Source organism: Gavialis gangeticus, unplaced genomic scaffold, assembly GCF_001723915.1.
Source record: "Gavialis gangeticus isolate Ggan-Ray unplaced genomic scaffold, GavGan_comp1, whole genome shotgun sequence".
Classification (NCBI taxonomy): domain Eukaryota; kingdom Metazoa; phylum Chordata; order Crocodylia; family Gavialidae; genus Gavialis; species Gavialis gangeticus.
This window is the reverse complement of record NW_017728973.1, coordinates 6,275,504-6,335,494: the sequence shown is the minus strand read 5'-3', so window position 1 is coordinate 6,335,494 and position 59,991 is coordinate 6,275,504. Positions and strand designations below refer to the sequence as shown.

Genomic DNA, 59,991 nt, shown 5'->3' with positions numbered 1-59,991 from the left:
CTTACTGGGACACTGACTCAGAGGCCTCATCTTTCCTCCTCTCCTGAAGGACCTGAGTCTGGGAAGGAGGCCAGGGCTTGGGTGCAAGCAGTTTTGCTGGTTCTGACCCCGCTCAGCATCACTGGCAGGCTGCAGCTGAGGGAGGGGCAAGGGTGAGAAATGCCAGGATGCCAAAGGAGTGGAGAAGCTATGGGTGTGGTGGTGCAGAGCTGGCAGGAAAAGGGCTACAGAGAATTGGGACTGGGATACACTGGCGGAGCAGGGCACAAAATGGGCCAAGGCTGCCACAGGCAATGGGGGAGGGTGCTGCAGGTCAGGACTGAGGAGCATCAGCAGGGTAGGCAGGGTCAGAGCAGCAGAGTAGCTGCTAGGCAGGGTTGAAGTGAAGCTGTGTGGGAGACTAGACTGGAATAGGAAGGGGCTGCAGGGTAGAGGGGCACAGGCAGAGCAGTGCATGGGGTGCCCGGGGATGGAATAGCAGGAGGCAGAGCTGAGGGGCAGTATTGGCCCAGCTAGTGAGAGGTTTCCAGGTCTTTTAGCCAACCCCTAAGGAAGGATGTGGTGGCAGAAACAACACTGAATGGATTTCTGATAGCTGTAGGGAGGCTCAGCCTGGTGAGCAATGCCCATCAGGTGAAGTTATCTAATTTTAGCAAAAGCAGGGACCTCATTGCCACTTGGGTCACTGCCCAGCCCTGGGGCCATCACTCCTGCCCCACCTGCTAGCTTTATTTTGGGGTGTAATTACCCTATGGGATCTGGTACCACCCAGTCACACACTGCCAGCGCAGCCACCAGCTTCCTTCCCAGGCCTGAAATAACATGCTGAGGCCAAACCTCAATGGGGAAACCACACCGCCTTGGCAAGGGGCTGGTGCAGCTGGCTGGTGAATGAGGCGGATGGTCTGGCCTGTGCATGTGGGCTCAGGAAGGTCACAGGACACTGATGTGTCACGTATGTGGCATTAACCAGGCAGGCTTGTGTGTGTGTCCCATGAACATGGGTGGGTTATGGGTGGGTCACAAGACACCTATACATCCCTCAGTTGCTACGTGATTGGATCATTTGTGCAGGTCAAGTGTGGAAGACTTGGTTCTTATCCTTTCAGAGGATGGATCGCAGGTCTGTTGTGACATGTCTTGACCTCTGCACAAAGCCATGTGTATGGCATGAGTGCCATTCATGGGGCCTTCTTCATAACCTTGGAGTCAACAGATCTCAGGCATGGAGCTAATGTGGAGCTCACCATGACCTCCCATATAGCCCTCCTCATAGCATCCCCAAGAGGAGAGGATCTTCATACAATGCAACCCTCTGCTGTAGCCAGTATCCAGGCAGTGCCCCCCACCCCCTCTCCCACTTACCACAATCTGCGTCTCGTTGTCTGGCAGGGTGTCAATGGCCAGGCTGCCCCCTACCAGGTCTTGGCTGATTCGGGTCCTGTTGGTCTCCAGCAAACTTTCCCGTGTCTTCCGCCTCCAGCCCGGAGGCTTTCCTCCCTTCAAGGAGCCCCCAGGTGCGTATCCTGTGGGAAGGGCAAAGAGTGAGCACCTGTTAGAGGGGAAGTCCCCAAGGAAGGTAGGTTCAAGTCCTGTGGCCACTGCATGGTGGGTGAGAAAAGATGAGTTTGATGGGTCGCAGCTCAGATCTTAGTGGCTGTCACACAAGGACAAGCCTGGAATGAGCTAATCCCCAACAGAGGGTTTAGCACAGAGGGAGGTGGATGTATGGACCTGAATATCCCAGCCTTGAGATGGGCGATGTTGGCAGGGCCCAGTGGGGTTGAGGGGCGAGCTCCCTGTAATCCTCTAGCCTCTACAGAGATGGCACAGAGACCAGGGCACCAGTATGCTGGGTGTTGCGCAGACACACTGAGAAATAGCCCCTGTCCTGCCCAAGCAAAACACACACAGGGTAGGGAGGGGACACTGAGGCACTGAATGGGGACAAGACTTGTCTGGGCCATCAGGAAAGCTGGAAAACATCCTGATTCCCATGCCAGTGCTCTGTGGTGATAGACAAAGAGGCTGTGCAATCTCAGCAAGGCACCAGCTAGGAGTAGGATGGGAGGGAGTAGGCAGGGGAGGGAGATGGGACCCCTTTATGAAGTTCAACGAGCAGTACAAACCTCAGGGTGGGGCAGAGGCCATGGGTTTAGGGACAGAGGAATCCCCAGCTGGGCAGTGGATGGGGGTTGTGCAGTCATGTCAGGTACCTGCTGCACCAGCCACAAGCCCTGCCTGGGTCAGAGGAGTCCCCTACAGGCCAGCACAGTTGAGGGGGCCAGGCAGGGAGGTTCTGTCCAAGGGTCTCCTGGAACGGTGTAAGGATGGGAGTTGCCCCAGCACGTGCCGTCCCTGCACCTCTTCTCCTTGCGTTGTGCAGATGTTTGTGCTGGAACAGCTGCCTGGGCTTCTGCCTGAGTAATCACCTCCTGTCAGCCAGGGCATATGGACTGCGTGTACAGAGCTAGAGGCCGGTGGGGACAGGGGAGGATGTAAAGGGCACTCCAGGACACAGAGAGCCTCTGCTATGGGCCCCAGCCCAGCCCAGACTTTAATCACACACCCAGGCCTTGCACGCTCCCAGACACATAACCTCACATTCATCTAATGTGCACGCTGCATCCAGATGCAGGCATCCCATGCTTACTCTATACACACACCACCAACACATAAGGACCTCTCATGCTTGCCTCTAGTGCACACTGCCCCTCAGACATGGGCCTTGAACACTCACAAAACCCTGTGCTCAGGGCAGAAGTGCACCAGCAACCCTTCCTCAATCCAATTGGTTTAACAATGCAGACTGCTCAAAAAGGAGGAAGTACACTACCAAACACAAGTACAGACAGAGCTGATACACCCAAACTGACACATGGATGCACATGACAAGCAAGCATGTGTGGGCAGACGTATACACACACACACACACCTCCCTAACCTGTACACACATATACCAGCTGATACTCACTCCTATGCTCACCTACACCCTGTCACACGTAGCCTGACTACCCTAGGACACTGCTTTGGTTGCAGGAAATACCTTAGTGCCAGTTGCAGGCTGCTTGAGCAGGGCACAGCACATACCCCTAGGACTGGGAGCTAAGGGGACTGTAAGGAAGAGTATAGAGAAGATCTCTTGTTTGTGGGACAACTACAAAACTTAACAAATTGGGTAGGAATGTGCACACACACATGCAATGACACAGGTGCATGCATGATATGTGAGCTACAAAGACAGACTGCCCAGCCTAAGGCCATAACAACATCACTACAGGCACTGGTAAGACCCCCCACCTCATAGCTCATCAATTCTCTTTGTCCAGGGTACTCTCTGGGAGACAGTTCACCACCCTGCCCAGGCTGCTTCCCATTGCTGGGCAACCTCTATTGGTTGATGTCCCAATGCTGGAGCAGACTTAGGCTGCAGACAGAGTCCAAGTTTATATCTCAAAAATAAATGTGTTTCTCATTCCCTCCCACACATGCCTCTCCCCTTCCAGCCCCTACTCCCAGTTTGCTGCAGTATGGGGAGGAAGAGGGTTCACAAAAGCTGCAAGAGAAAAGTCTAGGTCAGTGGTCTCCAAAGTGGGGTGCACGCGCCCCAGGGGGTGCGCAAGACAATCCATTGGGGTGCGGGAAGAAAATATTAGAACTTTGATTTAGATGTATCTTTATATAAATATACATATATTGGAGCTGTGTGCTCAAAATTTTTTTACTGATAGGGGTGCGCTATCAAAAAAGTTTGGAGACCACTGGTCTAGGTCACAAATGAGCTGCCTGGGCCAGGTTTGACTAGGTGTTTTCTCTTCAAGCTTTGCAGCTTGACAGCTCTTCGGTTAAAGAGAGACCCCAGTGTGGGACACAAGAGAGAGGGCTGTCAGCTGAAAGTGAGGGGCACTGGCAGACCACAACTGGGAGACCAGGTGTGTGATAGCAGAGGCTGTGGTCCAGGACTGAGGGTATTGGCAGGGCTGTGTGTATGGGGACTAGTCCCCATACACTTCCTCCAGGGCTGAGATAGCAGTGTGTCTTTGGGTGTGTGTGTGCCTGGCTTCTGCTTTGGGATGGAAGGGTGGGGGCTGTAGATAAGCCTGAGGGGAATTTCATTGCCACTCGGCCATGTCCGTGCCTGCCCAGTCTCATCTGTGCCACCGGCACATGCAGGTGCCCTGTTTCCTGGCACCTGTGAACAGCAGCACAACATCAGAGAGAGTGAAAAAGCCATTTGTGACCAGAGCAGGAATGATTTATTAGCTTTCTGGCACCTCATTAATGGTGGACATGGCTGTGGGGCAGCAGCAAAGCAGGAGCTGTTCAGCCCATGGGGGTGGTGGCTGCAAGGAGGCCAGGACTGGTAGAGAAAGGCAGATCTACCTAATCTAGCACCCAGTCTCCGGCAGGACCCAGCACCAGAGGGGCAGAGGGGGCAAGATACATCCCCAGTGGAGGACTGTTGAATAATACCCACAGGGGACATTTCCCCTCTGGAAGCCACAGTATCTTGGAGGCTCAACCTCCCCATTTCTGTCCATCTGTTGCCATCAGGCAGGGAGGGACACACTGGTCCAGGAAGAGCCAACGAGCTTGCAGCCCCTTCCCTGAGCTGTGGTTGGGCTGGGTTATGCTCTGCTGGGTTTGCCCATTTTAGCCACAGCCTGCTAATCTGGGACAGGCTCTTCCAGAGGTCTGGCCTGGCTTGGCCTTCACCACAAAGACTGCATGGAGCTGGCATGGAGTGCATTGGGATACAGATGGGGCCTGGTGCCCCACCTGGCAAGAGCCTCTGTGGGCAATAAGAGCTCAGGAGGGCAGAGAGGGAGTCTCCCAGTGGGGTACAGCCTGCCCCTTTGGGTCTACAGGCAGTTGGGACTGCTCTGCACAACTCCACTGCCAAATGGAGGATCCAAGCAAGATGGGAGGGCCTCCCAGCAAGAAGTTCCCTGAACTATAGTGCACTCTGCTCCCCATCCAGCCCAGGTTGCTCCAGAAGACAGAAGGAGGCTTTGCACCCCCAATGCATCTTTCCTTGCAGCCCCACAGCCTGGAAAGCATCTTCCCCTGGCACATGGTGCTTTGCCTCCCTGATACTGCCCTGTCCTCTGCCTTCTCCCATCCCAGGCTGCTCCTGTCAGTGCTGTCTGGATTTAAGATGCACGAGGGCAAGAGTTACAGCAAGTTCTTTCCACACCGCTCTGTTAGCGGAGAGGTAGCTTCCTGCTGATGCCCCTCAATCCCAACTGACAGCCCTCTGACCTATCCTTGAAACTGGCCTTTCCAGAAACAGCAGGCCCAGCTGTGTGACAGACACTCTGCATGTGATTACCCATTAGTAACTCAGTAGAGTCCAACAGACTTATAATCACTGGTGACATACGCAAGGTCAGGGGCAAGGCCTCAGGGCTAGGAAGGCTCCCACCAGTACCAATGGGACCAGTCCCTAGCAGGAGTGGGGACTGATCTGCATTTAGCATCTTTTTCCATATCACAGGGACAAGTGATGGACATGAGGGTTTCATCAGACATTGCCAGCCAGGTCTGGGCTCTGGCTGAAGTGGGATGTGTCTTATATGAGAACTGACCCCACAGCCCAAGGCTGCATGCCTGGGGTACGTGTACTGATAGCATTTGGACAAAGGGCAGTTTGGAGATAGCAGCCTTGGGGGAGGGAGGGGTGGCATGGACAGAGCACAGGGTAGGGGGGGCAGGAGACAGCTCTGACATTGGTATATTGTTTGGCCTTGGGCAAGTTAGTGCCCCGCTCTATGCCTCGGTTTCCCTCCCCATGCATCCTCAGCTAAGTTCTAGCAGAGCCCGGGCATCAGATGAGGCCCTTTGGCCCTTCTGAAAGCAGATGGAGGGAGGGTATGAGGTGGGCAGGTCTCTGAAAGTGGTTATATCTAGACCATGAGGGTGTAGGACTGCCTAGGGCAGCCCGTGATGCCAAGTCTGGGCGCTGAATGGGGCAGGGGACTCTGTAGTGAGGTGGCTGGGAGTGCAGCCCCCATCTCCCCATGTTAAATTCTCATAGTCTGGCTCCACTACTAAACTGCTCCCAGGGGGGTGAATGGAGACTCTGTCTCTGATCTCACCCAGCCCAGGGAGTGGAGTCTCCTAGGAGGGAAACAGGCGCTGAGCAGTGGGAGTGGGAGGAGCAGATAAGTTCTGAAATGCCATGTGGGGCTGGGGCTTGAGTCTCTCATCTGAGGAGACACCAGAGTTCAAATCCACCTGGCCATGGAGGATCAAGGTTCAAGTCTCCCTCCATGCTGGCGGGAGGCTGGACATGTTTACAACGAGCAGAGCCATTCCCCAAGCTTTGGTTTCAATTAGGAGCAGCTCTAACAAGCCTTTGTTACAGGCAGCCCACAGAGGCTCCTATTTCCTCCACCAAACCCCCTTCCAACTGCGGCATTAACTGCTCCATAAAGATTCCCCCCCCACCGCCCCCGATCTGTAAATGTCAGCCCCAGTCACAGACGCAGCTAGTAAAACATGATTCATTTGGCTTCCTTCCAGCTGCAAAATGGGCCACAGAGACCACGGCCAAGAGGAGCCTCTTTGATACCCAGGCAACGGGCCCCAGGACACCCATTGGAAAGTGCCCGCCAGTGCCTGTTACTCTCAGCCCTGGCAGAGTCTCCGCACCCAGGCACGAGGAGAGAACTGCTTTCACCTCAACCTCAACCCCAGCCCCTGCCAGCTGGTTCATGGCTGAAATGCAGCCAGCTCTGGGGAAGCAAGCAGAAGCTGGGGAGTGGCACACAGCACTGTGGAAAGGGAGGGTGAGAAACAAAGTGCAGGACCCACCTCAGAGGGATGGGGAGGTCTGGGAAGGCACCGGGGAACCCTGCCAGGATCCTCCCTTGCCATGTGCCGCAATACCCAGCTGTGGGGTGCCTGTCTGCTGCCAAGCCCAACACCCAGCACCCCCAATCCCACAACACATAGCAGATGGCACCCCCATGCCCACACCAGAGCTACTTCGGAGGCTGGGGGGAGGACTTTGCAAACCAGCTCTCAGGCACCATCCGTGCTGTGTGGTTAAGCCAGGAATCAGCTTGAGCAAGAGCCCCAGTAATTCATGGGCTGCCCTTCCCCCTCACAGGACCTCTCCCCTCTGCAGGGAGCTGCAGCCCCTGTGCTGCGTCTGCCCTGCAGCGTCCAGTAATGGCTTCCTCTGAACAGCTTCCCCATCTGTCAGCCTGACACCTCCATGCTCAGGCAGGCCGCGGCTTGCCCGTCTCTGCCAGCAGCAGGGGAAGGCAGTGCAGGACTGGGGAGGTGGGGAGCACAGATTGGCAATTGTGTCCAGACCCCTCTCTGCTCACCAGGGCCAGGGTCCCTCCTCAGCACTGCTCTGCTGGTGCCCCTCAGCCCCACCCTGTAGTCCCAACTAGCCCAGCAATGCCAGCTCCCCTGAGGACCCTGCCCAGGTACCCCATGACCCACAAATGGATGCTGTGTGCACTTTATTACAATGGTCTGGCTGGGCCCTGAGCTGTGTCCAGTAAGCAGCAGATCCTGATGCCCGAAATGACAGTCACCTCTGGTCAGCCAGGGCCTGAGCTGTGATCACTCTGCTAGGGGCTGCTGACAGGGCGCAGTAAGGACTCCCAGGGAATAGCCCTATATCTAGCCAGGTCCCTGTTCAGCTTTGCCAGGTTGTGGCACCTCCCCAGCAGCTTTTTCCCAGGGGTGCAGATTTGGAGAGGGGACTGGGGGGTGATACCAGGATGGATCTGTGCTTTGTTTCCCCCATGTCCCTGTAAAGCCCACTTGTGGCACAGACAGCCCTAGTCCAGGGAGCTCCCATTGCCTCCAAACAGGTGACCCCTCCTCAGAGCCGGGATGGATCTAGCCCTGCTTGAAACACACCCTCTCACTTGTGCAGGGCCCCCTCTGCAGCCCTCTCCTCACGGCAAGGAAGAGAAGCTGAGCCGGTGGGAAGGAGCTGGCGGGGTGGAGAGCAGCCCCCAAGCCTGCCAGCTGGCGATACAAGGCATGTTTGAACCCAGCCCAGGCCTCAGCCTGCCACCTTGTGAGCAAGGCCCTCACTTTCAGGCCTGTGTTTGGAAACCTCCCTCTCTGCAGCTTTACTTGGAGGGCTTGGGATGGCATCCTGGGCTGGAGGAGGAGAGGGGCAGGCAGTGTGTGTGTGTGTGGGAGGGGGTCCTCCAGCCATCCCCCCCAGCCAGGAGCCAACCCTTCTGGAAGGCTGCATCTCTGGAGAGCAGCCCTAGGTGCTCCCAGTTCCCTCTGCTGCCTCATGCAGTTATGTATCCCAGTCTTGAGCAGGCATAAATCACTGTTCACTTGCAAGGGTTATGTCAGGGCACTGGTGCACACAACTACGGGCACATCTACAGGTTGTCCTATGGCAGTGTAGCAACACACTACATTGCTGCACGGCAGCGATCACGAGTAGACATATGGCAACTTAGCAAGTTGTTCCCCAGGTATGGAGTGCGGCTACAGCAACGTAGCAGGGAAATTCAATTGTGTGCCATGCACATGGCACAGTAACCACGCATACTGTGCCACGTTTTACTACTTCCAAAAGGAAGTACTAAAGCACAGCAACAAGCAGATGCGCCCTATGTGACCACTCGGCCACCCTGACAGCATCCTGGTCTCCCAAACCTGCTGAAGGAGGTGTCCTGGCCAGTTCACTCTCTGCCTCCCCACAGCTTGAAAGCCCTCAGCTTGCCTCCTACAAACTCCTGAAGGGAAACAGCTATCACCTTTGTGTCCGTCCTTCCCAGGGAGTCTTGCTGGACTTCCAACCGATCTCCCTTCAGAGTGACAGGCCGTACAGAGGAGTATGGGCTGTCAAGCCAGAAGGGGCTGTTTGGCTCAGATGGTTCTGTGGCTTGGCCCTGTTTCCCTCCATTTCCTGGCATGAAGCTCTTAGGAGAGGCAGTGTTAGCAGAGCCCTCTCAGCAGTGCCGGCTTTTCCTGTTTACAGAGAGGGCTCTAAATCTCAGGCTGGGAGAGAGTTGGGATGGGTGAGGGACCGGCAGTCTGGAGGCTAACAAGCTTTGTGGTTTTCACAGCAACAGAAAGAGAGAAGCCAGAGAGCAGGGCAGGTATCCCAGACACCAGGCCAAGCCCTGGAGCAGGTGGCAGCGCCGGCGCTCAGGCCAGATGGGCCTTTGGACAGGCGGGTCCCAGAGCAAATGCCTCAGAAATGGTTGGGGCAGGCACAGCTACTGCAACCTCCCACTTAGGGAGCACCAGTAAAGCACCTGCCCTCAGCCCCGCAAATGAGTAATCAGGCATTCTCCATCTGGCTAGGGACCATCAGTAATACATATGGTCTTGCAGGCTGGGAGGGGAGTGGGGAACGGGGACTGCCTGTAAATAGCTCTTTTTTTCTCTACGTGTCCTAGATCCAGAGTCACAGAGACTCCAGGGGGGGGTAATAACAGAAGGGGACTGTCCTGCCTTTGCTAGATCACGAGGGTAAAGAGATCAGTGTGAAGGGAATGCAAATGCCATATCTGCCAATGCTGTGCAGGGCAGGGGGGGATGCAGTAACAGGGCAAGCTATGAAGGGTGCCACTAAGGCCTGGCTTTGCATTTGGCATGCAGGCTGGAGGGTGAACCTCACACATACATGCACATATGCATGTATGCACACATGCACATGTGCACACATATGCACACATGCATACATGCACACATATGCACACATGTACACACATATGCTCCAGACTGCTGCCCGGGCAGGAGGTAAGGAGATCAGAACCCCAGATCCAACATGCTGATTGCAGCCAGCCACATTCCTCCCTCCCCTAATGCTCAGCAGGGCCCTGCTCTACCTGGCACCTGTACTTGGGTTAATTCCTCTGCTAATGTAAACTGGCATCTGAAGTCAAGGGGGTGGCACTGACTGATGCCACTGGGGGATCATCTCCCCACCTCACACCCTGCAGAAGAATCTCTGGGGGTGGTAAGTACAGGGTAGACCTTCCGTCTCTGTCCTTGGAGCAGGCTCCATCACTCCAGCCTCTGGCCCAGAAAGAGGGAGACCTGGCACTGGATTCCAGGCCCATCTGGCATGGGCTCTGGGGGAGCCATGGTGTATGGTGCTGCAGTCAGAAGGAGATGAAGCTGTTCCATCTGTATCCACATGGGCAACATCCAGCCCCAAGAGCAGTGCCCTGGTCTGGCCCCACCAACTCCAGTCCTGCCCTGGGCTGCACCCCAGGTCCTGAGGTCAGAAGTGCAGGCTTGGGGAATGCTGGGGGAAACAGGGCAGTGTGAATGAGCCAGGCCTGTTGTCTGTGGCTGGGGAGTGGCTTGTGGTGTTGGAGGGAAGGTAACACAGGCAGGGCAAGCAACACCTGTGTCCATCTCCCAGGCTCCCTGAGACTGCAGGCTACATTGGCTGGAGCTAGCCTGGGAGCCAAGCAGGGGCAGTGACTAGGGCAAGCTTCCTCCTACCCATCCAGCCCTGGCAGGACCACCAGCCTCAGTCCATCCCATCCCTGGCACCTCTACCAAGGGATCCAGGGAGGGCCCACAGCTGTGCAGGCACCTGGCCACTAAGGGCTAGATTGAGACCTGCCAACCTTCTCCTGTCACACTTCCAACAGGCAGAAAAGCTCTGGGGTTACAGCACTGGATTCAGACCTGAAGCCTGGAGGGAAAGTATTCTCCCTCCCATTAGCTGCACCCTCATTCCTGCAGCACCCCCCTTAATAACCCCTGTCCCCCTACAGCCAGTCCCCAGGCCCAGCATCAACAGAGGGGGAAATGCCTCTTTTCCTGCTTCCCCTTCCCTCCAGCTGGTGGGACTGAAAAGGAGGGGAGCCCTGTGTTAGAGGCTTGAACAGAGCAGATCAGGTCAGGAAATGTATCCATGGGGACCCTAGAACCAGCCCCAGAGTCCAATCTAATGCTTCATGCACCTGCTCGTGAAGAAACGTCCTTGTTCTCTCCGTGCCCTCACTAGAACCGTTCGTGCCTGGCATAGAGACCGTCACCCCAAAACACATCACCAGCTGCTGATGACTTGGACAGAAACAGCCTGTGAGGTGGAACCCTGGCACATGCACGAACACACACACACATCCCCCATATCACTGAAATGCAGTCTCTTAAAGGTGAACACACATACACACTTAAAACACAACTGTCTTTGGGAAGAAAATCCAGACACCTTCTCTTCCCTGTCACACACACTCACACCATTGAATTCAGCTACTTCTGGGGTGGAACGAACACACACTTACCATACCCCTGAAATGCAACCACCTCTGGGGTGGGATCTAACCCACCTGCAATAAGGGACAGTCAGAGCTAAGTCTGTGGGCATGAGAATGGCTGGTGGCAGGGAGCTGAGCTGTTGCACAGCGGATGCTATACACCCTCAGCCATGTCCCTGGCCCCTGTGGGCTCCTGTCCCAGCTGTGCTGGTGCTGGCAGAGCCTTGCTTGGGTTTTCTTGCCCCAGCTCAGCAGAGGGGTTGCCCCCAGACAGAGCTACCCCTTGCCAGAGACCCCTTGGGACAGGGGAACTAAGTGTGTTTGAGGGGAGGAAGGGAGCATGAGGAAGTGCCAAGAACAAGCCCAGGGAAGTGGCAAAAGACAAGATGCAAAAACATTCATCAGTCAGGTACACTTGGGTCATGCACACTTGGGGACACTTGTAGACACTTGCAAGCATGCATAGAGGGACACTTGTGCCCACTCTCAGACACACACTCAGGACACTCATGCATGCTTCTGGGTACACACGGTGACCAGGGACATTTGCACTGTGTGCACAGGGACACTGGCACAATCACACTAGCACACAGCATCCCTCTTGGGTGCACATGCCCAGGGAGCGAGGGACACTGGTGTACTCTGTTCCAGACACACACCTGAATGGATGTTCCCGCTCAGTTCTCCATTCACAAATGACACCCCACACTCTTGCATGCCTCTTCCTTGCACACCTGTGCCCACCTCCCTGCCCCCCCCCCACAGCTGGCATCACCACTAGGTAGCAGCTTCCTTGTGGTACTGGGCATAGCCGTACCTGCTCCCTGGTGCATGCTGGCCTCTCCCGCAGCCTCTCGCAGCAGGTACAGCAGGACCAGGACTCCCCATCGCATCTTTGGGGGTGCAGGGTGGGGAGGTCCAGGGCGCGTCTTCCCCTGAGAGCTTGAATCTCCCACGGCACAAACTTTCCCTGGCTCCTCTTCGACCCTGGGCACCCACTGTCCAGGCTGGGCACCGTGCCACCTCTGCTACTCCAGGGTTTGCAGGAGCTGTGCAGGTCTCAGCAGCACAGACCCCCCATAGACCAACCAGGGGCCAGGAGGTTCAGGGTGCTCAGGAGGATGCAGATGCTGGAGAGATCCCGATGGCTTGGCTTGCCCGGCACAGGGAACGGCATCTGAGCAAGGGCAGCACGAGTTGGCTGCTGCTGTGGCAGTGAGTGGGGATCAGACTGCTCAACAGAGGCAGAGCAAAGGGAAGGGAGGCAGCAGGAGAGAGCTCATGCCCCCTGGTGGTGTTTCAGTGCTGCTGCCAATGAGGATAGCAGAGCCAGTGATAGGATAGGACCTGGTCCATCAGTGCCCACTGCATCCACTGGAGTCAGCAGCAACTGGCACCCCCCAGCCCACTACCAAGTGACTCTGCCACTGACTTGCTGCGTGGCCTTGGGCAAATCACTTCACCGTCCCTCATCAGGACTCCAGGGTTCCATTCTTGGCGCTGGCAGGGGACTGGAATCTAGTGGGTGGGGAGGGGATGGGGGCAGGACATCTTGGTTTTACTTCTGCTTCTGGGAGGGGATTGGTGGAGCACAGCTAGAGCTGGGAGGCAGGACTCCTGGGTTTAAGGTTGCTGTCTCTGTCTGGGGAAGGGCCTATGAGACCAAAGGGGGACTGAGCCTTGGGGTTGTGCAATCTATCACGTGGGTCAAGGGGAACCGAGTATCAGGACTCCTGGGTTCTTCTCCTAGTTGTGTGTGGGCTAAAACAAAGGATTCCTGGGTTCTACTCTCAGCACTGCTGCTGATGCTCTGTCTGATGGCATTCCTCCCCCCTGCTTCTGTTTCCCTAGCTGTATAATGGTGATAACAAACAAACCCATTTTCCACAAGAGGCTTTTCAATCCACAGTTGGACAAGAGCAGAGAATTCCTGCTTGCCAGGTGGTTTTACACACACTCTCCACCCAGCACTAGAGCTGGAAAGCAAGCTGCATACCTGGGTCCTTTTACACTGGTGCAAAGTTGCCCACTGAGTCCTCTCACCCCTGGCACAACTGGGAGTAGTGGGAGCTTCTCAAGGAGCCTTCCTGACCTGAGTGGGCCAACTGATACTTCAGAGCCAGCTGGGGTCAGATCAGCCTCGGCACTGAAATCATGAGCTGCTTGTAGCTCAGCCTGGGGTACGTGTGTCCCTGGGAACCCTGGATGAATGTGCCTGAAAGCTTGCAGATAAACACAAGAATTTGTTTGCAAATATCTGGTTGGTCTAATAAAAGATATCACCTCTTCCATGAGTTTTGATTCCTGGGAACCCTGGAACTTTCAGTGCAGGACAATCCACCTTCTTGGCAGATGTGCCACAAAATAGTCCCGCACCTTACCCAAGTGCTGTTCCTCTCCTCTTCCTCTGCTCTATCTGCTGCTCTGCATCCAATTCCCCCATCTGTGCTTCACGCCCGTTCTGCTGCTCTGCGTTCTGCTACCCCATCTGTACTCCCTGCCCAATCTGCTGCTCTGCTTCCTGCCCTAACTGCTGCTGTGCTGCCTGTCTCCTCCCTGATCTGCCACACATCACACACACGGGCTGCTTGTGCCACTTGCGGCCCCTGTGCCACAGGTTGGCCATCCCTGTCCCGGAGGGGAAATGTAAAGGGAAGCTGTGAAGAATGAGCCTGCAGCCACCATTGGGCTGCTGGAGAGTCCCCAGGGACAGCAGGGACAAAGTGTGACCATGTATTACCCACATTGCAGGGTCACAGGCACGTGCAGACCCACAGTGGAGCCTTCCAAGGGGTTTCTGACCCCAGCCTGAGCTCCTGCCAGTGCAGTGCTGCCCTCTGGTGGCTAGACCTTCAATGTGTCCCAGCAGACTAGCTAAGGGGGGAACACGTCCCTCCACACCAGTATCAGAGCTGGATCCAGCCAGACCCACCACAAAGGTGGCTTCTATGAGGCAGCCAGAGATGGAGCAGGGCCTTCTATGCCTCCCCTCCACCCTCCTGAACTGGGCATAGCTGGGAGCTTCTGCAGAGACCATGGGGCCTCAAGGATGAACAGTACCTGGGGAGACTTCAAAGGGCAGAAGGACAGGCAGACACATGCACAGACAGACACAGGCCTGAGCTCCTGCAGGCTGTGGGCTTGGGTTCAAAGCACAGACACCCCCACTGCGAGCTGGAGGATGCCTCCTGTGACTGTGCCATATCTGGCTGGCCTGGCTGACCCCCCTCCAACCCTGCAGCCTCCTCCCCATTACCCACCTCCCTGCCTGGGGCTTTGTGCCAGGCTGGGACTGCTGGGTCTAAGAAGGAGTGAAATCTCTGGTGCTCCCAGTCCTAACCCAGAGCCTTCCCCTGTGGCCATATGGGGCAGCATGTTGAGCCAAGTGTTGGCTGGGCCCTCTGATGATTCCTACCCTCACCAAGATCTGTGGACAAGCCATGACAATGCTCCCATCCCTCCTCTGCACCCTACCCCACCCCCCATTTTTGTGAGAGAGGGGATCTGCAACAGAGCATACCCCGTGGAGCCTGATCTGAGGGTCTCTGCATCCACCCGGGCACCAGAACCAGGTCACAGCACCCACAATTGGAGCCAGATATCCCCACCCCCCAGAGCCAAGAACTGCCTTGGAGAAGTTAGGCCTGGCCTGTGGGAGCTGAACCAGCTAGGACTCCTCCCCTGCATCCTTCACACAAGTTCTGTGGGCCCCCCAGCAGCTGGGGGAAGATGGTGCTGGTGCTGGGCTGTGGGATGAAAGGACAAGGATGGATGGAGGGAGCCAGCATCAGAAGAGCACAGCCAGTGCCAGTGTGGGGCAAAGAGGTGGATCACCCATTGACCATGCTGGGCTGGGCCTCCTCAAGCCTTCACTAGGAGGAATAATAATCCAGTCTTGGTTCCCCACCTCTCTTCTCAGTGTCTGCCACCAGAAACCCCAGTCACTAGGAAAATAGTCCTTCCCCCCCAACCCATCAGCACCAGGTTCTGTGCCCATTTCATGGGCATGTTAAATTCTCACTCAACAGCTGCAGCAGCTTGGAGCTGGGCAGTGTGAGGAGGGCATAACCGGATGAACCCTCCCTGAAGATGCACCTACAGTGACACCAGTGCTGTCACAGTCTGCTAGCCAGCCCTGGGGAGCCACACACTGCTGAAGACTCCCTGCCATTGCTGGTCTGATCACACATCTCTCCCAAGCAGAACCTACAACTAGAACGAGCCAACAGGCTCCATGCCCCATGCATGGAAACCACTAGGAACTGGCCACTGGGAAGTGTCCTCCTGGCTGCTAAGAACCTGAAAATCTGCCTGTATGTGTAAGAGACCTCATGAACCCCTGTGTTCCCATTGCCTGCAATGTACAAAGCAGGGAAACTGAGGCACAGACCAGGTCAGTGTCCATAAGGAGCTAGACGCAGTGCCTCTGCCTTTCCCTGTGCTGTGATCATTGAGACAGCTCTCAAGAAACAGAATGTAGTCAATGTACCATCTTGGGAGCCATGACAGACTAACAAAGGCTGGAAGGGAACTCAGGTTTCTGTGACCTTTCTGCTACCAGGCCAGCCTCTACCTCCCAGGGGATTCCCCAGCAGATCTCTGAGGCTCCCAGGCTGTTCCTCCTCCCCCAGGGCTCTGGTGATGACTCTGTTGGACATGGGGTCTACCCTGACCCAGGACACATGGGTTTGGGCACAGCCCCCAGACCCAAAACCTGCTCTGATCCCTGGGGCTTAGTATGTTGCATGGAAACTGACTGCAGTGGGAGACGCTCCCATTCCCTCCTTTTCCTTTTCTCTGGCCATAAATCATTTTATTTTAAGCGTAGGTTAAAAATACCTTCAGCCTGAGCCATTTAAAAGATTGCACCAATGTAGGTCACTGGCACGGGGCTGGCTAATACCTGGCAAGCACAGGGGCCAAAGCCACAAGCCCTGGCATTGGGGACTAGCCTTAGTTGGGATCAGAACTGCCTGTGCCCTGTGGCTTAAGAGCATTTGAGGCTACGGTTCTGGTTCTTGCTTCTGGGCATCTCGATGGAATGAACACACCTTGCAGATACTGCTAGAGGGTAATGGGAGCTTATAACCCCTGTTTCTCCATCCACCTCTCATTACTCATCATTAATGCTGTGACTTTGGTCTCCCTGAAGCTCCCTTACTACTTCTTCCCTGGTAGAACAGGGAGGCAGTGGAACAGACTGCCTAGGGAAGCTGTGGACTCTCCATCACTGGAGGTGTTCAGGAAGAGGTTGGAAAGCCACTGGTCAGGGATGATCTAAGCATAGCTTTGCCTATGTTCTACAATGGGGATTTTCCATGCTTCTGGGCTTTGCTGGTTGCCTCCTCCTGTCTTTTCTGCTACATGTGTCAGAGTGTGTTCAAGCCTTCCTCAGAGGCATTGAGTGTTGGCTGCAGCCAGGGCTGGGGATTTTGACTGAAGCATGCCAATGTACCTGCTGGGACTAACCCCCAGAGATTCCTGGCTAGAAGGTCTTGCCTCTGCTCAGGGTAGGACTGATCACCATGTTTAGGATCAGGAAGGACTTTACCCCATAGTCAGCTTGGTATGGACTGTGAGGGTTTTTGTCTTCCTCTGTAGCAGTGGCCCTCTGCCTGGGATCTCATGAGCATATAGTAACAAACATTTACAGCAGCAGGACATTAGCTGCCATGGTTCCCCTGCTTTACTTGTGGCAGGTTAGGGTGTTATGGCTTGTGTCATGTCAGGGTTGATGGTAATTTTCTTAAGAGGTTAAATTATGGATTTATACAAGGTGGTTTAGATAGGGCTGATCCTGCCTCAGGCAGGGGGTTGCACTAGAAGACCTCTGGAGGTCACTCCCTGCTCTGCTTCTGTATGATTTCTATGAGATCTGTATCCATTCACATGTATGCTCCAGCTCCTGGCTACACAGCCCCAGGACCAGTGAACATAGTTTCAGCCTGCACTACAGCCAACACAACACCAGGCAAGCACAGGCAGACCCTGCCCCCAGCTCCCATGGGACAAAGCCAGTATCTCAGCCAGGCATGGTCTATTAGCCCGGACCCCTCTGGGAAAGGGCACCCATCTTTGAGTGGGCCACAGGCATGGGCCAGCTTGGCAATTTCAGGCCAGAGAGTCCACAGTCTAACGCCCTGTGCTCACACACCGCTCAGCTCCAACCTAGCCAGACTGTGAGGCAGCGGTAGTGGGCTGGGAAGGGGAGAGTCAAGCACTGACCTCATGTGAGCTGAGGCTGGAGCGGCCTGGGGCTTCTCTGTGAAACCATTTGCAGATTACCACGGAGGGAAACAGAAAAGATAGATCTATCTGTCCAGAATGACCTCCCCCCCCCGCCAAAAAAAATGCTGACCTGGGCTGTACTGGGTGCATTGCACTGTCCCCAACTTTCTCCCTGGCCACTAGAGACCACTGAGGGGTTGGTGTCTCTAGATGGCATTGCAGAAGGAAGGGGGCTGGATACAGAGCATTATCCGCAGCACAGCACAGCCCAGTTCATCTCGGTGCTGATCCCACAAGCTCATCCAGGACTCACTTGGTGGCTCTCGGCCTTCCTGCCCCAAACCATCTTGGACCAATGAGTCACTGCATCTGAGACAGGAGCAGCTTGCCCCTCACTGCCTCCCCCTCACTTCACCCCTCAGTTGGAGCAAGCCCTGAGACCAGGCCTCCAGGGTATGGAAAGCTGAGGGGCACACAGCTTGGTTCCCCTTCCATCCCTGGTCATAGCCCCATGGAGCTGCCAGTCCCCTGCACCCCCATGCTGCAGCCAGACCAGCTGCCCCTGCCTTCCTCCTCACTGCCCCATGCCTGATCTGGGGTAGGGTTATCAGGAGGGTACCAGAGACAATGTCAGCTTGGAAGATTTGAAGGAAGCATTTGCTTTGTTCTTGCTTTGAGGCTGGTGGGGGGCAACCTGGCCTGGACCACTGCCTTGCATCCTACATTTTTCTCTGAGACACAGGCTTTCACCCTGCTTTACATTCCACTTCTCCCTGGCAAGTCCCAGCCGGGCCAGCCAGTAATGTGCAACCCAGCACTGGCATTTCCAGAGGCAGCTCACCAGCTACATTGCCCTCCTGCCCCCTAGTGCCCCAGACCTAGAATTGCAAAATCTTAGTATCTTATTTCAGAGATTATACCTTTTATTAGACAAAGTAGGTCGGGAAATCGCAAAAAAATTATCTTTCTTGGCAAGCTTTCGGGCACATGCACTGCTCTTCAGGCTGAGGGAAAATTAAAGATGGTAAAAAGTCCCCAGAGGTAAAAAATAAACTTCATTTTGCACAGAGGAAGCTGAAGGTAGATGTCTGTTCCTCTGGGTCCATGAGAGTTGCTTTGTGTGAGTTGCTCTTTGATGTCTAGATAAGGCAGGATGCTTTCCAAGCCATCTCCTTCCCTTAAGACACTCTTATTTCTCCCCTCCCCAACAAATGCCCAGATGAATGCTATCCTCCTCATTGCATTCTCTTCGCCGTGAGCCTGTACAGTGCCTGGCAGGCTGGTTGGTCTGTACAGTGCCTGACAGGTTGGTTGGTCCCTGAACCCTACTGCTAGTAATCATGCTATTGCTCCTTTTTTTTTTCCATTGCAAAAATCACCAGAGGGCTGGAAAGTGGATGAAAGAGAAGATGAAAAGAGTGTGGACCTGACTAGCTTATTCCAAAGCTAAGCAAACACCTAATACCAGAGGGAAGGATGCAGACTGAGTTTGTAGAAGATGTGGACTCCCCTAGGTATTGGGGCTTGCTTAGCTCCTTTGAAAATGGAGCAAAGCTACACCTGGACACCCTGCAGGAAGGAGCAATGGGATGGCACTTCCTTGAGGGGCAGACTCTGAGAGCAACGGTATGGAAAAGCTTCTGGCAAGACGGGAGTGGGGTGGGGGTTGTTACCTGGCACGCTGAACTGACCCAGGCCAAATCCTGGAAGTGAAACTAGTCCACTGTTCCCACAGTAAGTGTGACCTCAGTACAGAAACAGGCTTTTTGAGGCTTTTCAGGGTATCTTAGGTTTACAGCTTTGGGATTTCCAGGGTGTTTTTAAAAGAACTACCCTAAGGAATATTACCCAGAGAAAAGATGGGTACTTTTAAGGCCAATATAGATCCTGGGACACTATCAAAGAATTGATCACTGATATATTTACCCCAAAGAACAAGGGGGTATGACCATTAAAAAAAATTGCTTCCAGAAAACAGGGGGCACCCGGATTTGAACCGGGGACCTCTTGATCTGCAGTCAAATGCTCTACCACTGAGCTATACCCCCTCTACTGTGCAAGGAAGGAGGAAAGCACATTGTTATTTTATACAAACAAGTCTAACAGTCTGGTTAATTACTTTATTTCGGTAAATATATACATACACACCCTTAAGCTGCTGAGGAAGAGGCGTTTGTGTTTGCAAATGTAATGACTCAGCACTGGGAATAGGCAGGAAAGGCTGTACAGATCAGTTGCAGGATACTAAAAATCTAGAGATCCTGATTCTCCTTGGTTTTCCAGCAGAGACCCTTATGATCAGCTTGCCTGCCCTCTTGCAAAGCAAAGCTGGAGAGTCTCCCCAGTGACTCCTGCATTGACTCTCTTAGTTTCTAGCTCAGCTAATAAGTGTCTCCAAACACAGTTATGAGCCACAGACTGCTGCTGCAAAAACCTGCAGAGGTCTGTGTGTGGACTGTAAGAGGGGTCAGCATGAATGAAGGACCAAAGAAGCCAAATTATGATGCTTGCATATCCCCAAGTCAGAGCACTTGAGTCTGACCAGCTGCTACCTGACAAGGCCAATCTGAGCTGCAGCTTGCATGGTTCTGACAGGCTCCCCCCAAAGTTTAGGCTCTGAAATTGAATAGCTTCATGATGGGCTAAAGCAGGGGTGGCCAATGTGTGGCATGCATGCTGCAAGTGGCACTGGCTGCTTCTGTGTGTGGCATGCAGTAGATTGGGGACAGGGCAGGCAGCACAGCAGCATATCTGGCAGGGAGCAGAAAACAAAGCAGCAGACTGGGTAGGGAGTACAAAGCAAAGCAGCAAAATCAGCAGAAGGGATCAGAATGGCACTTTGGGAAGGTAGGGGGCTAATTTGTGGCATGCTTACCAAGCAGGCTGCCTGCCACAGCATTAAAAGAAAGCAGATCATCTTTTCCAAGAGGAGCCCATTCATTCATCAGGTGCTTGGGAATAGGCACTAGTAAGGGGAGGAAAAGCAAAGCCTTTAACGCTTCCATGGGGTATGCTCCTCACTGCATGCTTTGGAGCAGTCACAGAGACCATGAAAGCACTTGTATCTGGGAGTTGCACCTCCTAAATTCTCCCAAGGCTTCCCAGTCCCACCCTGGCTGATTATGTCTTGCTGTACCAAGGAACAGTCTAGAGACGAGGCCACCACCAGGCTCATCTGATCTGGTTCACTTGATACATTGCCCCTTAGTCATTCATTGCTAAAACCATGGTTGCAGCAGAATTAAAGGGTGCAGACAGAAGTGACATTTTTCGCCTGATCTAGCCCCAGAAAGTGCTCTATAGCCATGAACAAACACAAGTGAATGGCTGCAGACCTCTTTAAAAGGGCCTGATCCCGTGAAAATCATGTAATCAGGATTCAGATGAACACTCTCCAAAACACAGTATGTTCTGTAACTTATGTCTGTGGAGCTCCCAGCCTGTTGTGTTTTCAGAATGGGAAGGGGGAAAGGGAGCAGAGGGAGTTTGGTCCTGGGCTTTTTCAGCTAGCCCCCCCCTCCCCTCCCCTGAGGTAGGGGGGCTCCAATCCATCCACCCCCACCTCCAGCACTGGCTGGGGAACCCCAAAAACAAGCTCCCTCTGCTCCCTTTCCCCCCTCCCATTCTGAAAACAGCATCTGGGCTGGGAGGAAGGAGCAGGATTGCTATGGAGACTGGGCTGCAGGCTGGCAGCAAGCAGCTGGAATCCCCAACCCAGACACATCAGCAAGCTTTTGTTGTGTCCAGGATCACTGCAACTCATAGCGTTTCCTGCAAAGCGCTATGAGTTGCAATGGGGAGTTGTCCTTCTGTCTGCGCCCAAAGTTGCCTGGCCCAGACTGAGCACTTCAGCCTCTGATAGCCCGGCAGGGTTGTGGGACACACTGGGGAGGATAATTCAGGCTCCTTGTTTTCCTGTTCTGTGTGCAGCTGCTTTCGAAGACAGCATCAGTGCATTGAAAAAAATCCCACATATCCTGAATGGCAGAGACAGCCAGAGAAAAACTTGTCTAGCCAGAACATACTGATAACAGCAAGGGTGAGAGGCAAATCTCATGCCTGTGGGAGCGGCCCTCTGGAGACAACATGATTAACCCAGTTTGGAGCAGGCACCAGGCAAGCTGGCATCCCACTGCTGAATTTCCTGACTGCTGTGTTGCCTGGAGCTGGTTATCTGTAGGTCTCCGTGAACTGCCTGAGAAATGGCTGCTGGTAATTTTCATACAGGCAGCAGGATTAGCCAGAGACTCAGGCTGTTGCAGGGGGAGGGGCAAGGGGGGAAAATACTTAGCTGGAGACTCAGAAAAGGAAACCACAGTGTTTGTGATAGAGCCTTTAGGAGCCAAATAAATATTGGCTATTTAAGTCTGTCAACACGCAAGCACCCCTCCTCCCCCCAACACACGCACGGAGCAAGTCTGTGGGGGAGCGGAGCAGGACAGGCATCCTGGTTCCCTGCCCTTAGTTCCACCACATGGCACCCTGCTTCCCAGAGCCAAGAGAACAACTGCCCTGTCACCCAGACCAGAGCCCTGTAATAATGGCCAGTTTTCTGAGTACTGCTTGAAATCTGCTGTCAGCGGTGAGCAATTCCCTGGAATGGAAGCTGCTATTTTTCCCTATTTTTATTGTAAAAATGTATGTCTCTATATGCATATATAAAGGTGTTTTATATACATACACACCCCTATATATATATATATACCTACACCATATATATATGTATGTGTGTGTGTGTATACACACACCTTCTAGTCACTGATCATTGCTTTCTTAACCCACCATAGGAATCTACACCCCCGTTACGATACTTACACTTGCGGAAGGGCATTCCCGTGCACCCGTCCACAAGGCATCATCTCCCTTAAAACCCCTTGTCTCATAGTCCTGTTTTTTCCTATGCTCCAGCAAGAGCTATGGGGATCTAGATTTGGGTCTCCTTGCCTCACAACTGAGCAGATCTGAGTAGATGCAGGAATCTGCTTTCTGTACAGCCAGTGCAAGCTGCATTTCCCAAAAAAGTAGCCCCAAAGAGCACCTGGATTGGAACCAATCCCTGCTCAGTCCCCGGCTGCATATTGATCCCCTTGCCTGTCCTCCCCGACCCCTCTGCCACAACAGGCATTAGACTTTTGCTAGGAATGACACCAAAATTGCTGGCAAGTGATGGGCTCTGCTCAGTTCGCCATGACTCGGGTAACAAGGAAGAGAGATTTTGTCCAACTTCCAAAGCTGGTCACACTGTAAAGCAAAGAGGAAACCTTGTGTCTTCTTCACCTATGAGACAAGTAATTGATCTGGCATCACTCTACAGAGACAACTGCCACCAGGCTGGCAATGACCAATGGGCAGAAGGGATGACCTCCCATAGGGCAGAGTTTATGCCCCTCTGATAGACAAAGGCTTTTTATACATTGTATAATCATTGTACAGTAATCACAGTGCCTAGCTCTGACCTACAACACTACATCTAGGGTTATGTAGTCTGGAGAAGAGAAAATGGGGGGGGGGGGGATTAAATCATGGTCTTCAAATACCTGAAAGGAAATTATAAAGAGGATGGAGATAAACTATTCTCTGTGGCTGTAGGGACAGGATTAGAAGCAATGGAATTAAGCTTTAAATTGAAGATTAGGAGGAACTTTCCAACCAGGAGGCTGGTCAAGCATTGGGGCAGGCTACCTAGAGAAACTGAAATCTCCATCTCTGGCAATTGTCAAGAGCAGATTGGACAGACACTTGGTGGGATGTTTTAGTCAGGGGGAGCAGGGGGTTCAACGAGATGACCCTGTGAAATCCCTTCCAGCCCTACTTTCCTATGATCCTAGAATCTATAGACCTCAAAGCATTTGACAAGACAAGACAATTACAGGATTGTCATTTTACAGATAAGGAAACTGAGGCAGAGTAGGGAAGCAACATGCTGGAGAGCACTGTAGAGGAAGGGGCCCTGACAGCATAGCTCAGGTAGCTTGGGTCTTGCAGGATCCTTAAATCTAGGATTTTGCCTTTACTCGGAGGTTTGCTACCTAGAGACTTTCCCCATCTTTTTGGGGCTGGAAACCAGTCATAGTTGAAAAACAGCTTCTTCAGGGGGCACCCAGGTTTGGGCTGGGGACTGCTTGATCTGCAGTCAAATACTCTACCACTGAGCTATACCCCCACACCAAGCCCCATCCATTTGTATAATTTTGTCTCATCCATTCCCTTTGTCTGACAGCATCTATACTAGTTTATTTCAATCCATCCTAATGCCCCTCATAGTCTTTTTTAGGGTTTGTAACTCGGTGCTCCAATGAGGCAATTTCCCCATGTTTCACCATCATTCACTATGAGGTGGAGATATTTTTTCCATCAGGCAGCAAAACCCACCCCAATATTTAGACAGAGGTCTCAAATAACAACAGCAACAGCACGCCTCTATCTAAAATTGCCCCCAACCTGGGAGCAGGGCCCTCTAAAGCCAGACTCTGCACAAACATAGCCCTCCCAGACAGGCTTTCTGATCACATTTCTGATCCAGCTGTCCTGCTCTAGGTCTGTCCACACTGTTCCACTTCATACGTCTCTGTCTCTATTTCTTTGCTCTGGAGCTTCTGACTCTCCATGCCTGGTCCTCCCCTTCCACCCAGTCCTAAGCACTAGACATCCTAACAAGGTACTAGTCAGTGGGTGTATGTATACATGTGCTTTAATGTGCATTAGCCTATTTGAATGCACATTAAAGCACCACTGAAAAAAATGTGCTATTTATTTAATGTGCATTCAAATTGGCTAATGCACATGAGGAGTTACTTAAAAACTATGCTCTTTAGTTAACACACCTTAAGACAAGCTAATGTTCATTTTCCTAGTACTTTGCAATGGAGGGAGCCTATACATAAGTGTGGAAGGTGCTCCGATGCACTGGAATTCCAGCATATGGGAGCAGACTTGATTAATCGAGTCTGCTGGAGCATGGAAATTACTGTGCTCCAGCAACCTCCTGCATCTCATGTACTAGTGCCCTGTGCTGGCACTTTAATTAGACTGGCTTTTGGAGCCACTCTAATTAAAGTGCCACCCCTCCCACCTCCGGAGCATGTGTAAAAGTGCCTGAAGGTACTAGATTTAATGCGTATTAAATAAAGCGTGTCAATGCACATGTAGGCATGTCTTTTTGCATATTGCAGCATTGCTTCTCAAAAAGGCAGGGGTTCAGGATGCTCTTCCTGTCAACTTGGGATCAGCAGGATCCCAAGTGGGAGGTTGTTCTGGGGTTTGCTCAGGACATCTGCACAAGGATGTAATCCTGGGATACTCTGGAAGTGGCTCGGAGAGCTGTTGCTGTCACCATCAGAAGATACCTGATGCTTCATTGCTAAGGGTAGGATCAGCCTAGTCAGACTGAAGGTGTTAAAAAAACATGTGTTGGGTTTGAAGGTTGGGGGTTGCGGTGGGGAGGGACAAATACAAGATCAACTCAGAAATCATGAGATTTAAGCCAGCTATAAATCTAGGGGTTGGGTTACAGGCCTGATCCTTTCTGAATCTGTAGGGGTCCCATTCCCCTAGTGTTTTCCACCACCAAGCCAAGGGATGCACTGTTACAGACTTGGGATCAACTGGCTAAGCAACAGCTCTGCAGAAAAGGACCTGGGGGTTACAGTGGACAATAAGCTGGGTATGGGGCAACAGTGTGTCCTTGTTGCCAAGAAGGCTAACAGCATACTGGGCTCCATTAGTAGGAGTGTTGCCAGCAGATATAGGGAAATATTCCCTTCTATTCTGAATGAATGAAGTCACATCTGGAGTACTGTGTCCAGTTTTGGGCCCCACACTACAGAAAAGATGTGGACAAGCTGGAAAGAGTCTAGCAGAGGGCAATGAAAATGGTTAATGGGCTGGGGCATATGACTTATGAGGAGAAGCTGAGCGAACTGCACTTATTGGGCATCTTTACACATGCTCCAGAGTGGCATACAGGCACTTTAACTAGAGCAGCTCTTGGGAGCCACTCTAACTAAGCACCGCAGTATCTCATGTATTCAGCATCCCATGCTTCAAAATGGTGGCGGGGCATTTTAATTAAAGCTTATTCAATAAGCTTTAGTTGAAACATCCCTGCCCCCATTTTGAACCATAGGGACACTGAATACCCATGATGCTGAGGTTGCTGGAGCATGCTAATTAGTTGAGTGTGCTTCAACACATTCTAATTAGAACATATCGGACACTTGTATAGGTGCCCATTTAGTCTGCAGAAGAGAAGACTGAGGAGGGAATTGGATAGCAGCCTTTAACTAACTGAAGGGTAGTTACAGAGGATGAAGCTAAACTGTTCTCAGTGGTGGCAGATGACAGAACAAGGATCAGTGGTCTCAAGTTGCAGCAAGGGAAATTTAGGCTGGATATTAGGAAAAACTTTCTCACTAGGAGGGTGGTTATCTAGAGAGGTGGTGCAATTTCCATTCTTGGAGGTTTTTAAGGCCTGGCTCAATAAAACCCTGGCTGGAATGATCTAGTTGAGTATGGTCCTGCTTTGAGCAAGGGGGTTGGACTAGATGAGCTTCTGAGGTCCTTTCCAACCCTAATTTTCTATGATTCTATGAAAAGCCCCTGGTGGGGACCTGCCCATGGCCTACAGCATAACCAAGAACAAGGCAGACAAGAATTTTTCCAACTGTTTGAGTTGGTCTAAAAAAAGATATGAGATTTACCAAAAGAACCTTGTCTGACTATGTCCTTAGACAAACACAGCTATAACCTATACCCCTGTAACCAAGAACAAGGAGAGGAAGGGAAGAAAGGAATCCATTGAAGACTGAACTAATTGACTGGAGTGGGATCTAGTGAGGGAAATGACACTGACCCCAGTGTGAAGGGGCAACCCAGACCACAGAGCAGAGATTCCATCCCTGCCTCCTTAGTGGCCCTCGGTGACATTCATAAGGACAAGATGCAACTACTCCTTCATCAGGACTTGCCTTGGGTTCTAGCCAATGCCTCCTGCTTGGCTGTCAAGGCTGGTAAAGAGGTCAGGAAGGAGGGGATGGATAAACCTCATTGATTGAGGATGTAGTGAAGGCATTGTCTAGGGAAGAATCCACTCAGCAGCAACAGCCTGTTTGCCCATTCCCCTCTGCCCCCCTGCTGAGCCAATTTGTCCAGGGGAGGAGGAGATAATGCCCCTGACACCAGGTAAACATGTCATTTGCAAAGCCATTAAGGAAGGTGCTAAGCATATCACCCTGAGGGGGGGGGTTTGTCATCATAATGAGGTGTCAGGTCAGGGGGAGGCATTAGACAAACACTTGGCAGGATGCTCCTAGGAGGGGGTAACACCCCCGAGGATCTCAGACTGCTGCACAACATCAGTCCAGAGGTGAGGAAACTGAGGCACAGAACAAGAGGCAGTGACTTGCCTAGGGTTACACAGTGAGGCATCCGTCACTGGCCCCGCAGGGCTAGGAACAGAAGCTTCCCTTGTTCACCCCACCCTACTGTCCTGCTTCAGAAATGAAACCCATGAGTCCTGATGCCTAAGCCCTGCCCTCATCACTACACCACACGCCCCTGCTGAAGCTGGAAAGAGAGCCAAGAATCCTGGCCCTCAGCCTTGAACCCCGAAATAGAAGGGAAAGCAGCAAATGGCTGGCCCTGCCTGAGAAGTGATCACTAATAGGCAGTGAAGCCAGGCTGGGGCCTCTGCCCTGGATTCCTTTTAGCTCTCAGTGGCTTAAGCTGTAGTGATAGGATATGAACAAAGGCCTTGCGCTGACCTGCTGGAGTAAGTAGGGCCCCATGATGTCTCCCCAAAGCATCATACAAAGCTCAGAAGCATGTACACACGTGGGGCTCTGACTGAACCCAGGGAAGACTCTTCTTGGTCCCTTCCTCATGCAAGACCCTCTCCCATCCCACAGCTGAATTAAATACCAGCAAGGAGCAAATGCAGATCCCTGACCCATGCAGCTGTGGTCTGGGATTAATCCCAATGTCACTGGCCAGCCCAAACACACCCCAGACTAGCCCAAAGATCCCCATTGCCTGGAAGCTTGCTAGAAATCATTTTGTCCTGGAGAGGATCATAATGCATTACCCTCCCTGCAAACACCTCAGTCCCAACTCTGGGCCCAAACCCTGCTTGGTGGCACTGAGAGAGGGAGGTTACAGCATCTGCCTGGTTCTCTGTGTTGCATCCCAGGCTCTGCCCCTGACTTCCTGTGTGACCATGGGCAAATCACTTAACCTTTCTATCGCCTTTCCTTCCACTTGTACTATCACCCTGACAAAAACATGCCCTCACGGATGTGTTAAGCAGCCAGCAGCAATTCTTATCTGTTGCTCTCTGGCGGAAGCTGCAGCCATCAAGACACTGAGTGTCTGGACTCAGTCTGGCCTTTGGCTTCTGTCTCACTGGTCTAAAGGGGGGATGGTAGGTCATGGGCAGCCTCCACTCCTCCGTGCTCTTACTTAGGCATATGCATTGAAGGTCTTGGTGTGGTCGCAGGACCCTGTACAAGCAGATTCATTGAACACCTAACTAGACCTCTAACGTGTCCACCGTGATCCAGAGGATCAACAGTTGCCTACTAATACCAGGGTATAGCAATCCTTTGCCTGCCTTGTTTACCTGGTACCTGGTCTGTGAGCTATCTGTGGCCAGGGCTGGCTCTTCAGTGTCATTAGAGAAAGTAGTTAATAACACGGCTAGTGTTAGCACATGCTGACAGACAGGGGCTTTTCCCTGGGCAGCCTTGTGAAAAAAATACTTCTGGTCATGGAGCTGACTCTGACCAGCTGGGTCTCATCACAGAAGTGAAACCGACTGGCGTGTCTCACTTACTGCCCTCAGCTCATGTGTTTCCTCTGTCACTGTCTGTGTTGCCTGTACGTTGGAACTGGGCCAGGACACCAGATCTAGACTGCCTTGATTCTTTGTGGCCCGTTAATGACGGTTATTCCAGTTCAGTTATTATTTATGACTGGTATTGCAATAGCAGCCAGCTGAGATCAGGGCTGCGTGTTGTTTGGCTCTGCAGAGACATAGAGGAAAAGGTGGCTCTTGTCCCAAAAGGTCTGACAGTCTAAATAGAGAAGCTAAACAGCTAGAGGAGAAACTGAGGCACAGAAAAAGCAAGGGGAGAAGTATGTCCTAGACTAAAGGCCTGGTCTGTGGCTTCTTGGCTAGTTGGAAAGGGTCAGTCTGGCTGATAATGAGTGACAAGACCCATAAAAGCTGTGCTTCCCATGCATAGCACCTCCAGGCACCATCCTGGGCATGGGGTGGGTACAGTCCTGGGAAGGATTCACTGCCAGCTGGATGGTGTACTGGGCCCTGCATTTTGCATTGACCTTAAAACAAGCACAGCAGCTGGACCCTAGCTAATGGGGGTAGTGTGTGTGGCAGGCCAGTGGGACCCTGGGGCTGCCCCAGACTCCTTGGTGTTTCTGGAGCCAGCTTACCAGGGGGCCATTTGCTCTGGGGGTTGCTGTGTGTGTGTGCATGGGAGGTGGGGGACACCATTATGTTAATCTTTTAACTCCTGATAGCCACCTCCTCCTCATTAGCTGGTCAAACAGTTTTAGCAGCAGGGGCTGAGATAGGGCTCCCTCTATATAAACCTGGAGGCCAGCACTGAGTCTCCTGCAGCTCCTGGGAGCAGATCCTCACTCTCCTGTTGCCAGTCACCATCATGTGGGCATCGACTGCCAGTCTCTGGGTCCTGTCCTCCCTCCTCTGGCCCCTGCCTGTTGCTCATGGATTCATCTGGGCCTGGATGTACTCTCTGCCCCAGCACAGCCCAGATGAAGCAGCACTCTCCAAAAGCTCCAGCCCCATGGGCAATGGTAAGGACCTCCAGGTAAGTGACAGTCTGCATCCTGCCAGACTTGCCTGCAAGTGATGGTGGGTCAGAGTGGGTCTGGGGTACTCGTCAACCTTCATGGCCTGGGAGCTCACTCCTGCAATGTGGGCAGAGTGTAGCCCAGTGGTTAGTATACGGGAGGTTTTATTGGGGAGGGCAGGGTTGCCTAGTGCAGCATTTTGTGCGTGAGTGACTGGTGCCTCCTGAATCTGGGGGGACACCCGCAGAAGCCACCACCAGTGGTGGCCCTGTCAGGGGGGGCACCAGCCCTGCTGACAGTGTAGGTGTCACCTGTCGGGGGGCACATGCAGCCCCATCGGGGGGGCACATGCACCCCCGTGCACCCCCTACCAGTCACCTATGATTTTGTGGGTCATGACCCAAAAGTAACCCGTATATTCTTGGTCGCAAGACTATATCAAAGGGTCATGAACAAACTTTAAAAATGGATTCTCCTTTAAAGGAGAAAAATGTAGGGAAAAAAACCATGGTGTTTCCCTTGTAGGCTAGCAGAGGTCCAGTCTGCAAGGGGCTGCGTGGGACCACCCCATACCCCACACCCCTGCCCTGGCCCACGCACTGCGGGGCTGGGAGTGGGTAAGGAATGGGGGGAACTGGGTTGGGCCTGGCCATCAATGTTTATAAATGGGTCCTGGTACAAAAAAAGGTTGAAAGCCACTGGCATAGTAGCAGGAGGAGAGGGAAGTGGGAGGTAGGACTCCTGGGGTCTTTCTCTAGTTCTGCCAGCCACCCCAGGCTCCGGGAGGTCAGTCAGAGCCGTCTGAGCACAGGCAAGGAGCCTGCCAGGGCTCTGTGCCTCGGTTTCCCCAGCTACAAGGGATGTACTCAGGATCGGTCTCATTTCTGCCCTCTCTGAGCCCTGCCCACAGCCCACTCCCTGGGTGGTCTGCTCTATAGCAGCCCGACAAAGCTAGCTTTGCGCCTGCTCCAGTGGCGCAATCGGTTAGCGCGCGGTACTTATACAGCAGTACTTGGGTGAGCCATGCCGAGGTTGTGAGTTCGATCCTCACCTGGAGCAGGACTTTTATGGGGGGAGGGTGGTTTTCCAGCCAGTGTTTTTAAGAGATGGGAGGACTTGAAAGAGGGCTGCAGCAAGTCCTTCCAGGTCCCCCAGCCGTCGGAAACTCCCACCCCCTTCTGCCCAGGTGCAAGGAGGAGGCTTCATGCGCTGCACTCTTTGCAAGATGATGGGCTAGTGCCGGGGGTCTTCACTGTCATGCTTCCAGCAATGCTACATCTCCACTTCCAATCCGTGTTTGCTGTTTTATTAATCCGGTCTCAGGTGATTACAGCTGAAGAAATGCTGAAAGGGAGGAAACAGTCCCCCCCTACAACAACTGTAACAATACAAGTGTTACGCTGAGTCTCTGCACCTTAAAAACGTTCCTTTTTTGGTGGGGAAAAACAGAGCATCTTCAGGTTTCATTGCCCCCCCCCCAGAAAACCCAAAATATTTCAACAAAAATGGGGGTTTTCCTTGAAAAACCACCGGGGGGAAGGATTCTCTGTCCAACACTGACAAAGCAAAGGGCTGGCCTTGTTAGAAAAGCAAATTTCTGCCCATTCCGGATTTGTCCTTGGCTTAAACAACGGATATAGACCCAGTGGGTTTTAATTTGTGTGCTAATTAGCAGGGCTTCCTGGTGTTCAGGCAGCCCAGACTTGCAATGCTTCAATCGAAAGGCGGATGGAAAAATCCATGCTGTTCTCACTGGTTCTTTTTTAAAAATAAATCGAGGGAACAGTCTACTCACGTGAAACCAATTTCTTCCCAGACATCCATCAGGATTCCAGGATTGCGCAGCGGGGCCTCTGCAAAACAGAACCGCGTGCACTCACAGGACAGGGTGCTTAAAACTAAACAGAAAACGTGGTGAAAGCTGGAATGGTTTACACACACCAGTTCTGGCTGGTGTGATCTCCTGGCTAGGAGCAGCTGAGCTCCATATGCTTAGTATGCAGGATCCCAAAGGCAGGCTTTGGGACAGGACCCCAGCCACTCTGGCTGCCCTGGTGCCGAGGCAGGTATAAACACAGAACAAATCTGCCCTGAAGAGTTTGATTGATTAGCTCTCAGCATATGCCTCCTTCTCCAGGGGCAAGTATTATTTGTCCAATCTGGCTTGTTTAGTCTCAAAATGGAAACCAGGAGTCCAGATGGTCCAATGCTTCTCCACCTAACTAGAGAGCAGTTCCCAGCTGATGCTTTTTGAGAAGCAGGGATCAAGAAGCGTCTTATTTATGTCAAGGAAATCAGTGGGGCTTAATTATAATGCTCCATCATCTGGGCAGGGCTTCTGAAAGCAGCTAAGGCTTTTAGGAGCCCCGCATAAAGGGACCTAATTTTTAAAAGGGATCAGTGGAGATTCAGGGCCCCATAAGGCACCTCCAACTGGGATAAAAACCGAGACCCTCCCTCTCTTCCCCTGTCACAAAACCCACTAATTGCCTTGGAAAATGTAGAATATCAAGGGCTTGCTGTGGTGATGTTCCAAAGGGGGGGGGACTGCTCCTGAATGGATGGGCTGGTTGAGAACTCAGGGGTGCTGAGGATCTGGAGACCAGACTGCACCCCTGTTGCTATCAAGAGCTAAACCAAGGTCTTCAGCATTGCCATGTTTGAAATGCAGGCAGTGTTTGCAGGGGCTATGGGAGATGTGGGGGTAGGTAATTCATCTCTAAGGTGGCTGCTACTCCAAGTTGCTGCGGGGCCATTGGCAGGGGTAGGAAGTGAATTCCCTCATCTCCATCTTGCTGTCTTTCCTCAGGTGACAACATGCAGTCAAGAACGACACTGTGCCCGAGGGCTTTTCTGTGATAAGCACTTTGGGGTCTGCCTGTCCCTGCGCCAGGAGGGGCAGTACTGCCGCCAAGATGCCCACTGCACCAGGGGCTTGAGCTGTATGTTTGGCAAGTGCCACCAGACTGTGCCGGATGGGCAGGAGGGTAAGAAAATAGAATGGGTTGGCTCCTTCTGACTGATCCAGGAGCTGCTCTCCAGACCTGAGCCTGTAACTGCAACCCGGGCACAGATAGGGCAGCAGGGAGGTGGAGAGCTCTGTATTCCAGGAAAGCCCATGGCTCTTTGGTATAAGGTAGAGCAGTGTTGCAGCTGCTCTGATGTATACCTTACCACTGGGAAAAAATATAGGCTTAGGGCAGTGAACTTAACTATAATCCAATCTGTCGTTGTCTCCAGGAGCCCCAGGCACAGTTCAGGGACAGAAAGCAGCTGGGTAGGGTAGGGGTAGTTGGGGGTACACAACAGGCTGTGCCCCCACCCCTATGCCATACATAGCACCCAGAGAGATGAACAGGTCAGGCAGGGAGGCTGCCTCCAGTTGGGGTGGGTGATGCTGAGCCATGTAGTGAGAGCTGTGATAGGGGATGATCTCAAGCCTGGAGGATTGGTGGGAAGGGGCATGGGCAGGTCTTGGGGCAGAAGGCTCCTGGGGGTAGGATGGTATGGAGGGTAGAGGTCACAGGGCCATATAGGGAGGCCTTGCCTCTTCTCACCCACCCTCTTCTCATTTACACCCAGGTGCCCGCTGCAGGCAGCACAAGGACTGTGGGCCGGCTGCCTGTTGTGCCCGCCAGCATGGTGAGATGGTCTGCAAGAAAAGGTTGGTCATGGATGAAAGCTGCTATGTGCCCCCTGGTGGCCTGGCCTTCAGCATCAACCAGGTCTGCCCCTGCCAGGAGGGGCTGGTGTGCAGAGCTGGGGCCATAGACCAAGAGTGAGTGTCCCCGATCCAGGGCGGTGGTTATTGAGTGTAGGGCCTGGGCACAGAAGACTGATCTCTGCCTGGGTCCATGGGCAGGACTCCGGGACAGAGCTGGAGGGTCAGGGCTGCCATGCTGCCAGCCCCCATCCATGCTGAAGCACGGCTGGAGGCTTAATTAATGCTGGAGAGGCCCAGAAATACCAGCTGCATCTCAAGCTGCTACTCAAAGTACTCAAAGTACTTTGCAGGCTGTGGTGGGTAATAGTGGTTAGAGCAGGGGACTAGGACCCAGGGCTCCTGGGTTCCAGTCTTACTTGGAAGACAATGGTTGGGGGGGTTAATGGTCAGAGATGGGGTTGCTCTCCAGGACTCCTGGGTTCTATGCTGGTTTGTGGGATTAGAGCATTGCCTTGCGATCACAAAATGGGGTTGGGAGGCAAGGCTCTGTGCCCAGCCTTGCAGGGGGGTGAAGTTTATTTGCCACTTCTCCACCCTGATGTCTCCACTCCCATCTCTTCCAGGAAAGCACTTGAGTATCAGAAAAACAACTGGAGGTGCATGAAGCTCACACCCTAGTGAGGAGGCAATGGTTATTCCTTTCTGTCTCAGGAACAAGGGGCCTGTATTTATTCCTGTAAATAGCCTGTACATAGCATTGCTCTGTAATAAACACGTTGCAACCGCACCAGGGTCTAACTGTTCCTCAGGCCTGCAAGCCACAGCGATGATCAGTAAGGCCTGTTACCCTGACTCCTGGGAGGCCTCACTTCAAAGTATCCATCTGCTCTGCCTGACAAGTGCATTGCCTACTGTGCTTCTTTCTTAAGGGAGAGCTTGCTTCTGTCTTAACCCTCAGGCAGTCAGTCACTGGTGGATGTATAGTACCAACTTTGCTTACCTTGACCACACTGTTCAGTTGCATTCTCCACAGAAATTGGTGCAGATATTTTAGCTTGAAGAAAACAAAGGGGGCACCCAGATTTGAACTGGGGAACCTGTTGATCTGCAGTCAAATGCTCTACCACTGAGCTATGCCCCCTAGTACTTTCTTGCCCCCTTGCCTAAACATCAATTGGAGGATTTACACCACTTACTATCTTTTTTGCTGCCTAATAGATGTAAACTATAGCAGAAGTAGAGGAGCTACTGCATATGAAAGGGATCTGAGTAAACCAGCTAGCCAGCAGCTCCAAGCCTATTTCTACTAATCACCTGGGTGGCTCAGTGTTGCACTATTCTCTTTACACAGATATTCCCTTAAAACACACATGGAAATATAGCTCAGGGGACTCCAAATTCCCAGTTTGATTCTCAGGGAGGCTGGATTGAAATAGCAAAGGGAGGATGCTAGGTCATGTATGTTTTGGTATTGGTCTTTACTGACTGTTTTACTAAGTTACAGCACCACCCAAACAAGCAGGTGCTTGGTCAAGAGTGCCCTCCAATGGCCCTTACAGAATCACAAAATTACACTGGAAAACCTTCACACTGAATGACAGTCTGCAAAAAGGCAAAGAAAAACGAGAGGATGAAACTCAGTAGCAGAGTTGTTTGACTACAGACCAAGAGGTCCCTGGTTCAAATCCAGGTGCCCCCTCAGTAATCTTGTTTCTTGTGAGGGTGAGTGTTTTGCTGGGTTTTTTTTGCTCATGGGTGTATTTCCATTACTTGGCTCAAAGAAACCACCTTGGTCATAGGGGCCAGGAGTCACCTCAGTGCAAGATTTTGTGGCTGGCTATCTCCCACATACAGGTCTCACTCCCTGAATCATCACACGCAGACTTCCCTGAATCATCACACCCAGCCCCCTTGCAGGAGCCATTTCTGAGACTCCCTTCCCTAACTAACTACTCACCATCCTAAAAACAGTCAGGATTGTGTTCACCTTGCTCCTCAGGGGGGCTGTTCCAGAAAGTAGATTGCAGCATGTTTCAAAGGGGCAGCAGAAAGTGGGCTGAACATCTGCTATCCTCTGCCAGATGCTGTTGGCCATACAAAGGCCAAGGCAACTCCCACAGAGATATTTCCCCACTGCCCTTCAGGCATCTGTGATCCCAAGTGACACTGTGCTGGGGTTCCTGATAAGCCATGGTTCCTTACTAATAAACAACCAGTCCAACAGTTTCCAGCAAAGGGAACTTCCACAGCAGAGAAAGCAGCATGCGTTTGGGCAATCCAGATTCAGTGAAACACCAGTCCCTTGGCAGTAACTCCACTTTGACCCTCCTCTCCAGACTGTGAACTACTGAGTTCATGCCCTGCTTGTTGTCCAGGTTGGAGGAATCCAAATTTTCCACACCTTGCCCAGAAGGTACCTACAGCCCTGCAGGGCTCAATCACAACTCCAAGCCAAAAAGCTCACAGCCCTGGTGCTGGGTAGGGAAGGCCTCATGAGAACTCCAAAGCAAGGAAGCTGCTCTCAGCTGGTTCAGCCCAAGCAATCTCAGCTGCACTTGTAGCTGTGACACTGCCTTCATGCTGCCCAATCCACCTCAGAGATCTCTCCACCACATGCCTACAGGGCCATATTGCCTCACAACTTCACTGTTGAGTGCTGAACACTGTAGGGTGAGGCAGTACCCCAGGTACAGTTGACATACCTCCTTCATCCATGTGTTCATCAGCAGCCATGTCAGCATGTCAGGCATGTCAGCCTCCTCCAGCTCCAAATTTAAATAAATTTAAGTCAATTTTGAACAGTATTTAAATAAATATGCCCTACCTAAATGCTCACAAAACCTGGCATGCGTATGAAGCCTGGCCTTTCCTCTCCCTCACTAGCAGATACTGGCAGAGCTCAGCTGCCCTGTCCTTGGAGGATTCAAGCAGTGCTGGGGGATGCAACTCCCCCAGGAGGCAGCAGTGAGCGGCCTGGTCTTAATGGACCACAGGGCTGTGGCATTGATCATCCAGACTTTTTTTGAGAAAAGATCATAATTCCCACTGAGTTTTTTATAGAATCATAGAATCACAGAATCAATGAGTTGGAAGGGACCTAGACAGATCATTGAGTCCGACCCCCTGCCATGGGCAGGAATGAGCACTGGGGGTGGGAGGGGTCATAAGACCCTAGCCAGGTGCCTATCCAGTCTCCTCTTGAAGATCTCCAGGGAAGCTGGGAGCACCACCTCTCTGGGAAGCCTATTCCAGGCTCTGGCCACCCTTACAGTGAAGTAGTTCTTAATATCTAACCTAAATATGTTTGTGGGAGTTGCCTTGGCCTTTGTATGGCCGACAGCATCTGGCAGAGGGGGAAAGAGTTGGGAAAGAGTAACACAGCCCAGGAATTTGCATAACACCTTGGGGCTACCTTCACCTTGTGAAATAATTCCAGAGAGACACTGTCCAGATAAAGGCACTTTTCCTGTGTGCCTTAAGAGCAGAAGGGCCTGTTAGGATGAGCCAGTCTACCCTTCTGAAGTATTCTGACTGGGAACCTCACCCAGCAAAAAGCAAGAAGTGATGAACTGGAGCAGTCCTCCACAATCTGGATTTAAAGGCTCCAGGCAAATGAAAATGAGCAGTTTGCAGTGTTTGTACAGTGTCTAGAAAAGCACAGCTATTGCTCCACAATCAGGCCCCTCTGATCAGTCTCACTAAGCAATGCCAAAGGTTGCATGCTGCCACTGAGAGATGTGTATGTTTTATATACAACTGCATTTTTATTGCTTTTAAACTTCAGTGACCAGTTATTGAATTTCTGCCTTTGTCTGCAAGGGTATGGCTAAGGTAAATCACAGGAGGCATATCTACACAAGATGCTAAAGGTGCAGTAGACAAAACCTGTGCTAATGCTCTGTTGAATTAGTCTACTGCGCATTAGTGTCATAAAAAAGCACGCACTGGCACTAATGTGCAGTAGTGCCAATTATAACACATTCATTTTAGTACCTGTAATTACAGGTACTAAACTTAATGTGCCATAATTACGGCACATTAATGAATGCGTGGACGTGCCCAGGGACTAGCTTTCAGTTGTTTTTAAGCTGGAGAATACATTTTAGATTCATTGCAAAATATTTCAAGATTTTCACGTAGTTTAATGATTTCCCTTTGCTTAGGACTTGCCATTCTAGAATCATTTCTTATATCCTTCCTCTTCCTCCAGAACTCCAGCAGCATGACTCTGAAGGACTGCATCAGCAGAGAGGGAAAGAGGCTTATGTGTAACTAGGGTTTATTGAATAGATGAGATGTGACTCATTGCAGTGCTCAGCTAAAAACACTAGAGGGAACTCCAGCAGTTGTGGGAAGCCTAGTGTAGAATGAAAAGAAAATGGAAGTTGCTGCATTTTCTGGAGTTCACTCAAAGAAAGAATCCAATGCAAACACAATGATACCTTTTCATTTCTAGCTCTGGGCAGCTGGATGTTTTTGCTAAAGCAATCTGCGGTGAAACAGTTAACTAAGTTTACATTTAATGTGTGTCACAAAGGCCCAGAGGAAAGGTCTCACTGAGATGAAAATGGCAGTTCCTACTTCTCAGAGCTGACTGTCCACAGTCTTGGGGAACCACCACCACAACTGAAGTGGGAAAGCTGTTCTTCACTGCCAATAACAGAATTTTTAAGCAACATAGGGCAAAGCTGGGATTCAATTTAAATAGTATAAATATGGAAACTTAAACATAAGATCCCTAAGTCAATCCTTCCTAGTATATGGGGAAAACCCTATATAATTTCATGTTAAAATGCTTTTTATAGGTCTCCTTTGAAACCTTCTTATAGAATTCAATAATGCTCTTCTTGCTGGACAATTCATTAGGACTGGAAAGGCCAGCCCATGAAAGCCTGTAGGTTTTCACAGCAGTTTCTCTAGCACAGTGGTTCTCATCTTTTTCAGATTTGAAGCACCCCTTGTTAGACCTCTTGGAAAATGACAGCTTTCTGCCTTCAGTCAGTTTTTGACTACAGAATAATAATAGAGCAATTCTTGTGTTGCAAAGAACTCAGAAAGCCTACAACAGGTCAGAATGTTTTTGACACTATGGATTTCTATTCGAAATCTTTGAGTTTATCTACCTAAGAGAGAACATTGTGTGACACCCTGCATTACCCTTGAAAAGATCTCAAGGCAGCTTAGGGTCCTACAACACCCTGGTTGAGAACTACTGTTCTAGGACCTTGTGATCATCCTTGTGCTTTCTCCCCTAGTAAATTTGATAGAGCCTTTCTGTAAGGATTTTTAAATTTAATTTTTTTTTACGAAAATCTAGAAAGATTCTGAATCTTTGTGGGCAGCATAGAAGCCACAGGAAAACTAAAGGTTAGTAAGAGAACTATGCAGCATTGTTTATCCTTTGCAGCAGGGAGGGTGAAATTGTGGGCACAAGGAGGTATAGGGTAGAATTTCTTCTGAGTTTCTGCATCTTCAAAGTGTGATATGGGAAGCAGGTTTCAACAGCACCAAAGATAGAGCTAAAGATCTTTCTTTTTTTTCTTTTTAAAACAGAGAGGTGTTTTCTTGACATTTTAAATTAAGTTAAAATGAGGGGGTCTTTTGGGGAGAAAGAGAATTGAATTGTCTCCCTGGAATTCAAGGAACCCAGTGATAACTGACAGTATATTGCCTCTTCTCTTTTGCACCCACATGTAACTTTGATTAGAGCTGTGGGAATTACTTTCTTTTTACACACATGGAAACTGATTAGAATTATTGCATCACTTTCCTGTACATGCAAACAGACACACATGCCTGGAAAGAGATTAGAATTGCTTTATTTTTCCCAGCTGGTTGTGAGTAGGAGCCAGATGGTGATTGGAAACATACTAATCTTTGGTCAATTTCCATACCATGAAGGACTGTGCTATTGAAAGGAATTACTGTGCCAATCTAATTTACCTGAGAGGCATCCAGCTGGTACAGTAATGGGCACTGCTGCAAAACTGGAATATAAGTAGACTGTGGCCTTTCATTACCATGAACTTCCTGATGAGGCATTAATTTTTCACAGCACACTTAAGGCTTTGCTGATCTTGCAAACACTTGAGGATGTTCCTTGTAGAACTGGAAAGGTCCTGGCTAGGCCTTCTACAGTGGGCAGAAAAAACAGGAGACCAGCCCATAAAGTAGTTGTTGATGAAGAATTTCTCTTAGGGAATGAGAGAACCTGGTTCAGATAAGTCAGCATCTTGATCTCAACCCCCTTCTTTAGGACCCAGGTGACTTACAATGGAGCAATGAAGAAATGTCTTTTCTGTTTCAAAAGGCTTGAAATTGGGCCTTTCTGCAATGTTTTACATCAAAGTCCTATTGAGAAACTGTGTTCAAAATGGTGTGTGTCTGAATCACTATAAACTTTTCATCAGTTACACAAGTTCAGTAGACACTGTCAGTCAGTACATGTTGGTACTGGCCACAGGTTTTTTTTGCAAAGGTTTCCTTTAAAAATATTAACAATTGCGACATATTCTTTTTTTGAGCTTCAAAACCGAAGGAAATCTCTCTTTGAGGTACAAACCTATTTGGTTAAAGGGACCCCTTGGCTGGATCCAAATGTGCAGGCACATGTGGTTTGTGGCATCGCAAACCTCTTTGCAGTGCCACAAACTGTGTGCCTGGCACATTTAAACATGCCCCGTGCTGCAAATTTGCAGCGTGGGAGCAAAATTTGCTACTGGGAAATTCCAGTACCAAAAAAATCACCATGGAAAAAGTGGCATGGCACATGCCATAGGCAGAGTGACCCAAGCAGGGTGCAGCGTCTGGGGCAAATCAGCCTGTGCAGAGCCATGCCACTGCATGCCCAGACTTGAAGAAGCCAGTGGTGGATTCAGCAGCAGGGGGTGGGGCCGAGTGTCTTTGCGGAGCCCCCCAAAGTGCAGGGCTTGGGGTGGTCACCCCAATTCACCCCCCCTCCCCCCACAGGAAAGCCCTGGCTGCAGGAACCTGAGCTGGTAGACACAGAAGCTCACTCCTCCTGGGAGACACTGGCTGCCAGCCAAAGTGTCTCTTCTCCTCTAGTTCTGCCCCAGCTCCTCCAGCACACCAGGAACCAGGAGGAGTGGGGAAATGGCTGTTTCCCTGAAGCAGGGAATTTTGCCCCACACCAAAGCACATGTGCATGGGTGTGCACAGCAGCAAAAAGTACGTTGTTGTCACTGGAAGTGCATGCCCCTGTATGTGGAGATGTGCCCCCTGGGTTTAATAACATGAGGTAATGAGGGAGTTGATGTGGATGATGGAGTAGAGATCAGGTTTGGAGTGACAAGGCTTAAGTTCTGTTCTGGGGGGCAGGAGTGTTCCTGCCCTCTTATGCAACTTTTGGCATGTCCCATCTACTCTCTCTGCCAGACATTCATATCTGTAATGTTTGGCTAATATTTATCCCCTATGTTAGTTATAATGGTTTGAGATTCATGGATGAGAAGGGATGAATGTGGATGAGTATCCTTCAATCATATCAATATGACAAATTCTTAATTTGTGTAATTATAAACTTGCAAGATAGCTTAAAAATAAAAAGCTGGTCACACTCTTTTCCTTATTAAGCACTGATTCATTCACTTTCCATACCTCACCCCATTCATAGCCCTGATACCAGTTTCACTTTTGTTTAGTCCGTTTCATTTTCTGGTCATCTCTCTCACTGCAGCAGACTCCTTGTTATAAACAGATTGGGGGAATAAATACCTTTGAAGACCATATTCCTACTAAGTTTAGTAGTAGGAATGAGTGCTTGTAAAACTGCGTGTGATAGCAATCCTTCCTGTGGGCCTGTTTAAATTGGAAGTGCATGAGGGCAGGTGCTGACTCTCACACTGCATGTGTGCAAGGCACGCTGAGTTTCTGATCTCTGAGTTTGGACTAAGTCCTGCTGAAGTGGAAATAATAAATGCTATTCCCTCCCCTCAGCCTATTTATTTATAGTAATTTGTCCATGAATGGTGAAGAAAAATGTTGCCCCAGACAGATTTTCCCACTAGAAATGCCAGCTTTTTACAGGCTGGAGGAGGACACACTCCCACGCTGTTTCCATTTGCTGTGGATTTTAACTCCCCTCTTCCAGGCCTCAGGCTGTGCGAGATTTTGTAAAAAAAGAGGAAAGGTGGATGAAAGTTCAAAGCCTGATCTGTCAGCAAAGGACCTGGAATTCAGGGAACATTAAAGGGAAGCCTGGCTTGGTTCCCACTATTTGTACTGCTGTTAAATATTTGCTGACAGGGAGCAGCTGTGTGGGTCAGTCCCCCAGGGGTTTTCTGGGTAGGTGTTTCTCCCAGATGTTTGCTGCCATAGCTTTGGTTTCAAAAGCTTATTTTAGCTGCATGAGTTCCCACTAAGTAAAAACTGGACTGGGCCATCTGCAAAACCAAGCAACTTTCCTCTCCCACTAGTCATGCAAAGGGATTTAATTTAATTTTCATGCTGTTGTTGCCAGCCTTGTCCATTTTCAAGGGCCCTAGGCTAAGCTGCAGAAATGTTGCTAAGCAGAAGGCCCAAAGCCTGTTTCTGACTGATCATAGTGTGAATCTTTGCAGATGTGACAACTAACTTGGTCAGCAAGTAAAGGAAACCATCAAATACAGTTAAACAAAGCAGAAGGTCTGAAAGGAGAAAAGGGAAACTCATACATTAAATAATCCATATCCATTGCATCATAGCCTTATCTTAAAATAGTAGTAGTAGTGATTGATGTCACCAAATGTATTATGTTATTTTATTTTACTATAATAGATATATTTTTGTTAAACTGCTTAGATAATTTGTAAAAACAAAAACAGCCTTGTCAGAGAAGACCATAAACTAAAGTAAAGAAGAAACAAAGCAGATTCCACAATGGGAAAGGAGAGGAGATAAGAAACCCTTCCTCTTTCCCAAGGATATAAATCCCAAATAACTGACACCTTCCAAATCCACAAGAGATCCGATTCAGTCCGGTTCCAAAAGTTTCACTGAAACAAAGAAAATTAAATAAAACCAATCAGAAATAATTTATTAGAATATTAAAACCAACCATCTATAAATGGCTCCAAACCATCTATAAAGGGCATAGGCTGCTGGGAAATTTGTAGCACTTCGCAAATTCAAGAAAACCTGCTTCCAATCTGTGTGCAACCCTCCTCCCACCTCTCGAGTCTCCCCAGTTCCTATAAGTGAGACTCTATGTTGTGCTGTCAGGAGGAGTCAGATAGACTTTGGGATGTTTGTTTTCATGTTTTAAAGTGAAAGCAGATAAAAGGTTGGGCTGTAAGCCTGTTCTGCCTTTAATCAGTAGCTTATCCACAACGTTACCTGTAATTTGGGTAATACTGCCCAGGAGGTTCTACCTTTGGGTAAAAAAAGTCCTATGCCAAGCTTTGCTGACCCATCTAGAAGCAGCATGCAGGAGAACCCTTGTGAGAGAGACAGATCCAGGCAGAGGCATGGGCTATATTTCTGGCCATCAGGGGTTCTGAAAATCTGAATCAGCTTTGGCTGAGCATGGGTGTCTTTCTTAGGGTCAAATCCCTGGACTGCCTTGCAACTGGGATGATCATGGGGGAAGAGGAGATGGTGGTGGGTGGGGAGATTTTTGTAGTATTCTTCTGTTCAGTGCAGAACAGATTAGGATTTCCAGGAAGGGCTGCAGGCTCCAGCGATGCCTGGAATGGAAAGTGAAGGCACACCTCAAGAAAACAGATGCCAACATCAAGAGCTGGGAGAGCTGGCTGCTAAGCAACTCCAGTGGCGTCACAACCTCAACCAAGCAGTAGCCCATTTTGAGGTAAAGTGTCTTGCCCTTGAAGCAGAGAAGGGAGAGTGAAGGAAGGAAAAGGAGAGGAATCCCAGGCTGCAGCCTACTCTTCCCTGCAGAAAGACCTGCAACTTCTGCAAGCGGATCTGTGGCTTGAGGATTGGACTCTTCAGTCACCTCAAGACCCACCAATGAGCCATGGCACAGACTATCCTCCACTGGAGCGACTGCTGCCTCCGAAGACAGACACAGAACAGAATACAGTGGCCGCAGAGAGCTCCAGCCTAAGGCTAGAAAGAGCAGCGGGATGCAAAGAGGGAGCCCACAAGCAATCACGCAGGGCAATTCCCATTCACTCCTAAATGGGTAAATGGACACAGGTCCCAAACCCTCTGGAACTGGCCCCTTCCAACAAGGCTGGAGAGACACCCAGATGCAGTGCGAGATCCTGCACCCCAAAGCTTGCTCCGGCCTCGCCCCCCTGCGCTGGGCCCCTGGAAGACATGGCTGGCGGGAGCCCAGCGGTTCTACCACCTGCCACTCTGAGGCTCCGCCCACTCCGGTGACGCATCATTCCGGGAGCGTAGCGTATTGGAATCCCCCAGGGGCGGGGTCTTTGAGGGGGCGGGGCCATCCCCCTGCTTACGTCACCGAAGGAAATCTATATAAGGGGCCGGGCGCTAGCACTCAGCTGAGTCCGCTGCAGGCGGCGGGGGTAGTTGTGGGGCGCAGCGCAATGGGGCAGCTGTTGGCCAAGCTGATGGGCATTTTTGGGAACCAGGGTAAGGACACAGCGCTCCTCGCTGCCTCCAGGGGTGCAGCGGAGCCCAGGGGGGTTTCATCGGGAGCCCCTGCCGCGCCCCCCCCCGGAGGCTGGGCCCGGGGCGCTCCAGGCTGGGGCAGCGGGTGCATGCAGGAGATGGGAGCTGCTGGGGGTGGCGCTGGGGGGGGTTGCTGGAGCGGGGGATGTCTGTGGTGCCGGGGCCGAGCTGAGCCCCAGATGGGAGGGAGGAAAGTTTGTTGCCTGCTGAGCCGGGAGAGAACAAAGGGGCAGCTCCGCTGGGAGACCCCTGTTCCCCTTCTCCCCCCGCCGCCTGGAGCTGCCACTGGGGCAGGGAGGAGGCTTTGGGCTCTGGGGCTGCCTCCTGGTGCTTGGGATCTTCAGGCAGTAGCTTGGATTTTTGGATTTGCTTCCCTCCCCCCTGCCAAGCCCCTTGGGATCTGCCCTGGGCAGGAAAGACCCTCTCTGCTCAGCACTTCTCGTGGTGCTGGGGAGGGTGCAGAGGGGGTGCTGAGCTCTGCACCAGGCCCTGGGCTCTGTGCTTTGGCAGGGAGTGCAGCTGGTGGGGCTCCCTGCTGGTGGGGGGTGGGGGAGGCCCTGGGCTTCTCCCCCAGCCTAGCTGAGGCTCTGCTGCCAGGAGCACTGGTTTTCCTGCCCCTGGGGTGACAAGAGAAGCCTTTTGGGCCTGAAACTGGATGCCCACCCTGAGCCAGACTCTCAAACTCTGGGCAGAGGAGACAAGACTTCTGGCCAGAGCTCTGAGAAATGTCTCTGGAGACAATGTGGCCCTGGAGCACATTGTGTGAGGCGGTGAGGGCTTGTCTGAGGAGAAACCGGCTTCCTTTAATTGTGACTTGTCTGGACACAGAGACAGGCAGATGGTTGGTTTCCTTCCCCCTACTCAGGGTCTCTCCCTGCCCCCAGGAATTTATTTTTATTCTTGCATGGATGTTGCTGCCAGACTGTTCCTGTCTAAAATGAGGTGCATTTCAGAGCCACTGGTCTTTGCAAAAGGCCTTTCCTCCCACACCCAGTGTGGGTGGCAGTCTGAAGTGGCAGCTTCCCCTCCCTGCCAACTTAGTGCCCTGACCCAGAGCTGAGGCGCTGAGGTAAATCCCTTCTCCCTGCTGCATGCCCTTGGCTGACTGCTTTGCCGACACAGTGCAGGAATGTTGTCCTGGAGCTGTGTCTGCCTTTGCTCAGGGCAGGGGTCCCAGCAGCACCATGTTTGAGGGCAGGGGGAAGAACATGAGGGGCACTGCAGAGCAGTTGGGTGTCAGTAGCACAGAGGGAAATAGGAGATGATCGGAGCGTGCCAGAATGCATTGTGTTTCTAGACATGCCTTGCATTCCAAGCCAGCCCCTCTTTCCAGCACATAGGGCTGCTTGGCCTGTTTGTTGTTCTGCTTGATTTGCCCTGGGATCAAAATCACTTGGGATCTCTGTAAATGTCCCTACGCTGGCACATCTAGGGCACTTACCTGGCCTCGGGTCCTGTAGTCCCCAGAGTGCCCTGCAGTCATTAATGTATTTATTCTTGCAGTCCTCTGGGAGACAGGAACTTACCCATGTTCTATCCAGAAGCTAAGGAACTTGCCCAAGGTCACCCTGGAAGTCTGTGGTAGAGCTGGGCCTGATACCCAGGTCTCCTGAGCCCTTAGCTAGTGTCCTAACAATGGATGTGTGACCATTTTCCCTTCCTCAAACAATGAAAGTTACTATTGGGGTAGTCTTGTGAAAAACGAAGCAGGGGCACAGAGCCCTAGAGGATCACCCCTCTCTGCATGCAAGTTTTGTGCCCTTGCTGCTCAGCTCGCCCCATCCTGAATCTGAGAACTGGGCCATACTACTTTCAAGGTGGCCTTAGCTTCTTAAGGCTCCTCAAGTCAGAGAACATGCCTGTTCTCCCCCCTCCCTGGAAACTGTGGATGATAAAAGCTGCCACCTGGCAGGATCATGCCATCAGATGGCTGCATCTGTTGGGCTCCTTTGGTTCTCTAAACCCTGATCCTTTCCCTCCTTTGTTCTGCAGAGCACAAGGTGATAATTGTAGGCCTGGACAATGCTGGGAAGACCACCATCCTCTATCAGTTGTGAGTATTCCCTCCCATTCATATTCAAACAGCTCTCTGAGGGTGGAGCAGGAGATGAATGGGTCCCTGAGGAGGCCTCTTGCTAGATCTAATCACCTTCCCCCTGCTGTGAAAGGGGCCTTAGCAGAATGGGAGGCACTGATTTCTCTGCCTTTGGCAGTGGTCTTCACATTCTTGCAGGCAGCAAGGCCTCAGATTTCCCTTGAAGTGGTTTCTTTCTTAGACCTAGAGACCCAGCAGAGACTGGGAAGTCATTGTGCTGGGTGCTGCACAAACCCGGGGTGTCAGTTCCTGCTCAAAGGACACAAGTGCCACACTGAGTGAGACCAGTGATCCATCTAGCCCAGTATTCTGTCTCTGACAGTGGCAGAAGTAGATGCTATAGAGAGAGAACATTGAACTGGATAGCTCTAGAGTGGTGACCTATCCCTTATTCAGTACCTTTCCTGGCACCCACCACTTACTAGTTTAGAAATGCCAGTGAAAACATCTCCAACCGTTATGTTCAATAGCCTTTAATAGATCTATCCTCCATGACTTTATCCAGTCCCTTTTTGGACCTGGCTATGCTATCTGCCTCCACCACCTCCTGTGGCAATGAATTCCAGAAGCTAACTATGCATTGCATAAAAAGTACTTTCTTTTGCTAGTTTTAAACCTGTTACCTACTAGTTTTAATGGGTACTTCCTCATTCTAGTATTCTGGGACTTGGTGAACAGCAGTTTGCTCTTCACTTGGTCTAAACCCTTTGTAATTTTATTAGACCTCTATCCTACCCCTCCTCACCCTTCTTTCCAAACTGAAGACTTCCAGCCTTTTTTAGTCTTTTCTGGTATGGCAGCTTCTCCATGCCCCAGGTCATTTTGGTTGCCCTTCTCTGTACCTTTTCTAGTTCTGGTCCCCACATCTCAAAAAGGATGTAGTAGAACTGCATACCTCCTTGGATGTTATGACCCAAAAGAGAAGACAAAGCCTTGGGGGTGGAAGAATGGCCATCTCCACATGCTCAGAGATGAAGCCTTTTGCCTGAAGTCCATGAGGGGTCTCAGAGCCAAGGATTGCACCCAGGTGTCCAGGGTGTGTGTATTTGTGTGTTCAGTGCCTCACCCATGGGACCCTCCTGCATTCAGTCCCCTCCGGAAGCATTGGCTTCCTGTTGAGGCATGCTTCCTAAAGCCTTGATTTTGATTAGTGAAGGCAGCCTCAGGGGTGCCCTTGGGGCAGTGCCCAGGCCAGTTGTAACATCTGATCTCTGTCTCTCTTGCCAGTCTTATGAACGAAGTGGTGCACACATCCCCCACCATTGGCAGTAATGTGGAAGAGATCATCCTGCGAAAGACACACTTTCTGATGTGGGACATTGGGGGGCAGGAGACACTGCGGTCCACATGGAACACTTATTACTCCAACACAGAGGTAATGAGGACAGGAGTTGTGGCTTGCGTTGAAACAGTGGGGACAGTGGTGGATTATGCTGGGTGTAGAGACATCTTGTCTTGCTCCCTGCCTAGACTGGACTGGCTTTTCACTCTGGGCTTGGTAGATATGATTAGAAAAGCTGGACAGCTCTGAAATTTTTGAGGGCTATAGTGGGGAAGAGCTGCTGAAGAGGGGTGATGAGCAGGTGTGTGCTGTACTGAAGATGCCCTCAGCACCACAGCAGTTGCACCTCATGCTGGCCTACAACTCCCAGCCCTGGCTCCTGATACCTCTCAACCCCAAACTGCAGCCTCCCACTGCCCCAGCTTTAGAGCTTCTCTTGCACTTCCACTGGTGTACAGTGCTGGTCCCCAGCCCTTGCCCTTGCTGTCCTGTCCCTGAGGATCCACCAGCTGTATTGTTGCACCTTAATCCTGCCCGTGAGCCCCTGCTTTAATCCTTGGTGTCAACACAACTTTGCCAGCACCCTTTAGCACTAACCCTGCTGTATTACCCCAAGCCTTGCACTCTATGCTTTTGTGCCTATACACATTACTCCTGATCTGCAGCAGCCCCAGCATTGGGTGCTGAGCCTGCTCTGTGTATAGGTGCATTGAGCTGGACTGCATTCTGCTAGTTCAGCTGTACCTTAATGGACAAAGAAGCTCTGATGGCCATTGGTGCCTTTACACAGGCCCTAGCCAAGTGGGTTAGATGCTCTTCCCATTTCATATCAAGGGGCTGTTAACAGCCCAACGTTATGTCCCATCTTGAAATCACAGACCCTTTGATCTGGATCCTCATGGGTTGAAAATGGTTTTTCTATGGATAAAGGCAGTGGTTTACCTAGGGGCATATCTGCTGGCTGTGGGCTCATTTGTCTTTGATACTTGCCACCTGTTTGTGTAGTAACTGCAGGCTGAGCTGCTTAAATGAGCCTGAATCCCTTTGCATGTCAGTTGGCTCTAAACACTTGAGTCCCTGAGGCTTCTTTTGGAAAATCAACTGGGGACCTTGCAAAGCTGATTGTGGCCATTGAAATTAATGGGGGCTCATGTGAGTAAAGTTAGATCAGGCCCATTTTTACACCCATGGGGAATTATGCACAGAAAAACTCAAAATTATGCAAAATTAATTACATTTATTCTTTTAAAAAATTAAACTAAATATAACACTACTTGAGCCTTCTTTAGAAATATATGCAGGTATTTGTGTGTGGAGGGTGGTTGGGGGAGGTGTTGGGTGTGTGGGGGCGTTGTAAAGGTGTGGCTGTGGGAAGTTTGCAGGTGTGTGGGCTCCCCTGTCACAGGCTGCCCCCCGCCCCAGCCACACAGTCCCTGCTTCTGGCAAGTCCGTGGGGCTCTCCTGGCTACAGCAGGCAGAGCCCCCCTGAGGGGCATGGCTCAAGCAAATCCAAATGACTGCACATGGTGGCATGGGCCTGGCCTGGTTTGACCTGCTGGCATGTGCTTTTGGGGCAGACCAGGCTGCCTCCATACCAGCATGTGGGACTTGCAACACTGCAGGCAGGAACCATGTGCAGCCCCAGGCACTCAGCTGGAGCAGTGTACCACCAGGGGCTCTGCCTGCCCTGGCCAGGAGTGCCCTGACAGCCTGCCACTGGCTGGTGCCGCTGGTGCCAAGAGCTCTGCATCATGAGATAGGGGGCATGTGGCAGGGTGGCCCACACCCACCCACAAACCCCACACCCACCCACTCGCCTCTCCTGCAGGCAGGAGCTCCCCTTCCCACTCACCAGCTACAACCCAGGGAATTATGCGATATTGTGCAGTTATGCACAGTCATACATTTTATGCGCAAAGTTACGCCGGTGCATAAATCAGTAATTCCCTGGGATGTACATTTTGGAGCACATTGCTTAAATGACTGTTGTGCTGCCTCTTTAAGGAGGTCAGGAAGCAGGTGGGACCAAATGGACATTGCCTTACTCAGGCACGGCAGGGAACAAGCGAGAATTGGGGAGTATGGGCCCGGGGGCTGAAGGATCTAGCCTGAAGGTTTTCTTTTTGAACAGAGCTGTTTCCCCAGAAGTCCCAAATTTTGGTTTGGAAAAGGATCAGAATATTATAACAGGCACAGGGCAGGGTTGGGGAAATCACTCTGGTGAGAACTCCCAAAGATTTTGGCAGTGCAGAGAAAGGCGGGGATCCGCGCTCAGACATGTTTGTTGTCCTTTGTGCTCAGCCAACATTCTTGACATAACTCGTTCTGGAATTTCTTTGTGTCTCTTTTCCCGCCCTCTCCTGTGTGTTGTTTTTTTGATTCAGAATAGATCTTGCCCAGACACCAATCTGAAACTTAAAGAGGCTGAGTTTGCAGAACCCTTGGACAATTAACTGCAGTCTGGGATTTAGTGTCATATAGTCAGTTTGTATTGTCACAGCAGCTAGCTGAGGTACTACAACCATCCTGAGGAGCTTGGCACAAACACAGTGCTTGGTGATTAAGGGCCGGCTGTAGTGGGAAGTTAAGGTGTTTCTTGGAATGTGGTTCAGTCTGATCACAAGGAACTGGACTCTGATTTGGCCAGTCGCTTCCCGTTCCATGTTCCTATGTTCCAGTAAGGCTCAGAGGCTGTAGCTGATACTGGAGTTTCACTATACCGAATCTATACAGTTCAACTGCCCCTGCGTCAAAAGAGCTGTGCAATAAGTAGACCAGACAATGGGGACAAGAGGATTGTCTCCACTTTAGACATAATTGAGCCAAAGGGAGACTAGGGGACTTGACCAAGGTTGCACAGGGAGTCTGTGGCAGTTAGGCACGAAACACAGATGTCTGAAGTCCAAACCCTTAACCAAAAGACTACCTATTCTCTCATTTCCCTGTTGTACCTGATGCGAGGCCAGCTCCCCAGTCTTCCATAGGACTTCCCTGTCTAGATGCAAGATGTTTTTTGTGCGAGGTACCAGCAGGGGAGATTTGCTGGGCCAAAGGATATTATCAGCTATTAGTTCTGCCTGCAGTTCTGACCTGGCCTGGGACTTCAGTGTGGGAAGTGTTTGATTGACATCTCCCCCTCTCCCCCTTGTAGTTTGTCATCCTGGTGATTGACAGCACTGACCGTGAGAGGCTGACTGTGACGAAAGAGGAGCTGTACAAGATGCTGGCACACGAGGTGAGTTGGCAGCTGCATCCCACCACAGTGCACGGAGCCAAGTACCTCCGGTTTAGTGGTTTATGCCGGGGTTCTGCATGCTGATCAAGATCAATACCATTGCATCATATTTGCAAGTGAATCCACTGCGTTTGCTGTCAGATGCTTGGGCTACTTTATGTAGGTAGCTTCAGTTCTATTAACCGTGGGGCCCTGCCCTGGCACTTGTTCCCCCTGTGTATAAAGACACCCCTGAGCTGTCTCGGCTGTGGTCAGGGACTTCAAAATAGCCACATGAGAGCTGATGGCTTGTACAGTAGTGCTTTGATCTCTTATTTGGTGGCTCCATGGCACATGTGGAATGAGCCTGTCAAGCCCAAACCCAGTTCTTAAGTTCACTAGTGTCCATTTTGCAACAGGAAGACCCAAGGACTTGTGGGGGGGAAGGGTGGGGGAATACAGTAGTGTCAGAATCTCCCCTCCCCCTGTGAGCAGGGATTGCTTTTGAATGGGGTTCTGAAGTTGTGTTAGTGCTGCAGCCTATTGTGTGAGATGGCATGGCCAAGAGGCCCTCCCTAATGGAGATCAGGGCTCCCTTGTACTGGGGCTGTACTACTCTTCCTGAGAAGCTGCCGGTCTGAATAGACCAGATGGAGGTTGGCAAGAAAAACAAGGGAATGGACTTGTCTGATGTCTAGTGGCAGTGCTCAGACAGTAGCCCAGGTCTCCTGGTTGTCAGTGCAGTGGCTAGGGCACTGAATGGGTATGGATATTTGACGCTCATAACTAGTATCAGCACATCACTCTGACAAGGCCTTTGAAATCCCTTTTGTGGCCAACTCCAGCACCTCTAACAACCATGCCAGTCTTTTCAGTACAGTCAGGAACCTTTGAGGTGCTGGCAGGCTGAGCTGGGACTGCCATCCAATGACTGCATTATAAAACCAGGCTAGTGTGGTACCTTCTACATACTTTGTTGCTGTGGTACCCAGCACTGTCACTATAGGGAAGACAGGAGGAGTCACAGAGCCACTAATATCCCCCAGGCATGCCCCCTGTGGCAGGAAGCTTTCCCCTGACAGTCCAGAGGATGGTGCCTCAAGATCTCGCTGCCCTCAGTGAAAATCTGTCTTCCTGATGGCACCCCCAGAACTGCTTTCCTATCCTTAAGAACTGTCAGGCTCTGAGATGTTAGAAGGGAAAAGGGCTAAATGCAGGTACAGAGTTTAAGGGCTGAGTTTCCTTCCCCAGGACTTGCAGAATGCAGCTGTCTTGATATTTGCCAACAAGCAGGATGTGAAGAATTCAATGACAGCCTCGGAGATCTCCAGGTTCTTAATGCTCAGCTCCATCAAGGACCACCCATGGCACATCCAAGGCTGCTGCGCCCTCACAGGGGAAGGGTAAGTACGCTCCTGAGCTGACTGACTGTGCTGAGGCAGTGACCAGTACCCCTCCTGCTTTCTGATATGTCCTGTGGGACTCTCTGCCACTGCTTTGAGCAAGGTAGAACATGTGGAGGCATTCAGAAAAGGGTGAGACACAGAGGTGATTGGAAAGGTCTTATCTAAGATGATTTTGATGCTCAGTTGGTGTTTTGATGGAATGATTTTGTAAGAGTCTGCCTTCAGGAAGTTTTTGTGTTCATTGCAAAATCAAACCTTGAACCCAACACTTTTTTCTCTTTGGAAACGCTGCCTCAGTGCCTGTTGAAATGGGGTCATTCAGTGTTGTCATGCCCTGTTCTTTCTAGGCTAGCCTCCACACTGAACTAAATCTCATCTGTCAGGAGACCAGTGCACCATAGGAGGTATAGTCTGATTAGGAAGCCCAGCCCGTAGAAATGAACAGGAGCATGATGTGTCTGAACTGCACATCCTGTGAGGGACCCTTGTGGTTTATTGACATATTCCAACAGTCAAAATCACTTGAAAATAATTTTCAGTGGGGAATGGAGGGCTGTTTTTGACTAGACCTAGCATATCAGCAGTCACATTTGACAGATGAGAATGTCTGTGGCTACAAATCTGTGTCTCAAGCCATTAGCAGGTCATTGGCTGGCCCAAAGGGAAGTTTTGTTTTTAGTGAGTTTATTCTGCGATCATCCACTTTGGCTTGACTTACCTGTTTTGTTTCCATTTGCTCTGGGATTTGAGACATTTGGCTGGAGGAATCCTAGTCTGCTTCAGTGTTGATTGTATGGGTTCCTTTGCTCCCTTGCTTTGATATAGACTTTGGTGCAGCCCTTGCAGTGAATCTGTAGGAAAGTTACATGGGCATAGTTATATGAGGAGTTCAGTTGGTTCTCAGGCACAGGGTACTCCCAAATCCCAGTGTGTATTTACATTTGCCTGATGCATCCAGAGAGCAGAGAGATGTTTAGGGCACAGGATGAAGCCACATATCTACATATGTCCTGTACAGGATGCACATCCCAGCCCTGACTTAGGATGACTCATGTCTAAATGTCCTAGCCAACTCTTCAGCATCTGTATTGTGTGTGGAAAAGGTGGTCGTTTAGCTAGGAGGCACTAGTGCAGCAGTTCCAGGTTCTGGGAATTCACTTTTTTATAATAGGGGCCCAGTTGGCTTTGTAATCTTTAAGATCTTTAAGGAGGGAGCTAGTTGCATAGTTGAGATTCCCAAGGGCAGAACACAAGCGAAGCAGTAGTGCAGCTGATTTGGGGTGGGGGGGCAGGACTCCTGGGTTCTGTGTCTGTGTTAGAGTAGGGAGCAATGGTTAGAGCAGAGGGTTCTGCTCTCAACTCTGAGTTCATGTTGGCAAGTCACTTAGGTGCTGTGACTCAGTGTCTCCACCTGTAAAATGGGGACTCATTATAGAAGTTCTGAAGCTTTGTCACTTCATTTTTCCCTCAAGAACTTTGAGTGCTTCAGAGGAAAGCCCTAAGCACTGATGTCCTTTCCTGGGATGCTCAGGTGCTGTCAGATGTGCTCAACGTGGCCCCTCCCAGTATCAGTCATGGGGGCATGTGGCCATTGGCTGCCTCTGAGGAGCTCCCTGGTATAGTGATTACTCAGCCTGTGCCCATGTGCTGGTGTGGGGTGTGGTCTACTTGATTCATGTGTCAAGCCTGAGTGTACCTGGGCACAGGTAGCGCTGACTGTGTGTGAGGCTGAGCATGAGAGCCTGAAACAAGCAATGAGTCACTGCTCAGCTGAAACTGTTAATCCCACTTTGTGTAAGCACCTCTCATCTCCCAGCCTGCAGAAGATCCTGCCTCAAGGATCTTAAATAGTAAAAAGCCAATGGGGCCCTGATTCCTGGCAGGAGAATTCCCAGAGCCTGTGAATTGCTGTTGCTCAGGGGAGGAGCCAGATCACTAGCCTGCTCTACTGAGCTTTGTCTGCCTTGTGCACAGCACTGCCAGTGATGAGGGCTCCCTGAAAAGTCCTTGGGATGGAAGCTGTAGGTCAGGGTGGAACAATGGAGCTGGGCCTGGCTTTCAATAGGGGCAGCTCAGGCTAGTGTTTAAAGCAGGGGCTGAGTTGGCATAGGCGACTTTGTTAGCCTAAGGAAGGGAGTGTGCAGCAGGGATTTGAGTTGCATGCAGGGTCCTGCTCTTGATCTGGGGGTGGGCAGTGTGGTCTAGAGCTTAGCGATTTGGCCAATCACCTCCACTCCCCCTCCCCCTTCTCCCTTCCTCCTGGTCGGTTTCTCCAGGCATATCATGGGGCTGATGCTGTCTCTGAGCTGGCCCGACAGATGCTGTGAATCCAGAGCATTGTTACTGATGTATGTTCTCCCCTCTTGTGTGCAGCCTGCCAGCTGGCTTGGAGTGGATGAAGTCTCAAGTGGCGGCAAACTGATGCATCTGGCCAGAGACCTGACGGAACAGTACAGAACTCTCAAGCATCTTATTTTTTTTATACATGTGAGACTTAGCCAGGACTTCCCTTTTAAGCCTGCCGAAACCAGGCTTGGATATGGATAAAGTCATGTAGATCACAGGTTCATAGGGGAGACAGCCTCTCTCCTGAACCTCTCTCCAAGGAGTCTCTTCTGCAGAGGAAGTATGGGGACCTGCCTTGGATCTTGAAGGTCTCTTACATTCCAGAGCGGATGCAGGGTCCATATCTGCAGACAGGAGGGGGATCTCCTCCAGTCTGTTTCCAAGAGGATTGGTTGGAGGTCACCTCTGAAGAAGAGATCTCTGGTTGAAATCGAGGTGCATGGCAGGGACAGAGCTGGGGATTTTTGCCCTGTTCTTTAATGAAGCCTTAGAGTCTACATGCAGATTTTAAGAGTTCTGTGATAGGAAGTGCATCTCCTCTGCTTTTCCTCCAGAACCTGGTAAATGGAAAATGCTTTACCTCTTCAGAAATGGGGTGGCAGAAGGAGAGGGGGAAGGCAGGACTTTGAACCCAGCACCACTGTGCTCTGCCATGGCCACGCTCTGCACTTAAGCAGTACTTGTCTCCAAGATGTTGACAGTGTTTGGGATTTGCTGCCTTGCTGCTGGTGGCCTCCTGAAGACTTCAAGCTGATTCCTTGAACAGTGCACACCGGATGTTCCTGACTCGGTGCTTTCCCTCAGCCTGTTTGATCAAGGGCCAGACAGTCTTGTGTACTTTAGCATGCAAGCAGGGAAGGGTGGGCTCAGCTGCTCCATTCCTGAGTATTTTGCTTGCTTGCCTTGATTCTTGAACTTGGCACAATAACCGGGAGCTGGTCTGAGGCTGAAGAAACTGCATGGAGGGGGGATGGGGAGATGAACAAGGTTTGGGAAGAGCTGTCTGTGGGGAGCTCTGTTACTGTGAAACCATTTCTGACCCACAAGGAGCAGATGTTCCCTGTGGCAATGGTCCATTCTGTTCTGTTACATCATCAGCTGAGAGAACAATACTGGATCAGCATGTTCTGGGACTGGGATCCAGTGCCCAATCCAGACTCCAGTATATTCAAGTGTGAACTCAGCAGTTCAGTCTCATCTGGATTCAGTTTCACTCTAGAGGCAGCACAGGGCTGCTGGTTAGGATGGCCAGGGTGCCTGGTTCTACGGATGAGCACTGAAGGGAAAACGCACAACCCTTTTGTACCTCAATTTTTTCCTCTTGGCAAGTGGCTGCCTCTGTAGAGTGACCTGCAGTCCGTGGGTGAAGAAAACTGTATAAGCACAGAGTATTGCCAGAGTTCACTGCAAGGGGGGAGTCCATTCTTTTCAACTGGGGTGACATCAAGCCTGGCCCAAAACAAAGGCATCCATTGATTCCAGTGAACATTGGATCTAGCCCCATAATGAAGCCTTTCAATTAAGTGCTTTTAATGACCTATGCCTGTCCTGTGAATTTGCACAAACCCTCTCACAGAGGCCCAGCCCTCTTGTTGCAGCCTCCCACCTTGGCATCCAGTGGGGCTTTTTAGTGTTTCCAAGATGATGTTTAAATCCCCCACTCTGTATTTTTATAAAATTTGTATTTTATACCTGATTAAATCTGCCCTTATTTAATTTTTTGGAGAAATCACTGTCTTGTCATCTATCCGCAGCTTTGCCTGCATTACTGCCTCCTTTGCAGAGAAAGGGTCTGGGGACTGGTCTTCACTGAGCTTTGCCATTTGCTGCCCAGATCACTGTGTGGTGGTGTAAGGGGGTAATAAGTCTTTCTTTATCTGTGTATTCTGTATGGTGTAGACTTGAGTGTGTCCAGCCGTTTCTTAAACATATGGGCAGCATCTGGCAGGTGCATACTAAACGTGCAGTGGAGCATTTTGGAAAACATTTTATAATGTATTTTTGTACATTGCTATATATTAGAGGTCGCCAGCTCACACCAGTGCATCCTGCCCTGGGAGGAGCTGGGAAAGACAGTCTTGCTGTGTTCAAAGTGCCTGGCATAGCAGAGCCCCAAACCCAACTGGGGGTCTCTACCCTATATTGAAATTAGAATAATTTGTCTATTTCCAGCACCAAGCAGAGCCCTCAAAGGCTTATAGGAATATTGGGGTCTTGGCATCCTTTGATTCATAAGGAAAATCTGTATCTTTTGGCCACTGCGTTCAGTATTTGTTACACCTCAGGCTGTGATGTGAGAACTTCCCATGCCTTATTACTGAACACTGGAAACCAGAGCAGCGATGCAGAGCTCAGGCAGTGCCTGTCATCTTTTTGGCGTATTCAGAGTCCTGGTTAGTTGCAGGAAAGTTCAATGAAAATACTTAAGGGAAAATGCTCAATCCTGTAGTTTTATCTATTGACCAGTGTCCATTAACAACCCTTATCTGCTGCCATGATCCTTTGCAGTGTCCAGCTGGGGAAGGGACTCTTGGGGAGCTGGTGTGGGTTGGGACCAGTTATGCAGTTTTATTTTGACACACACTCTGCAGGTGAGGTTAAAATAATGATATCATGGTACCCAGTCACCTGGAGTCCATTTCATTGAGGTATCTTGGAATGCAATCACTTTATTTGTATCATAATAGTAAGACTGAGGCCTAAGCTGGAGGTGACTTGGGGAGAGAGAGCCCCTGACCTGAAGAACTTTGGATCTAAGTCAACAGGGCAGTAAAAGAAGGAAGTGGGAAATCTGTGCTGCAGGGTGAGAAACAGGGTGGAGTTAGACGGGAGAAGGGGGTTGATTGCCTGGAACTGGGAACCGAAGCACAGTCCTGTTTAACTACAGACCAGTTTCCTGCAGAAATCTAATGGCTTAGGATATTTCATGGTGTAGTAACAGGAAAGTTCCTCTGTACTGGGGGAGGGGAGAGTGCAAGGCTGTGTATTTTTTTTTTTTTTTTTTTTTTTTTAACAAGCACAGCATGGAGCACAATATCATGTCAGTTTTTGGAGATGACTGATGAACAGCAGTGAAGGAAGCTGATGTAATAGAGGAAGCAGCTGAGAGAAACAAAGTTTTACAGCTATTTTTATCCCCCGAGCTTTCCCTCTGTTCAGCCAAAGGGGATTTCTTTGCTCTGGCCACCAGCTGGGACCACTGGAAGCAGGGGATGTGCATTGGGATTGAGTGGCTTGTGTCGCTTTTAGGGTTGGGGAGGTGGGAGACCAGAGGGGCTCATGAGCGCAGCCCAGCCCAGCCCAGGTGTCTGTCTTTAGGAAAAGACGGTTTTGTGAAGATGTTAGCTTGGGACTGACAAGGGCTGAATTCAGGTTCTAACCCTTATAGACTTGAGTTATTGGGCCAGTTGTTTAATGTCTGCCTCATTTTCCCCGCTGGGTGTGTTCATTTAGACTAGTGTTGCTCAATGTTTTGGTCCTGTGGGACTGGTCCATAGGCTGGATCAGATTCTGCATTGCCCTGACACACTGAGATCGAGCCCTGGGGCCCTGTACTTCCTCCACCCAGCCCCATGCCTTAGGACTGGGCCTCGTGCTGCCCTGGGTGTCTGATCTAGCACATGAACCCATGGCCCATGGGGGGGCTCTGTACATACTTGTGGGGAGTCCTGTGGGCCAAATGATGCAGTGCCAGGAGCCTGATCTGGTCCACAGGTCAGGGATTGAGCAGCCCTGATTTGCAGTGCAAATTTTGGCGAGACTCTGATTAGGATCTGACTCAGCTAGGGACTCTGACTCAGCTAAGGTCTGACTGTCCAGGTTTCTGAATGCAGCTACAGCACAAATGGGTGGTATAAGGTGAGGGAAATCTCACTTTAGTTTTTGCTGCAGGGGCAAGTGGAGCCCCCAGGCTCCTGTATGCTGCTGCTTGGGGTTTACCTTCCTTAAAGCTCTGGAGCCTGAAACTCTGGAGTCCTGCTGCAATTCAGCCCCCCATGGGCAAGAACCCACTCCAAGTTCTGGATACTCTTTGATGGAAGGGCACCTGGTGTCCCATGAGGACAACCGGCTCCCTGCTGGCTGGGATCACATGTGCTCTCTTGAATCTGACCAGATCACAGGGAAGAAGTCCCTGAGCCCTTATTGTAGCAGGACTATTTCTTGTCCCTTTTTTTTTGGCTATGCTTTATTAAAGGCTTTATTCAGCAGTAATTTGTGTATATATTTGTACCCTGAAATATATGCTGGTAGGAAAGGATGGACAGATCTGTGCAAAAAAATGTCAAGGCCAGTGCTGCATGCTTGCGGAGGCATAATTTGTTCTGTGTAGGTGTTTCATTCATAGGATAGACAGCCATGCAGCAACGTACATGGAGACCCTGATCCTGGCCACACTTGAGGATGTGCTGAACTTCCCCACTCTCGATTCTATGGGGAGACCTGCAGTTGGAAAGTCCAGCACGTGCTCATGTGTGGGTCAGATCAGAGCCATGTGCCTCCACGCTTTTATATACCAGGTTGCATAAAACATCCATGCTTTTCACGCAGCCTCTTTTGCAAGCGCAGAACTTAGTGGGCATTTCTTTTTGTGTGTGGCCATATGCCTCTGGGGGGAATGTGCGGGGGGAGAGGCAGACGGACGTATAGCCCCTGGTATGAAAGCATGGAGGCACATGGACCTGATCTGGCCCATGCATGATATTATTTATTTTTAATTAATTTAATTATTAACGCCTGCTCCTCTAGGAAAAAAACAATGCCCCTATATGAAATACCAGATCCTGGTACTAGAGAAGGAGTTTTTGTTCAATATGTACCTCACCAGTGACTGCAGACACAAAGTGGCCAGACTTCTCAACCTGAGTGAAAGACAAGTCAAAAGCTGGTTTCAGAACTGTGGGATGAAAATGAACAAGGAACAGGGCAAAGAGTGAACCACAGCAAAGCCCCAAAGGGGAACGTGCTTTATGTGCAGACCCTCTACTTCACCCATAGGCTGGGCACCCTATGAAGGGTACCCATGAGCTGGTGCAAGGCAGGGTCCCTTGGTCTGTCATGAACCTGGTGAGTGATGAGAGGGTAAGTGCTTCGCAGCATATCGGAGCTGGTAGCTGGTTTCAGGGCATTATCTGCTGCTTCAATGTGTTTGGCGGGGGGCATTCCCCTGGTAGCCAGATTCCCATCAGTCTTGCCATCATCACACTGATGGGCTGGACTGAGCTTTGCTCCCTCAAGAGCTAAGTCTCCAGCAGGTCCTGGTGGGTGCAGTTCTGTGAGTTAAACCGCAATGTTTGTCAGCCTGTGGGTTGAGACCCAAAAGTGGGTCGCAAGAATATATGAAAGAGTCTCAAGCAAACTTTAAAAGTGGGTTCTCCTTTAAAGGAGAAAAACATGGGGAAACTGCGGCTTTTCCTTTGCAGGCTGGTGCAGTTGCAGCCTGAAAGGGGCTGCTTGGGGCCCCCCATGTCCCCCTTATCCCCCCCATACATGGGGGGATAAGGGGGTGGGGCTCAGGCCTGTGGGCAGGGGCAGTGGCTTAGGAGTGGGGGGCACTGGTTTAAGACTGGTCATTGATGTTTACAAATGGGTCCTGGTACAAAAAAGGTTGAAAACCACTGAGTTAGAGGTGAGCAGGGCTCTCTCCCTGATGGTGGGAAATCCCATGAGCTCATTGCTCCATAACGGCTTAGGGAGGTGGCCAACCCCTGACGTAGTAGGACATAAACAGGAAGAGCTCTTTGCTCTGACTGAGAGCTTGGCTTTCCACTGACTCACGGCTCTTGGGTGAGATGCATGCAGCGGAAGCCAAGAGCCTGCAATTATAACCTGTGCACCAAACCAAGAGGCAGCTGGAATAGGTTCATGGATGTCACATCTGCCCCTCCCAGCAGGGATCTTGAAGCACTTGATGCAGGTTGATAGGCTGAAATCCTAGTCTGTGCTTGAAGCTAGGGTGCCCTGGCACTACACAGAGATTAGTGGAAAGAGAAATGAAAACAGAAGCCAACAGAGATCTGTGAATAAACCACTGCCTGGAACTTTTTCCAGACGCTGGAAGCAGTAAACCAGGGGTTGTCAATGGGGGGGGGGGGGATGGGGGGGTGGGGGGGGG

General features: G+C 51.0%; 2 protein-coding genes and 3 non-coding genes across 5 annotated transcripts in view; 2 read left to right on the top strand and 3 right to left on the bottom strand.

Moving 5' to 3' along the window:
* The window catches only part of PLXDC1 (plexin domain containing 1), a 68,379-nt gene extending 55,920 nt beyond the window's left edge, over positions 1-12,459 (bottom strand). Inside the window, exons 1-2 of the mRNA XM_019507486.1 lie at positions 12,037-12,459; positions 1,366-1,526 (exon numbers count right to left, since the gene is read on the bottom strand). Of these exons, the coding sequence (XP_019363031.1) occupies positions 1,366-1,526; positions 12,037-12,112 (237 nt within the window). The 5' untranslated portion in view covers positions 12,113-12,459. The remainder of the gene's footprint in view (positions 1-1,365; positions 1,527-12,036) is intronic.
* A 6,964-nt stretch (positions 12,460-19,423) lies between these two features.
* On the bottom strand, positions 19,424-19,495 carry TRNAC-GCA. Its single transcript has one exon. It is a non-coding gene; the product is annotated as a tRNA-Cys (tRNA).
* A 10,746-nt stretch (positions 19,496-30,241) lies between these two features.
* On the top strand, positions 30,242-30,335 carry TRNAI-UAU. Its single transcript has 2 exons — positions 30,242-30,279; positions 30,300-30,335. It is a non-coding gene; the product is annotated as a tRNA-Ile (tRNA).
* Positions 30,336-34,008: 3,673 nt separating this feature from the next.
* TRNAC-GCA lies at positions 34,009-34,081 on the bottom strand. Its single transcript has one exon. It is a non-coding gene; the product is annotated as a tRNA-Cys (tRNA).
* A 9,340-nt stretch (positions 34,082-43,421) lies between these two features.
* Positions 43,422-55,604, top strand: ARL5C (ADP ribosylation factor like GTPase 5C). The gene is made up of 6 exons (XM_019507475.1): positions 43,422-43,497; positions 45,529-45,589; positions 46,859-47,006; positions 50,065-50,148; positions 51,379-51,530; positions 53,907-55,604. The coding sequence occupies exons 1-6, from the start codon at positions 43,452-43,454 to the stop codon at positions 53,953-53,955; spliced, it is 540 nt and encodes a 179-aa protein (XP_019363020.1). The 5' UTR covers positions 43,422-43,451; the 3' UTR covers positions 53,956-55,604.
* The last annotated feature ends 4,387 nt before the right edge of the window (positions 55,605-59,991 follow it).

Bases quoted from the DNA above. Each gene is read 5' to 3' on its own strand.
- ARL5C (XM_019507475.1), top strand. From the start codon at position 43,452: ATGGGGCAGCTGTTGGCCAAGCTGATGGGCATTTTTGGGAACCAGG. The intron at 45,590-46,858 runs GTGAGTATTCCC...CTCTCTTGCCAG, and splicing joins ACCACCATCCTCTATCAGTT to TCTTATGAACGAAGTGGTGC. The intron at 51,531-53,906 runs GTAAGTACGCTC...TCTTGTGTGCAG, and splicing joins TGCGCCCTCACAGGGGAAGG to CCTGCCAGCTGGCTTGGAGT.